At 34.1% G+C, this 72,089-nt stretch overlaps 5 protein-coding genes across 9 annotated transcripts in view; 4 read left to right on the top strand and 1 right to left on the bottom strand.

Annotated features, from left to right (window-relative positions):
* LOC106115258 (uncharacterized) overlaps positions 1-2,804 on the top strand; it is a 15,522-nt gene extending 12,718 nt beyond the window's left edge. For both annotated transcript variants that reach the window (XM_013308587.1, XM_013308588.1), the window contains 4 exons: positions 32-163; positions 505-580; positions 945-1,120; positions 2,113-2,804. In XM_013308587.1, the coding sequence (XP_013164041.1) occupies positions 32-163; positions 505-580; positions 945-1,120; positions 2,113-2,253 (525 nt within the window). In that variant the 3' untranslated portion in view covers positions 2,254-2,804. The remainder of the gene's footprint in view (positions 1-31; positions 164-504; positions 581-944; positions 1,121-2,112) is intronic.
* A 9,022-nt stretch (positions 2,805-11,826) lies between these two features.
* Rcd6 (Reduction in Cnn dots 6) lies at positions 11,827-26,717 on the top strand. Its single transcript, XM_013308547.1, has 7 exons — positions 11,827-11,977; positions 22,015-22,473; positions 23,535-23,678; positions 24,042-24,137; positions 24,288-24,400; positions 24,892-25,004; positions 25,288-26,717. Exons 2-7 carry the CDS (start codon positions 22,348-22,350, stop codon positions 25,839-25,841), a joined length of 1,146 nt encoding a protein of 381 aa, XP_013164001.1. The 5' UTR covers positions 11,827-11,977; positions 22,015-22,347; the 3' UTR covers positions 25,842-26,717.
* A 942-nt stretch (positions 26,718-27,659) lies between these two features.
* On the top strand, positions 27,660-58,422 carry cyst (rho guanine nucleotide exchange factor 18 cysts). Of its 4 annotated transcripts, none has more exons than XM_013308664.1 (34): positions 27,660-28,042; positions 28,665-28,730; positions 38,377-38,486; positions 38,867-38,983; positions 39,532-39,652; positions 40,265-40,388; positions 41,112-41,217; positions 41,624-41,784; positions 42,623-42,763; positions 43,051-43,117; positions 43,563-43,668; positions 43,874-43,947; positions 44,102-44,187; positions 46,523-46,579; positions 46,873-47,013; positions 47,178-47,274; positions 47,716-47,929; positions 48,248-48,366; positions 48,786-48,920; positions 49,289-49,443; positions 49,997-50,129; positions 50,592-50,749; positions 51,031-51,152; positions 52,316-52,429; positions 52,936-53,045; positions 53,369-53,525; positions 53,631-53,853; positions 54,213-54,373; positions 54,694-54,801; positions 55,147-55,239; positions 55,365-55,492; positions 55,978-56,073; positions 57,285-57,382; positions 58,045-58,422. In XM_013308664.1, exons 2-34 carry the CDS (start codon positions 28,685-28,687, stop codon positions 58,163-58,165), a joined length of 3,999 nt encoding a protein of 1,332 aa, XP_013164118.1. In that variant the 5' UTR covers positions 27,660-28,042; positions 28,665-28,684; the 3' UTR covers positions 58,166-58,422. The 4 variants fall into 4 exon arrangements, with proteins under 4 accessions (XP_013164118.1, XP_013164117.1, XP_013164119.1 ...); XM_013308663.1 differs by having other exon boundaries at positions 40,247-40,388; positions 43,578-43,668; XM_013308665.1 differs by having other exon boundaries at positions 40,247-40,388; positions 53,658-53,853.
* Positions 58,423-64,978: 6,556 nt separating this feature from the next.
* LOC106115303 (uncharacterized) lies at positions 64,979-68,157 on the bottom strand. Its single transcript, XM_013308661.1, has one exon. The coding sequence runs from the start codon at positions 67,872-67,874 to the stop codon at positions 66,381-66,383; it is 1,494 nt and encodes a 497-aa protein (XP_013164115.1). The 5' UTR covers positions 67,875-68,157; the 3' UTR covers positions 64,979-66,380.
* Positions 68,158-68,700: 543 nt separating this feature from the next.
* p47 (NSFL1 cofactor p47) overlaps positions 68,701-72,089 on the top strand; it is a 5,919-nt gene continuing 2,530 nt past the window's right edge. The window contains exons 1-5 of the mRNA XM_013308653.1: positions 68,701-68,920; positions 69,350-69,569; positions 70,623-70,728; positions 71,297-71,379; positions 71,670-71,722. Of these exons, the coding sequence (XP_013164107.1) occupies positions 68,816-68,920; positions 69,350-69,569; positions 70,623-70,728; positions 71,297-71,379; positions 71,670-71,722 (567 nt within the window). The 5' untranslated portion in view covers positions 68,701-68,815. The remainder of the gene's footprint in view (positions 68,921-69,349; positions 69,570-70,622; positions 70,729-71,296; positions 71,380-71,669; positions 71,723-72,089) is intronic.

Here is a 72,089-nt window from a genome sequence, read left to right as displayed (position 1 = left end):
TATTTTATGATTTAATATCGTTTTATTCCAGCTCCATCTCCCCATGATCAAGCAATTGACTACTCACTACAAGAAGTCGCTCCGTGAGCTGGTATGGGTCGACAGCCCTTTTCACCCCATCGATGATAGAGAAATATTAAAGTCAGAACTCAGAGATGACTCGGTAATATTAATATTTAGAAAGCGACGATTTTTTTTAATTGCTGCAATTATTTGTGTGTAGATTAAATAAAACAAAAGGTTTATTAGTGTCCTGTGTTTTTTCATGTTATTTTCTACACTTATGCCGAATTTCAGTGAAATCTTTTTAGCCGTTTTAACATCCATCCATCTTTTTAAATTTTCTCATGTATAATACTAGTAAAATAAACACTACAATAATACAACCATTAATTAAATATGTACCGTGGCTACCCCCCCCCCCTCCAATTTACCTATGGTCCTTCGTGAGCCGGATAAACAATTTCAAAGTTTAACTTAGTAAGGAATATACGTTTGTTACAGTACGCAATGTTCAACATGAACCCATTGGTACTGCTGTGCTGGCAATGCAACCAGCTGCAGCGGCTTGTGTTACACGGTATGTTACATTATTATTATAACACATTTAATGCTACAACTATTTCTTTTATAACTATTGAAATGGTACTAAAATCTTATCATATTGTTATATTTTCATGTCAAGTAGTTATTGTCTTCTACATCATTCAAACCACTGACATTTCAGACAAAGTGTTTAAGGGTTAACACAGATCGTGGCGGAAAGTAGAGCATAATTATATCACAAACAAAATTGAACTTTACACGATTGAAACAAGATCTAATTTCACTTTTCACTTATTTCTTACACTCGATAAAAAAGACGTGAATATCAAACGTTGTTTCAATTGTATAAGAAAGGAATTGTAAAGAAAGGATTCTGAGTAGTATATGTTATTTGACAGGGTACTGGATATGGCACTACGACCTGGTGGGTTGTGTCAGACTGCGGTGCCTGGAGCAGCTGGACGTGTCCGCGGTGGAGGTGCGGGAGACGCACTACCTGCGGCTGCGCGGCGGCGCGCCCGGACACGTGCTCACCACCGACACGCACGACAACATCGGTAGAGAAATATTGCACGTATGTATATACACATATTCATAAAATCTGACCGTCTGTATGTAAAATATGTCTTGTATTTGCGTTTCTGATAACAACAAATTATTAATTATTGATTCAAGATATAACAATGTGTATTTTTTTATAAGCAATTAATTTATTTGTAACTAGCTGTCGCCAGTGACTTCATCCACGCGGAATTAAAAAAGGGTCTTGACAGACAGACAGACGGACGGACAACAAAGTGATCCTATAAGACAGTGGTTCCCAAACTTATTTTGTGTACTGACCACTTTGAGAATAAATATTTTTTTAGCGCCCTCTTATTTTCACATATTTAAAAACCACTATAACTTCAAATTAAATTAATTAATTATTGTGACCTATATATGTATGTATATTAACGGAGTTACTAAACGAAACTTTTACTGACTAAACGAAAGACTGCTATAAGGGTTCCGTTTTTTTCCGATGAGGTACGGAACCCTAATAAAAATGTATCTGTTCCTCCAGACTATGTTTTACATCTATGCCAAATTGCAGCGAGATCTGTTAAGCCGTTTTGGAAATATCTTCTAACAAACATCCATTCATACATTCAAACTTTCGCATTTATAATATTAGTAAGATCGAAATCGAATCAAGCATATTTAATTGCCTCTTAATGATTTCACCGAAGTGGCAGAATATCAGTCTCATCCTACCTTAATATTATCCTAAAATAAACTTGATTTATATTATAATATTATTATTGATTTTTTATACATTTATTTATCATATTCTTAATATTTTATATTACATTTAATATAAAAAATAAAAAAATATACAAAATATATTATATTAAAAACAGAACACCACCGGCTGCGGAATCCCATGACTCAAACAACCAGTGGTCAGGAACCTTCTCACGATTCTGAGCCAAATATAGGTGTTTTAACAAGTTTTTCTTTTCAGCTTTCACGAGATTCTCTTCGAGATTTATTATTGATATTATTAATTATTTCAATCGCCAGCACATAAACAAATACATGAACGTGAAATGGAGGCCTCGGTCATGGCGCAAGTTGCATCGTGCAGTTCGCGGCCAGGCTACACATGAAGACAGAGTCGACTACATGTTGCAGGAAGCTAAACAGACATACAGTATCATGTAAGTGTAACAGTAGTACTCCACTGTCGTAACACCATCACCAATATAACTGTCAAGCTCAACTGTCAGGTTCAACTGTCATGACACTTGTATTGACATAATGTGAATGTAAGTATTGACAGTTAGTGTCAATGCATGATCTTTTCGATATGTTTCTAATACATTTTGACATATTTTGTTAATTTTACTAAATAGAGTTCGAAAATATGCGAGAAAGTATTCATAACGTCATCGATAAAATTGTAATAAAATTTGTAAAGTGGTTGAAAAGTAAAATGACTAATCTGATATAAATGACTTATGTCGATAAACGTTACGGAAACTCATATCGCAAATATTCGTGATAGGATCTCTGTATTACAAAAATATTGACATCTCATTATCTTTTTGTAAACCAGAGACAATCTACCTACAAAAGTGTTACGACAGTTTAAAACTGGAAATTGAATTTGTAATCAAGTATTTTATCTCTTAAGTTGAATTATGATAATATATCATTGTTAAGGATTTATAATATTTATTCTGAAAATATTTATCTCTCACTAAAACTATTTATTAGCCATTTAAAAAAAGATATACAAATAAATAAAAATTAAAATGAACTGAACGAAATAATAACTTTACGAATATGCCTATTTACGTTCATTTTTTGGGGGAAGATAAATTAAATTATGACATTTGTTAAACACAAATATAATCTATGATAAAATGAGACCATAGACAAAGATGAAACAAAAGTCAAAATAAAAACTAACTATCACAAATGTACCTGACAGAGGCGGATTGGTCCTAGGGAAAATTATCGGCCTAGACCTAAGGCCCTAGGGCGTAACACATAAAATGGGCATAATCGATGTCTCTACTTACTAGTTAAAAAACATCGATAATATTTCATCGCTCTAATAAACTTAGCTCATTTTCATCATTGTCACTGATTTTATAACCGTGGGTTTCTGAGATCCAAATCTCTATATAAAAACGTATTGCTATACCTATCATCTTTGACAACAGAGATAACGATATGTTTTAAACGGACATTTTGGACTCAGAAAGCCATTATTAGTCAACCTGCCTCTGAACCGACTAATATGTCATCTTTGAATAAAGATAGGAATTGATTTTGTTTCAAGCTATTAATATTGTTAAAAGAAATATTTAAAATATGTTTAAATTTTAATATTCTATACGATATAACGCACTTAATGTTATTAAGCAGGAACATTGTTTGCTTAAATAGTTGATAAATTTGACAAAAAAAAAACTTAATTTTATTAAAGTCGTAAAATAGTTTAATTATTTACATTTAGGTATATATTTAAATGTATGCAGATAACGGGAGTAGTTAATAATTTAGATTCTATACGTTATGGCCTAATTATTTTTCAATCGCCATAAATTAAACGGCTTGAACATTCGTATTGCCGTTTTGAAATATTTGCTCTTTCGAAAGTTCCTTATACAAACAGCATTGTAGGTGTTGTGGCTTTAAAATAACTGTTTTAGTCGCTTGTTAATGTTATTAAATATTTTTTGTCTCATGAGAATAAAAACTAGCCTAGATATATTTCAACATTAAGCTTGTACATAGCTTTAAAAAACAGATCTTTTTACGACTATTCCATGTATAAAAAATATGTAAAAACGTCAATTTTCTACCAAATTATTTAAAAACTTGTAATTATTATCTGTGTTCATATACTTGTCTATGGCTAGTATTTATTGCATTCCCACCACTATTGACAAGTCTATTCATATAAAGTAATATTGAAATATCAATTTCTCTAAGCAGATGTATTATAAATATTGAGAATAGCCGATTGATATGTTTACTGGCAATAAATCTCAAATTAACGAATTTATCGCGTAGTTAAAAGCAAATGCGGACGTATGTTTTGTACATCTAAAGTTAAATGGAATATATTACGTGTCAATAATAATTTAAAAAACTCGTATGTATGAAAAAAATTAATGTTATTTCGAATACGATTTACTCGATTAATATTTCTATGCATAAATCGAATTAAAATATATAAATATCGTCAGTGTTACCATCCTTTTGTGTTCATAGACCAATCGATTAATAATATCGATTTAAGATAATCGAATAAATTGACGTGGTTAACTATTTAATATTATTTAATTATTATTGACAACGTATATATGTTGAACATCGTGATTTAGCGTAGTTTGAAGGAGTGACTGTAAAACATCTAGTCAAATGACACGTGGAACAAACAAATGTAAATATCTCTACGCGTCAACCTACTGTTTTAAATTCAATGCACAAAAATTATAACGAAATATTAATGATACATTTATATCAACTACATAGCTTTAAAAAGAGTTAATCTCTTCTTACTGTATCAAATACAGTTTTTATATTATATAAAGAAACAAGTGCCACAAAGCTATTGTTCTCATTAGCTGATATTATGTAGGTGAATACCATATCGCGATCAACGCGTGAGTTTTCGATATTAAAAAAAAACAAATATCGAATATGGCAAGACAAATCGTGTCAAAAACATCAACCACAGATAGCATACGTAAATGTCAACTGTCAGTAAGCGCGCGAAGTAAGAACGTATGAGTGTAAACATTTTTTTTTTAGGGGGGAACAAATTTTAAAAAGACAATTATTTCACATTTAATGCAGACAAAATTATTTTTACTGTAGCGAAAAATAGTCCGTCCCCAAAGCATGTAAAATACAGACTGACAAAAAAATCTTGCTTATGTTTCATTCATTATAAAGTAGAAATATTTAGTTGTATTCGGAGCATTTTTTTTTCTGTTCCAATGTGGCTTTTTTTTTACAAAATCGAACAAACTTCACTAAAGAAAATTATATAACCAATTTATAGTCTCATTGTTATAGTCACGCACAATCGATGTGATCTTAATGCGAATAGGAACATAAAACCTCAATCAAAAATGCCTTTATCGACGATTGTACAAAAAAAAAATATAAAACATTAAAAAAAAAACAAAAAAATCTTCGTTTCATATAGAGTAATCGTTTTATCAAAATATAATCGAATAATTATTTTATTCTAAGATATATAAGTATTAAATAATGCTTCTAATAGTTTCCTTAGTAATAAGTATATTTAAATAAAAATATATTAAAACTATCGACAAACACTACGTAAAGGGATTAGAAATGATTTCCTTCAAATATTTTTATGACTATATTTAACCATTTCACGCGATGAATATATTTTGTAAGGTAACGAAGAGACTAACCAACATACATTCCCTGAGACTGAAAAAAAAACATAGAAGAGGCTAAGAAAAAACGAACATATAACATAAGCGAAATACAGAGTACATGACATCTTATGTGATAAATTAATACAACATATTGTAAGAACTTTCAAGTTAACATCGGGCTTAGAAATGCCTCTTTTAATTTAATATCATCGACATCTCTGTCCTATTTGTTAGAAAATGTACGGCAAAGTATATAATATAGTTATCATTATAATGCACAATCTTTAGATACGTTACAATTCAAGCCAGAGATGAATTGACAATAAAAGCTATTAAATTATTCAAACTTTCGTGAGACATTTAATAAACTGATATAAAAACGGCTAAACATTTTGATATATATATTTGTCCGGTGGCGGCACCGACTAGTTTTGAACCCAACGGGGCGGACCGTCTCTCAGTGCGATGGTCCGCGACATAATAACGAACGAATATACGTGAGCGTTAAGCCCGTTTTATATCAGTTGACAATAAAAGCTATTTAAATATGTAACCAGTAACAGCGTTAGGGAAGGGCGTAGGGCACAAGTACGCACTGCAGGCGCCATTATAAAGTGGCGCTTGCAGTGTCTTGTAAGATAACCTATCTTCAGAAGATTTCTACAACAAAAAAAGGCGCCGCAAAAATGTCGCCCAGGGCGCCAATGTTAATCCTACCCGGTACATAACAAAGGCACAAGTTGCAGTCTTTTTCTATAGGATATAAATCCAGTGAAGTACATATATCTTAACACGTCCAATGCCATAACTATTTTCACTACTACAATGGGCTCTCGTACGACGAGTCGTTGGCACTGAAGGTGTTAGCATACTATTTATTGAATATTTATTTGTCTGTAAACGTTATGTACTTACAAGATTTATTACCATTACTATAAAATGCATACGATCTCAATAAAATAGAAGTACTATGTGTATGTATTTGAAATATATAACTTTGTATGTATACAATATTAAATAGGACAGGGATCCATTATACCACCAAGACTTCAATAAGGCTGTGAAACAACTGAATTCGGTTCGGTGATGTTATACCAAATTATAAGAAATATGACAATCTGATGATGTGAGTTTCCACTGTTGAGACATTTTTGTGAAATCAGTAACATTTAAAAAAGGAACTTACATGTATTCTAACACGCATACATAAAAGTAAACACACGCACGAAAGGCATTACCATTTTTATCAGTGGGGGAATAAAAATCTTATTAATGCAAGTTTTTTGGCAGTGGAACTACACGTTAATGTATTAAACACCTTGTTTTTAATAGATTGTCATATTTCCATTCTAATTTTTTTAACGTAATAACGATTCAATGTAGATATGTATCTTGTAGGAAATATCAAAGTTTAATAGACTCACCGGGCACTACTTCGTCGCGGTAATAAACCGCTGAACAAGTTGACGTAGGGCGGATAACGCGCAAAACCACGCATCAAAATATATTTTCTTGAGTTACCATAACTTTAAATATAACTTAAAAGTTATACATATAACTAGGTATGGTAAAATCTTAATATTTTATTATGGGGGTTTAGAAAAGGTGCATTCGCTTCGAAGCGATTCCATATCGAATTTAAAAAATGTATGAAATTGACTCGAGACTATAACATGACTTTTCGAAAGTTAATGTCAATTCTATATTAACTGTCGCTCGCGGCTCCGTCCGCGCGTAATTAAAAAAAACATAATAATTACCACATGTGTTCTTCTAAACTATGTTCCACATCTACGCAAAGTTTCACCGAGATCCATTCGAGGTTGTTATTGGGGTTCTCCCGGTAATTATTTGATTTTTTCTCACCCTTAAAACCTTCCCTAGACCTCCACGAACATTTCAAGACCAAGAAAGGATAAATCCGTTCAACCGTTCTCGACTTTTAGCGAGACTAACGAACAGCAATTGATTTTTATAGATATAGATTGAAGTTTGCAATGGAATCGCCTGTAAACGAATGCATTTTGTCTAACCCCGCAGTGTTCCTATATTGTATAACGTTGTTATTACGTTAAAGAAGTAAAGCCGAACCGAATCGCCTAGAAATAAGATCATAATTGTTGTACTTAGCAATTAGTATTAAAGAAGGGAATGATAACGGAGTGTTATGATGAATTTGAACAGCTGTTATACCGCGGGTCTGCTTACGCCATCTGTTATTTATAAGTGGACCTAAAGTTGAAATATTTTATAAGAGTTTTATTTGAATTCGTTTCTTATTTTTTTTTAATGTTTGTAACTTCTAACCGATTCTTTTATTGTATCTGTTTTAAAGAATTGGGTGATTTTAGTGTTTTATTTTGTTAGTTATTCATATTATATTAATATATGTGATTCAGGAAGTTATAGTAATTGGTCAATATTACTCTTATGAATGCTTCTATGTTTATATATATGTAGATTTATTAATGTATATTAAATAAATATAATAATGTTAAATATGAAATATTTTGACGTGCAGTTAACATATTATTAAAGTACAGTGGAAAGACAAACATTTATTTAAAAAAAAAATTACAAAATAGTACACACGATTTTTCAGAACCACATTCTAAGAAATAATACGTACTTAAGTTCATTTACGTATAGTAAAAAATTCAAAATAATATAGCTATATTTGTTTGTAAATATTTTGACTGCATGTTCAAAAAAAGAAATGTTATAAATTTAAAAACTCAAATCGTTGAAATATAAAGCATGTCTTCATCGTATATATGTATGTATTTAAATATATTCGTATTAGCAGTTATTGTTGTTTTATTTATGTATATAATATACTAGTTTTAGCCTATTCGGAATTATATATAGAAAAAACTTAATAAGTAACCTATGTGTTCTTCCAGACTATGTTCTACCTCTATGCCAAATTGCATTAATTTCCGTTGAGCCGTTGTTCTGATTCCAACAAGCAACTATCCATCCAAACATTGATAATATTAGTAAGAAGAAATATTTTTAATTAATGTTTACAACGTGAAAGTATTTATATTCTTTAGGTGTCACCCACGACTGCATCTGCGCGGACCGATCTTCCGGACTATGTTCTATATATGTTCCAAATTTCAGCAAGGTCCATGCAGCCGTTCTGGAGATATCTTCAAACATCCACCCATACATCTAAACAATCGCATTTCTTTAGTAAGATTATAACACGTTCAATGCTGCTGTTAACGTATTGAAGTAGACTCAAAATGCGATGCTGTAGCACTGAACGTGTTAAGTTCTAAAGGAAGTGAGACCTACATTTTTGAATAGACTATAACGCTACCATATTTGTCACGTATCGATTACTGTCTACGTGATTCGATATCCTGCATATATTATAATTTTATATAGACCCAGTATTTCTGTGCATTTAATATAATTCTACCACAGTATAAAAGAAAACTGCAAAATGTCTCCTAAGTAAATAGCTTTCTACGAGTATGTCCTTCTCACCATGTTACATCTTTCTTCTCTCTCATGTAGCAAAATATGACGCGACCTTTTTATAGAGTAAAGAGACAAACGAGCAAATGACAACTTAGATTCGCTTAAATAGCGAAGTGACCGCTGCCCATAGACATGTACAAAAACAGCCATTCTATGCCACCAATTCTCAACCAAATTCACGACCCTTCCTATCCCTTCCTATCAAGAAAATGGTGCAATGGAGATTAATACGAGTATTACGCTTTAGGCGAGCACTTCAGTGAAGTTTGATTTTAATAAAACTATTGAATTAATTGTCTATGACCTCACTAAGCAGTCACCAGTCATTATTAATAAATTATAATTACTTTGAAGATCTTTATCTTTGTTTTAACAGTAAGCCATTGTGAAATAGCGAAGCCTACGTACGCCCATCTCGTATCTTCCGTAAGTATTGTGTTAATGCAACTAATCAATTGTATGTAACGTCTAACCTTAACCTAATACTGAGATGTGGGTGGATGAACCTAACTCATTGAGGATATTGCATCTTTGTTTGTGTTTCCACTATCGAAACATTTGTAATGCAACACAATGTATGTCTATTTCTATTCAAATTTGAGTTCGATAGTCATATAAGTCTTGTAAAGTAAGATTAGAAAACTAGTTTAGACGTCAATTGTAAAGTTTAACGTTGGTTTCTGAGACCTAAATCTTTGTATAAAAGATATATGTCCATCTTTGACAAAACAGAGTTAACAACACGTTTTAAAACGAGATTTTGGGTTCAGAAACCCATGATAAGTGAGTGTAGAGAGGTATGGTAGATTTAATTTACCTTTTTTTTTCTTAAATTTGTTAAAATTATGTTAACTAATCTTACTGATATCATAAATGCGAATGTTTGGATGGATGTTTGAAGGTATCTCCGGAACGGCTGCATGAATCTCGTTGGAATTTGAAATAGATGTTAGACCATCAGCCTGGAAAGTTACTAATTAAGTTTTTTTTCGCCTCGGAGTCATGGTCGATAGTAGTCTATAAACAATTGTTTTGATTGACTTAAAACATCAAATCTTTTTAATCGTTAGTCTTTTCTATAACAACAAGATGTGAGAAAAATCTTTGCATACCAATGTAGGTGTCCAAACATTGAATATCACTTAGCCATGAAGGTTCGATGTACTTTTATGTACTTAACAATTGTGAATCCAACGCTCGGCCGTCCTTTGCCACTTCCGTTCTAGAGACAGGCTCATTGTGCCCTCGTGGGAATACTTGTGAGAACACTTTTGTGTTTCTATTGTTCAACCTAGAGAAACGTTGCTATACTTTTTGAGTAATTTATAATATTACGTGTGAGGTCATAAGATTTATTAGGAATCTTACGTAGATTACTTATTTAATAATCACCCAGTACTAGACATGTGATTGCTAGGAAATTTGAAGATCGAAGGGAATTAACGATCAGTATTTTTAGAGACCTTCAGTGGGGACGGATAGTGAGCTGACGATGATGAAGATTTTTTTAAATCACACTCCATCTTTGCCTCTAGCAAATTACAACACTGAACTCACAATCAGTAAAAGCTTTAAAGTATTTATGAATCTAATCGAATAGTAAGTTAATTGTTTAGGTACCTACAACAGTGCAACGGACATAATTTTTTTACCTTATCTTAGCTTAACATCGTAAATAAACATTTTAAAAGTTTAGTGTCGATATTTAAATCCAAATAAACATAAATTAGATGAACTAGATATGATTTGGTAAGTGTTATTGTTGTTACAGAGCATTGTTGTGACAATGTTAGTTCAAGTGTTTATTATTCGGTGACTCAACTCATAACCTCATTTGTGATCAGGACAAAGGTAAATAATATTAGTTCTAAAACATCTGGAGAACTGCTTTTAAATGTGCTTTTTTTACCGTATAAAGAATAAGAGTAAAGAAATAAAGAACACCCCACCACAGGTCCCTGACCATAATCATATTAGGATGTACGAGAGAAAAGAAACGTACAAAGAAGGAAATTCATGTTGTGTTCAAAGCAAGGAAAAAAATATAATTGATTTTGTCGTTTGTTTATAGCTACAGATGTGGCTAAATCTCGTTATAAAATCATGTCAAAACCTATTGTAAACAATTATGCACCTTAACTTTAACAATGTATTAAGTACCATGTTATCGTGCACGAGTAGTACTAAGTTACGAGTGTCATGAAAAATGAATAGTGTGTGCTGAAAAAAAATAGTACAGTACCTATAATATAAAGGTTATTTTAAATCATTTATTGCGATTTATCAAAGTATCAAACGCTCCATTTGTATTATAGCGTGTTCAGTGCAACATTGGCAAACGTTTGCGACAGACTGAACAATGTTTTTAACTTACGCCATTCTAATTTACATACCGGCTGGGGACCTGTTTTTTGCTACCTGTGCGAATTGGACTGAATATGCCGAATACTTTCAAACATTTGACAAACTTTTCAATGCATAACATATAAAAATCCCTAGAGATTTTATAAAAGATAACATGTGATTTGTTATACCTTTGAGCATACATCTTTATTGAATAGAAATATTATTTATATTACGAAAATGTATTTATTTTCCATGTCGCGAACGTTTCGAGTCTAATATCGACTCTTAAAGTAATTAAAAAGTTGTAAAAGATTTTAATAAATTCAAATTCACACCGAATTATAATCCAGCCATTAATTAAGATTTTATAATGTGTTTATTTTAAATATTTTTCAAAATAGTGAAAATATTTCAAGTGGAGTTTAGAATCTTTGGTATTTAGCCCACTTTGGCCAAGCAGTGGACCAAAATATGCGAATTCCCTCACTACGCCAACTAGCCAATGGTAGGGCAGTACCGCGCGAACACTCCGCGCAAGCGCGCGTGTTCCAAATTCTAATGTGTGTAGCTCTTTTGAACCGATTATTGTGACATAGATAAATTTGTGTTTTTTCTTAACATATTTTGTGTTCTTTTTTTTTTGTTCGGGGGAAGGCGATTGATTTCTACGGCCAAAGGTTTGTTGTTATTTTTTTAATGTTAAGTAATGTGTTGTGCAAATAACTTCAATGTTACTTAGTTTGTTTTGCTTGAAACAAATGAATTGATAACAACCTTTTAAGTTATAGTAATAACTACATATTGGAACCTTGTAAAATTGAACTAATAGCTGTATGGGTAAAACAATATTGTTAAGTTCATGGGGACAGATAACAAATTTACAATTTAATGTATTTATTAAAATAAAAGGTTAATGTTTATTCTATTTACAATATAAAAAAAATATAATTCTGTTTTCATTTTTGCGAAATATTTAAGCGAATGAATAAATAAACCTTAACTAGACCGTTCATAGAACCTTGTGTTTAATTAACTATTACGTACGGTTACTAAAATTACTTAGTACTACCAAATACCAACAGATATATTTGAATACGAATAGAATATTTTTCATCAAGACTTTTGAACTAATTATCTATATTAATATGTTAAAAAATAATTTTCATAATGTTTTCTTTCGTGTAAAATGTCTCATACAAAAGACATAAACGCACTTATTTCCTCAAGGTAAAAAGCAAAGGAATATCATTTTTATGTCCTACACATATTTGTATGGCGTAGTTTCCACATTGTTTTGTTTAATTGCTTTTAAAACTAACTTGTCACGTGGTTATCAAGGAAAACGAGGAAACTGTGATACTTAGAAAAATAAGTATAAATAAACAACAATGATTGTAATATACATTTTGCACTCGTGGTATGAACATTGTTGTGTAGCCTAATACATCATCATCATCATCAACCTGCCCTTGTCCCTATCTAGGGTCGGCACAGTAAGTACTACTCCTGCATACATCTCTATCAGCCGTCATATCCGACTCTACCCCCTTCTTAGGCATATCCTCTTTCACACAGTCATTCTATACTTTTAATTAACTAGTTGTGTAGCTTCATCATCAGCTCACTATACGTCCCCACTGAGGGGCTCGATGTCTACCCTAAGTTAAGGGTGATTAGGCCATAGTCAACCACGCAAATTGTGTAGCCTAATACAAAGTAAAGAAATAAATTTAAATAATTCAAAATCCTAAATTCATATAGGAAACTGTTTCATCAAATATCACTTATAATATGTTATAAATGCGAATGTTTAGATGGATTGTTGGATGTTTGTTAGAAGATATTTCCACAATATAACTAGGAATATTTCTTTATTATCTACAATTTGAAAGTAAAGTTTTCAAATCTTTACATATTGTTATATGAGTATTAATATAGTGAAACGTTATTGCCGCACTCATAGTCTTTTAAACGTTGTTTAAATCTACACTAACATAATAAAGAGGAAATATTTGTATATATATGTATGCAGGAATAATGGCATGAACTATTTGACCGATTTGATAAATTATTTTACTATTAAAAAGTTTCATTATCACTGATTAACACAGAGTATATTTTTTACTAAAGTTTGGATTAGGGCATGGACAAAAGCTCGGAGTCGAATAGTACAGATTTATGATGGTTAATCTATGTCGTACTATCACTAAGGATAGCCCTTAGTGCCATTTAATGACACTGTGGCAGTTAAAGAGTAATTATTAATTAAAATTCAAAGAAGGTCTTAGTGAAGAGCACGACTTATAGACAATGCCGATGCGGTCACAAACAAAACAACAATGAATATTGATGATGACTCATCATTAATTATAATGCACCGCAGAATTATGTGTTTGATTAAATATTTTAATGATTTTATCAGTGGATCCAAAAGAAAGAATGATTTAATTGTTCGAAGATAAATTATGTGTGAATTACGTGATGAGATGACATCAGCAAGAATGGATAGAGTTTGTTGTATGTCGATTGTTACATCTGAAAGAAAGATTGCCAACTTGTGCCAAATAAAGTGAAAAAAAAAACATAGGCTGTATATTACTCCAGAAAATATAGTTAGATACTGTTTAGTAAAACATGTTTTCTAAACCATTTCAACGTCTGTGAAAAATATTATGGACGTCAAACTGGTTATTAATATCACCATAAATATATATATCACATTACTACTTTATTTAATTATTTATTAGTCAAGAATTTTTTTCGCAGTGGTAGAGCCCGCTTTAACATCTTCGCAAGAATTGGCCCGCCTCGCCCGGTGAAATACCCCGACCACACAGAAGACAGGCGTCAAGTGGAAGCAATTCCGCGTGTCGTCTGATGAGTGTACGTCCCGGAGACCTAATTTAGTCCTCTTTCCCGTCCTACCCTTTTTCGTATAAGGAAAGGATGGGAAGTGGAAGTGGACTTTCCGGGTGAGAGGATGCATGGAAAGGGAAAATATTTTCTTTCTGTGCATCCACTCCTCCGTCGATTAGAGGTAGGCAACGCATATACAATTGCGTATGTCTATGGGCAATAGTCACTTCGCTATTTTTGCGATTTCACGTGGCCGGTAGCTCATTTGCCACCTTATGATATAAAAAAAAGAAAAAAGCCATGATTTATCAAAAATCCGCACCGGTCTTTAAAGTCACAGTATAAAAAGCTAAAATGTATTTTAAACATTGTCATTTATTTTTTACAATAAGGCCCAGGGTTTTTTTTTAAGATATAGAGATATTTTCATTCAACATAAATTTTTACGTGAATATGATTCACTGATAAAGTATGTTGTGGGTGTAACAGCTGAGTAAAGCCTTTCCTATGCTTTGCCCACGCACCAAGGTTACCCACTACGTACAGCGACAGCGACGCTTGTGAATTATTACGTACACAGGTTTCTCTACGTCCTTTCGTATATTGTCCTTATTTTAAATTTATAATTTTTTAATCTACATTTACATTAACTTAAGATGTTGTTAACGCAGTAAATTAGTTCAATTTGACAAAAATACAGAGCATTTTATAGCTTAGAAGTTGGATAAAATGTTTTGGTATATTAACACACTTATTAGATTGCTAAGTTTGTTTGTTACCTGCCAGTTGTAAAAATGAAAATATATTTCCTATTTTGCGAGAATATCGCAAATAACTCCTAAAGTGATTAGAAGTAATTCAGTCTACCGGTCGATATAAATTGCGTCGGCGTAACGCCGTTATATCTTTTAAAGGAGAAACACCGTTCTTACTGTATTAAATTTACTCACGCAAACTTTATTAGATTAAATTTACGATTCCAACACATTTTTACGGTTCCGTACCTCGAAAGGAATAAAACGGAACCCTTAAAGGATCACTTTTTGTCCGTCACAAAAACGCTTGAAGGTATCAAGTTGGAATTTATTTTTCTATATTAAAGAACGATCCATCATTTCTTGTAATATGCAGGTTACATCGTCTTATGTTACTAAAAGAAGTTTTTATGTTTTTTAAAGCTCAAATTGTATTATTTTGTAAATAAGGTTAGAGACTAGTTGGGCTAGGAAATTGCGCAAAAACTATTCGGTCGTGGTACGCAATGTATTAAAACAGTGTAGATAAAATACAGCTCTTCCTTTCGGTCCACTTACAAATTACTCTTAAGTTACATGTGTATTTGATTTATTTTTAATATATAGGATAAACCACTTTTAGAAATTATAGCCTGATTGGACATGTGGTCAATATAACCCGAATTGTACGGCAAGTTCGGAATGACATCGTAGACATACGTATATGACCTGGTCAATTGCCATAAAAGTTGTTTTCATATTTGATATGGGTAGTTTATTAGTTCTTCCATAAAGTATATTTATGTTAGGAAGTATAGATATGTGTTATTACGAGAACCGTATTTCATAATGATAAATGTCCATGCGACACTGACAATCAACTGAACTGTACTTTTGTTCGTCAAGTCCCGCAAATCACAACATTATTAGACAATGAAAGTATTAGATACGGATTATGATGATAGATATATGTTACTTCTTACTAATATTATAAATGCGAATGTTTCGATGGATGGATGTTAGTTTGAAGGTATCTCTAGAACGGCTGAACGGATCTAGTTGAAATTTGACATAGATGCAGAACATTATCTGAAAAAACACATAGGCTACTAATTAATTTTTTTTTAATTCCGCGCGGCGACATTTAGTCGATCTATAAAACTTGACAATCATATTTAATTAAAAAGCTCAGAATAGTTTATTAATACGGTATTAGTTAGGAAAGTAAAGTCAAATAAGAATCCTAAGAGAGATGTATTTAATACATATACGTCTTACGACGACGCATAGGAGGTCTTTTACCACGGTTTGAATGTGTTACCGTCTAACCGTGAATGTCTATTGACAACAGACTGGTATAAAAACGTATTGTTATCTCTGTTTTTTTTTCTCAAATAGAACGAGAGAGATGTATATTTCGTTTGAGTGTTTCGGCATTGTAAACTTACTGTACGTAATGTTTGTTCAGTTCTCGCGTAACTTTACGTTTGGAAAGGTAAATATTTTCAACCTCTAAACTGTTATCGGTCTCATGCTCTACTGAGTACGATAAAAACGGAAACTTTGTACCAATTCAACGATTATGAAATTCAATAATTGTTAATTACTTTCAAGAGTAACATTGATATATATTAATATCTTATATATAAAATTTTCGTGTCACAATTTTCGTTCCCATACTCCTCCGAAACGGCTTGAACGATTCTCATGAAATTTTGTGAGCATATTGAGTAGATCTGCGAATCGGCCAACATCTATTTTTCATCCCGCGCGGATGAAGTCGCGGGCGACAGCTAGTAATTATCTAGTAGAGGTAAATTATTTTTTTTTCGACTTAGGCTTAATGAGTCTAGTTTGTAACTAGTCGGTACCTACACCGAATTACACGTGAGGTAAGCCGTGATTCTTAATTAGTATAATTTTTTTATATTGAACTTTAGGCCTAGAATTGGATAAGAATTTAGGTACGCGCTTTTTCACGCGTAACCTAAACCATAAGGGATACGGAATGGTATAATCATTTTGAATAATAAGTACTACAGCATGTTTATATTTAATGTTATTGTGCGTAGAAGTGAAACTAGAAATGTTTTTTTTCAACGTAGAAAATATTTGTCAAATATGCGGGCACATGCTATAAAAATTGACACATTTTTTTTAAGTATGCACGACGTTAGAACGTTAATTTGACGTATGATACGTATAATACGTTTCATGTATACGTGAGCCTACCATTTATTTTTGTGTTAGTAATCTATACAGTTTTAGTACTTTCATTGATTTGTGCGAAGGTATAGTCAATAACGGTTTTTGTTCTAATATCGCCCTGGGCGAGATTTTTATGCCGCTCTTTGCCATGCCATGCCTTTAGAGGGGTTGGGTTACGTGGGTTTTTCGCAGATATGTGGCGCCTCTTTCTGTTCAGCGCAAGTAGCCTAACCTAGCTTTAACCTAACGCCGGCCCTGTGAAGTAAATTAGTGCCAAAGAAAAAAAATATTATGTTATTTAATTACAGCAATTTTTATTCAGTTTATTTTATACTTGTTTTATTTTAAATTTAAATCCATTTGCCTTAAATACAGTGAAGTAATTGATTTGTAATGTACTATACTAATAATTATAAAGCGAAAGAGTTTGTTTGTTTGTTTAAACGCGCTAAACTCAGGAACTACTGGTCCGATTTGAAAAATTCTTTTTTTGTTGGATAGTCCATTTATAGAGGAAAGCTTTAGGCTATATATCATAACGCTGCGACGGAGTCAGGGGCGACGGCTAAGTTTTTTAAGAAAGTTCCGTAATACCAACACGTAGCATTAGTTACTGTTTATAAAATCAATTAACCTCGCTGCGGTTTTCGTAGAGAAAGTCCTTTCCATTAATCATTGTAATACAATTCAAATTATAATAAATTCCAGCTTGATACCTTCACGCGTTTTTGAGAAAAAGAATCTTGACAGACAGACGGACGGAGAATAAAGTGATTCAATAAGGGTTCCGTTTTTTTCCTATGAAGTACGGAACCCTAATGATACTTGCAATGTCAATTACATAACTGTATTATTACCATTTGCATAAACAAAAGATGTAACATTCGCAGCATGCAAATTCTGTTATTCACGAGGACAGAACATTAAGCCGGAGCAGTTGATATTCAGTACCGCTATTGGATAAGCAAATTCGAAACTATAATGTACTGCTGTACTGCTCTGTCTTATTGTACTACCCTCGTGTGAAACTAGCATAACGAATGATAGATTATCGTAATATACGGAGCAATATTTATAATTACTGTTCACGCAATACACGGAAGGATGTAACTATATCGTGTAACTGTTAAAATTTAGGGTGACCATGTCGAAGGTTTTTGATGGACTAGATTTTTTAAATTAAACTAACAGAAAAGAAAAACATAATATTTCTTTTGTAACTTGGTTTAGTTTGAATTTTCATTCTGAAACATTTTGTGATTGTCAAGTAAATGGACACGATGAAATATTTTGGTTAAATAGTGAGATGTAGAAAGAAAATCTGACACTGTGTCGATGTATCGGCGCAACACTAGCCTTACTAAAATGTCGAAGTTTATGTCCCCTCACTAATCAATCTGACATTTGACTTGGTAAGAAAAGCGCACATTCGCGCCAAAGGATTCTAACTAATAATGTCTAAAAATAATTTAATTATAAAATCATATTTACAATAAACTATTGCAAATGCCAACATATTCATATATACAAAAGTACTTATAATAAAGTGAACATTTTTGTCGAACAGAATTTTTATTTGAAAAAATAATTTCACGAAGTATTAATACGATCCTTCTATTCGGAACAATCTCATGGTCATTGTAACGTAGTGCGTGGTATAAATCGCCAATGAATTAAAGAGGGTTTAAGACCGTGTTATGTTTTATGTTATATCTGATATTTAATGTACATGTGAAAAGATTTTTTAAATATACATCAAATTACAGTAACAATGATTTGGTACTTTTAACTTTAAGTCTAATTTAATGTCAACTGCATTGAATAATACTTTTTAAGAGTTTTTCTGTAACACATTTATTAATTTTAACCAAAACCAGAGGTTTTCCATACTCAAAAGCATTATCTACCACTTTCCATTGACCTCAAATACCGACCTAAATACTATACACAATAGGTTTCATTTTACAAAAACGTCATATTAACAGTTAGACCGACTTCCGTGGAAGCAGACGCTATGGTCTACGTGCTTGGAATATCAGAAGCCTCAATAGAACTGTACCTTTAAACTACGTGAAGTGAATTGTGTATGAAGGAATATTTGCCAAGGAATTATCACCTTTATCTCTTTAAGTTTTGATTTTTTTGTTTCCAAAAGTTGAATGACATTGGGCCACATGTTTTATTTTTTTACTTTATGCTTTTTAAAGTTTTGTGTCTTTTAAAGGACAGTATCTTTAAATTGAATCTGGATATTTGTTGTAGTTTTTTTTTGTACAAAAATCCTGTTTTTGATGTACCAGTAATGCCAGATCTTGTTACAGGTATTCACAATTTCTTTGTAGCGGTTGTTTTGCACATTAACTAATAATTTTTAGGTATATATTGTGATTTCGTTCAAATATACAGAATATATAACCTACTAGATGTCCGCGACAACGTTTGCGCGGAATTATAATAAAAACTTAATTAGTGTTGCCATCTGTATCTATGTCAAATTTCAACGACATCTATGGAGCCATTTTGAAGATACCTTGTAACAAACATCCATCTAGCCATCCATCCAAACATACGCATTTATGATATTAGTAAAATAGTGAGATCTTTAGAATCTATCTTCAATATAATATCAGAATTTACGTGAAGTTCTATCTCTCGTTAGATTGTAAAATGACGAATTTAATCACATCTAGTGATGATCCGATGATCCGCTAACATACGTATCAACTTTATACAAAACTTTTAATAATATTAAGTTGCTACTATACCTAGTCGTAGTATTTATCAACAAGGGCATTTCAAGTGACATTTCACAACCGCAAAGTATTTAATGAATGCACACGTAAACTAGGAAGCTAGGAAACACTTTCGCGATGATTCAGTAGAATTACTCCCATGTATGTAAACATCAACTTTTACTCTCCATACTAAAGGCATTTCAAGATACGTAAATTACCAACTCGTTTTTAAACTTAATGAATGTATACAATGTTCCTAAACAAGACTGGCATACAACTTACTTTGTTAGGTATAGTAATTTATTTAAGTTCAAAATTATAAATAATAATTGATTAATATATTTAATTGGGTGTTTCCCTATTGTGCCAATTGATTGCCTATTCCATTAGGCAGGGACACCCGCTTAAGTGCATATTTGTTCTTGAGCGGCGTGATATTAAAAGTAGCATATTGGATCTTTAGGTAAATGGCTTTTTTGTAGAAAAAAATAAGCTTTATTTGGCAAATGACTCCGTTAACATTTTTTTTAAACATTCTAATTGTTATTTCCACCACGCAGCTCTTACGTGAATTGTTACGTTTTCACTTTAATTTTATTGAATATCGGAATGTAATATTTACATAAACAATCCGCCTACGTGTTTACGAATATTTTATAACTTTTGTTACGAAATATAAAGATACAATAAATTTCTGTGTGTTTCTTTAAGTCAGTCACTCTTTCTATAGTTCTGGGGTCCTACATCTTATCACTTTTTATCCAATATAAACAGTCCTGAGTTAACGGTAACCGTGGGTTTTTGAAACTTAAATCTCTGTATAAAACATATCGTCATCCCTGTCAGTATATTTGATAAAACAAAGATAGCAATATATTTTAAACGGGTATTTAGGTCCGAGGAACCCATAGAAGTAAACCTTTATTATCACCTTTTAAAACAAATCTGTGTATAAATCAGCGGATTGAAACTGAGAAAGGATGTTTAGAGACTATTCTGGTTTCCCAGACACGCACGCATCCATCATTTCTTTTTAATTAAATAAAACATTCAATTCACATCATAAGCAAATCCCATATGGGAAAATCAGCGTGAGACAAGTCTGTACACGGAAGCTATATAAATAACTAGCTTATAACCGCCAGTTAAATAATCAGAGATATGACATCACTCCCTTCACGAATCCTGTGGGAAATGACTCAAGAGTCATACCCAAGGGTAATTATAGTAGAATGATACAAGAAAGTATTTACTAAGCTTTGTCTCGCAAGTTATATACGATATTACAAAGTTCTACAAATTGGGAATTTGCCGGTATACCATCTTAAAAGCATCAAAAAAAGTCGGTCTGTGGTATATGACTAATTGCTTTTTACTATTATAACGTTGTTTGCGCTACTCAATATTAGGTAATTAGTTATTTTGCAAGGCGTAGGTTGTCTGGTTCTAAGGAACAAGGCAATATTTCTGTAAATAGAACACTGCGAAGGGCCCTGACTGTACATAGCTAAAGTAATAATACAATGTGTGTTAATCTATATTATACCTTTTTTTTTTAGAGGGGAATGCTTTGTGCATACTCCGCGCCCCGGGGGGGACGTGGTAGTTATGTGGGATTCTCCTCCATAGCGGAGGCATACCCACTAAACCCCTCGGTTCCTCCAACGCATCGGGACGGGACCACGGACACGCTTTCGCTGTCGTCCGCGGCCCAATCTATATTATACCTAGAATAGTAGGAACGCGCCGTAACATTTACCTTCGTGTGTATAGTATATTTATATTTTGTTCTTAAAACTATTCTCAAGCTATACCGCGAGCGATAGTACTTTTATTAGTTGATATTATGTTATTATTTAACGGAGCTTGTCGTAACAAGTCATGAACAAATATTTCGTTATGTAATGTTAGCAAAAAAGGTTCCCAGAATTCATTAGCAAAGTCAATGACTACTAGTTTTCTCATAGAATCAACGCCCTCTTTACAAATGTTAAGTCTAACAAGAAACACATTTTTTTCACCTTTTCAAGTCCATTAGTTTAATGCTTTACTTAAAAAGAAATCGGCCTTAACAAAGAGCTAGGCACTCCTAGTTTAGAATAGACATGGGCCTCTCAGTGGGTCTGTGGTGACTTTTTGATATAACGATCACTTATTAATTGTTTTTTTTTTAATTTTCAGAACCATGCAAATGTCAAAACCTTCGCTAGATAAATAGAAAACTATCTTCTCAATTGGAATTGAGATGAAATGGTCTTTCGGAAAAAAGGAAATTGGCAACCATCAAGAATGAAACGTACAATTTTTGGTCTTTAGAAAAGCATTGTTTATAAGAACTAAAGCTTAATATTATTTATCTATAATCTAAGTATCTATAAAACATAAAATGATAACAATAAATAATATTTGATAACCTAAAAACACAACCAGAATCTGTCAAATACGTCACTCGGGGACCAATAAGCGCGCAGAGAAATATGTCAAAATTATAAAAGAGGGAAAGGATAGAAAAAAATGTCGACGAGTAACGATTTGAGTGATATGGACTCATCACCCAAACTGCGGATGAAGCCTGCAGTTAGTAGAATATTTTGCTGCAGCGTTACTGCCGCCTCTGGATTTATTGCAGCTTATGCCCTGGTAAGAGATGTTTATTTACTACTTAGTTAATATACGATTAGTGTCATTTAGTATTACTTAAGTGTCCATTAAATTACTGTGAATGCAGCAGATAGTATTATTATGTAAATAGCTGTCGACCGCAAGTCCGTCCGCGGAATCAAATTTAAAAAAAAAATAGTTAGCCTGTGTTCTACCAGACTATGTTTCTACTACGTCATACTCCAAATTGCAGCCACACCCATGCTGCCGTTCCGGAGATACCTTCAAACATCAATCCATCTATCAATCATCAATCCATCTATCCAAACATTCGCATTTCTAATAGTAAGATTTCATTATTAAATTTAAGCCCGTACGAGTTTACTTGTGCATGTATGTATTCCTCTGTGATGCCATCAGATTTAGGTTACATACTCGATTAGTTTTACTCATGTGAGTTATGATATAGAAAACTACATAATTGGTCAGTATACCATGTCTTTGGTAAACTGGTTGTTGCTATACGATTATCTCACGTCGTGTTGAAACTGTGCGAGCGAGAGTAAACGCTGCGCCCGTTCGGAATACGTAACAGATCGGAGGCTGGTTTCCGACAGACATTAGATGGCCGGTACGATTGCAATCCGCGATTAACATTTTTATATGGATATTATGCAATTTTGTAACGAAATTATGCTTGGAATGGTAATAAGTTATAGTGGCAATAAAAGCTTTAGGATAGTTTATAAAGTCCAATACGACGTCTTATCGTCCAGGCATGTAAACAAAAGCATTTCCTTCCTATTTTCCTCGTGATCATTTGCAGATGCATTGCCTTGCTTGCCTTTAATGGATCTTTCAGGAGACGATATACATAAAATACATGCGATAGTTTCTCATGCTAGACATCATCTCCCTTGCCAAATCTACTTCCGCTATATACTTCCCTATCCTTTCCTTATTACAAATTGTGGAAAGGAGAAGAGATTACGAGAGGAAAATAATCCTGCATTACATTTCTCTTCTGTGTTGTATTGCACTGGACGAGCTGTGTAATTGTGTAGCATTCCTGCGGACTCTAATGTTGAACATTATTGCAGGTGGCTTACGCGATCGCGCTGATTTACGAGATCGTCTGGGTGGTGGAATCTCAGGGTGGTCTGCCGGTCGCCTCAGCGTTGCTAATGATCTGTTACTGCATTGTCATCGCTGCCACCGTCACACTGGTGCATGGACTTATATCTGTAAGATATTTTGTACTTACCTATCACTAAGCTGGCTTCTACTTTCATATCTACTACCTGTGCTTCTCATATAATTAGTATGCACCTCTTCTGCTTATCCATATATCTGTATGCATTACTAATGGATTTGCTATTGCACGTAATCATCATCAACCTGCTTTTATCCCTACGGAGGGTCAGCATAGTATTTTCTACTCCTCCATATGTCTGTATCAGCCATCATATCTGAATCAAGCTCTATGATAGTTTATAAGCTGTTAGCTATTTCACTTACCAGTATTTCTGCTCTGTTTGACTTACTTTTCCTTAACAATTGTCTATAGCTACGCTAATATTTTCAACATAAATACTTATATGTTTCAGAAAAACAACACATACCTGCTGGCGTGGCTGATAGCTGTTATATTGGTGCTGATACCAGAATGTGCGCTCGTCTTCTACATGTCTATTAGTCATTGGGTAAGTTGCATTTTATTATTTAAAAATTGTTACGCATCAGATGGAAATGTCTTTTTGAGGTATCAAAGAACAAAGTTTACAACGATTTGTACAGTTTAGAGCAGATGAGGCAGTTTTAAGCCAACTAATATTCCTATCATAACATTCCAGGGTCTTCAAGGAGTGTACGGCGGTGCGGAGCTAGCGTGTTACGTAGCCCGTCTGCCGGCCATCGTATGTGGTGTGGTGCTTGTACAGTCTGCGTACGCGCTTAGAGAGGCTAGGTAAGACATGGGTGGTAAAGTCCCAAACGAACATATAGGGGACAGAGCGAAGTAGAAGAGACAAATTGGTATAATGTGGAATCCTAGCTAAAAAGAGAGAATTTAATAGGTCAACACTTTGATTTCAGTTTTAAGTGGTTTTTTTTGTTACGGGGAATGCGTTCATGCACTTCGCCGTCCGTGTTGCGGGGGCAGCAGGGACGGTTTCGTGTGGGACTCCCGGCCTGGGATTAAGGCTGGAGTACCCACTAATCCCCGCGGTGTCCTCCTTCGCCCGACCCGACCGTGGCATCTACGTCAGTTTATCCACAGCCTGGCAAGCGGGAGCCCCTTGGTAGGGGCTCGACTCGTGTACGGAGGGGTCAGATCAATTTAAAGTGTTCTTGTATGTCAGTATTACATACAATGTAAAGGAACGATACTTAATAACATTTCTAAATGGTTATAGGAACTACGTAACAATAATAATTGTATTATTATCAATATTTCAGGAAATCAGGTTATGTGAATGGCGCCCCGGTGAGCGGCAGTGAGTTTGACGCCAGCCACTACGTGCCCGAGGCGCCCAGTGCGTTTACCAATGATGGCTTCCTGCCAGATAATGGTAATCATTGTCCGTTGATACCATATTTTAAAAGAGCTTTATAAATGTTAAAGTACCAATCATTAGAAGAGAGAGCTATTTTCCTAGAACTATAATATGACTAGCTGTCAAGCACGACTCCATCCACGCAAAATTACTATACGAGACTATGTTCCTCATCTGTGCAAAATTTCATTAAGATCCGTTTAGCGGTTCCGAAGATACATTCAAACAAATATCCATCCATCCACCTAAACTTTCGCATTAATACATTTAGTAAGAAGATGGTATAATTCTGTTTTAGGTAAATCTGGCTCGATGCCCGACCTCCGTCGTCACTTAGCAACGCGTCAGTCGATGAGCCACGGTTACCCCATGGTACTACCGCAACCGCCACCTGCTTACTGGCAACACTTATCCGACCGACAGTACGCCGCCAGCCTGCGTGGCTACCCTAAGCAGTATTCCTCGCCACAGACATACGGAACTTGGGTTGGACCCAGGTCACACGACAACCCATACAAACGCAGACATTCTGTAGTCGGCGCATTCACCAATGACGAATACCCACCAAAAAGCTATGATCCATACGATGATAGAATGGATTGTAAGAGCGAGATCGCGTATCCATATTATCGACCGTATCCATACGATCCAAGAATGTACCCGGATTTCGATCCGCGATTTTATCCAGATTTTAAACGGGAAGAAGCAGCTTACGGTGTTAATTTGCTAAGACACGATCCGTATCAGTTCAGTGGGTCGAGGGAGAGAGTATTTTATAATGTACGTAATAGTCACACATCAGTTGGCAACGAATCTGATGATTTGACCAAGTACAAGGACGTTGCTTTGTAAATTTATACGTGAACTGGTGAAAATCGATTGAAATTAAGTGTGAACATACAAGTACTTAAGTATAATATATTAGTTCAAGTTAAGAGGTATATTTGACATTTAACATAAAGTAACCACTGTGTATACATTTAATAACATTCGTAAGAAACAGAATTCTTACCACGATTGACTCTATCGATAGTCAACCCGTAATCATGGCGCATGCAAGTGTGTCGAAATATCGGGAGATCAAACAGAACAATCATGGTAGAATCCCATATATTACGAACGTTAATATAGTAAAAACCGGAAAAGTATAACGTTGTGTATACATTTGATGCCAATATTGGCGACAGTTCTAGAACTATAATTATTTAAAATACGAATACTTGATTGAATTACATTATAATAGCGCTTTCAACATAACATTCAAAGTGTGTCACGTACTTAATAATTGTGGATATAAATTATGATTATTTTGTATTAGAAGTGTTATTATGTAAGTGACAGTATTTTAAATAGTTTCCTAGTTGAGCAAAAAGCACAATCATGTGATGTGACCTTTAAAAATTATGAGGTCGTGTGCACTCGTATTTATTGTTGGTTGCATTGTATCGCATAGTAATGAGTCGTAAACCTCTTTAATTCTTGAGACTTAAATATGTAGGTGCTATTTTTATTACATAGTTTGTTTTATTTTACAATTTTTCCGTAAGTGAATTATATCTATTTGAACATTTTAAAATTTTAAAGAATCACAAGTTTGATATATGATGCGTAGTGTAAAGATAATTTGCGAAACAATTGTATTTTAATGGACCAACGATAAATAATTAAATATAAATAGTATTAACAATTTATATAGTTTGTTACCTAATAGCCAAAGGTGTATATTAGATCTTTTAAAATAAATATCAAGTCAGTATTTTTATAAGAAATCGAGTAATAAAAACTTTTATTTCCGTATTCTGTTGTTTTATTCAAACAAAACATTTACAACTCCAGTCAGTCTGACAGTTTTTTTGTTCCGAATTATATCACGTTAAAATAAAGAAAATAAAAGAATTTTTCACTTACCTTTTTATTCTTCTTTTAACGTTAACTTGAGAAACCATCAAGTCGTCAAGCCCTCTGATTACATACGATCTCACTAAAAACTCATTGAAATTAGTTAACCACGATTTTTTTCAAACATTGTTAAAAAATAATACTTTTCACATCAATCCATGAATAATTATTTCGTTTAAATATCATTTGACTCAAAAAAATAATTTAATTTTAAGTGTTCGCGCTCCCAGTGTTGCCCGTAATTCACAAATTAATGTCGAAGGTGAAATGTATAAAATGAAGTGCGATTTTAAATCATTTCAACTTTGTTCCTTACTTGCTTATTTTTAAAAGAGTAATTAGATAAATCAAGCCTAGTTACTTTAGTTTGCAGTGGATTGGTGTTGCAACATTTAATTTTAATTTCTATAAGAGTTTATGACAAAAAAGAGAGTTCTTAAAAATAAATTACTACTTTTTATAATAAATTTGCTAGCTATAAGAAATAAAAAATACTGTTAATTAACATTTTTCACAACATATTATAATTACATTGTATGAAAAAATATAACTTAAATCAACTTGTTTATTTTTTCAACTGGTATGAATCTCTTTGTGTTTCCAACAACTGACACGGTGTACTGCAGTGCGGTGTATTCTGTTCTATAGGGCTTTAAACACTGTGTACATTTTTGTATGGAAGTTGCTTAGTGTTATGACACGGTGTCATTTGTTTGAAGTTTTTGTCACCAATCCGGCTTCGGTATTCGCTTGTCAGTCAGAAATTTGGAATTGAAGTCGTCGACATTTCTCAAAAGTTTCTAAGTTTTTAAGTGTTGAAAAGTAACTTTTTAAACATATTTATGTGATATAAAAATAGTGTTGTTGAATCAAGAATGATATTTTGTATATATTACGAAGTTAAAGTGTCAGTTTTTAATGTGTGTTGTGAATAACTGTATTATTGTTTTGTGTAGGTGGCTACGTCCCTACTCCATGAACTGTCCTAATGTGAAAGTGTTTTTCGCATAAAGTTTAACTTCCATTGTTTGAAATATTCCTGGTATTGTTATGAAAATGGCTTGCGCTATATTTGCGTAAAATAAAGTTATGAAGAAGTTTGTGGGAATGTGTTAAAGTACAAATTAATTTACCATTTTACGGGAAACAATTTGGTAAGTTCTTTTTATTATTATAAATGAATAAAGTTTTAAAGTGACGTACATTAATTGTATTTATATATAGTGAATAATCCTGAATCATTAATTTATCTATTAACTCATTGGATTTATGTTTATCAACATTATTATTTTGATCTCTTATTCAGATGTTTTATCATATTACTAAAGAATTGATTTTTTATTTCAAAAGTATGTAAAATATCTCTCAACTTTTCTTTGTATTTTTGTATTCTTTTTATCTGTATTGAACTTACATTAAAAATATTGATAAGTTTGAAAATAAAACTATTATGATACATACTAATTAAATAGTTTCTGGTGTGCCACATTAACATGTGTTGCTGAATGGGATGGCTTGTGAAATATAATTTCAAAGTAGACAGGCATACAGCGAGATCCACTACAAAGTAAATAATATGTACATAGTATAGTATTTTCAAATACCTTGGCAGTGGACTCTACAGCACAGTGCCCACTTCCACTTTCCTTTAAAGTTTGAAACATCTAAAACTTGGTTCTTCAGAGTGATTGCACTTTGTTCGGAGCTGCTGAGATATTTGATTAATACCATAAATATCATGTGATATAAATTAAATGTAATGAAATATATTTCCAGGCCTGCAGACTATTGCAGCCATGAACCTGCCACCTCAGGTGATTGAAGGAGACGTCTTATCATCAGGTATTTAGTTGGATTATACTCTGTTACTATAATATCTTAATTAGATTCTTTTAGACTAATATTTTTATTTAGATAGTAACTAAAGACTAACAAAGTGATCCTATAAGGGTTCCGTTTTTTTCCTATAAGGTACAGAACCCTAAAAATTACAAAATAGACAACAAAATATACTTTTCCTATTATAAAATTTAAACTTTACAGTAGATTGGGGTAAGGTGTAAGTGTGATGTGGTTAGCGAGCAGAGAAAAGATCACACTTTGTTTTCTCTGCCTTGCATCTCTTTGCCCCCTTTTCTTCCTCACTATTCCTTACATTCTATTAAGTGTCTCATTACTTTACTACACTGGCTCAATTTATTAATTATGAAAAACAATGGAATGTATTTATTCTCTTGTTATTCGTAAAATTAAGCTTGAATTCTAATATTAATTGCTGTTGTTGTTTTAAAAAAATATTATAGTACTAGCGGACCCGACAGACGTTGTCCTGTCTACACGTCTTTAATTTGAAAATTCGAATATTATTTAAAATTTGACACTGTGATGGTAGCGCCGTCTGTCGGATCCAATGTAAAACATTCCAAAATCAACAACTACTAATAAATTTAAAAACAATCAAAAAAACATTGTCCAGCGGACAAAATTGTGAATCTAAACCATTCCCAGATCCCCTTGAACACACACAAAAAATTTCATCAAAATCGGTCCAGTCGTTTGAGAGAAGTTCAGTGACATACACACTCACAGAAGAATTATATATATATAAAGATTAGATTAATTTGTAATTAAACTACAAACAAGTCCAAATATGTAATTGTGTGTTAATAGTCTTTTATGCAATTTGTAGTAATATTCATACTAGCTGTGGCCTGTTGCTCTGGCTACACTGAATTTTAAGAACTTTATAAGTAGCCGATATGTTCTTCTAGCCTATGTTCTATATCTGTGCCAAATTTCATCAATATCCATTGAGCCATTGCGGAGGTCTTGCTGAAATTTGGCATAGATGTAGGATTTAGTATGGAAGAACACATATGCTACTAATTGTTTCTTTTAATTCTGCGCGAACAAAGTTATGGGCGACAGCTAGTAGTTGTAAAATCAAGTGTAAATTGCTTTATGGATTATTTACAGTATTTTCGATAAGATGGTTACGCTTGGTTTAGATAACAGGGTGCAGATAAGGTCATATTGATATCAGATTATGTATAACACAAAATACTAATAGAAATATTATGTGCATATACTTTGTTTTTATATGTATGTATATTTTTTTAATCATTCATGTCTTGTTTCAATGTTAGCAGCCTTAGTAATTAAGATAAATACTTTCTACTAAATTTATCTTTAAATATGTATTGCCTTCAGTATAATTATTTGAAATCTAGTAGTCGCCCTCGACTTTGTCAGCGTAGAAAGTAAATACAAAGTAGCATATGATATGCTCCCGTAAATTAACTACCTTCCTGTTAAAATCCTGTTTAAATGGAACCAGCTGTTTTTAGGATATTACATACAGACATCATTCTAATATTATAAATGCGAATGTTTACATAAAAGGATGGATGTTTGTTTGAAGGTATACATATAGAAGTCTGGAAGAACACATAGGCTACTAATAATTTTTTTTTTCCGCGCGGATGGAGTCGCAGGCCACCGCCAGTTATTACTACTTATTAATAACAGATTAAAAAAATCTTTTCATTACTAATAAAAGATGATTACTTCCAATTTTATAAAAATTCATTTAAGCGGCTGAAGTCTGGGGCATCAGTTAGTCATACAACAGATAAGTCGTAGTAAAAGATAAGCTAGGATTTTAAAATTTGATAATCTTACAGCATCGCGTTTACACTTGTCACTACCAGACACATGTTGCGTAACTCAGTAAGATAAATGTAATGCAATCAAGCATGTAACCTACAGGGGTAGGCAGAGATATTATAACATTTGGAGTGACAACGTGAAATTCCCCTGCCCTGACATTTGCGTGGGAAAATATTTTTGCCCTTTTTTTCCAGTTATAATAAGAGGGATGACAAATAATTTTGTACAAATGTTTCGACGGTGGAAACCCTCAACTCACGCTTCGTTTAAATTCATTCATCTATGTCATATCTTTTAAAACAATATGTCTGTATTCAAAATACTTCTAGATATAGATTATTGTAAAATTCCAAGCTTTTAATTATTGCTTTCGTCAAGTTTTGATAAAGGATATTGAACTCTAATTGCATCGGTTTAAGTCTAAATTAGTAATTTATAGTTATTGAAGATAACGTTATCTTATAGAAAATAATTTTCCCACGTAACAGTTGTGTATTGTCAGTGAATCTGCTGTCGTAACACCTGTTAAACGACAATATTATCATCCTTATCATTCTCTTTGAAAAAAACAGAGATCGCAATAGTGTCCTTATAGAAGTTTTATGCCTTTAAAAATACAGTGACAAAGACAAACGACACAGTTTAATGACCAGTATTACATGCTTGATATTTTAGTTGGCTTACCGTTGGTTTCTGAGACCGAAATCTCAGTATAAAACATCATCATCCGTCTCATTATCTTTGACATAACAGAGATAATAACATGTTTAAGGGATTTTGGTATCAGAAACTCACTATTAGTAAATAACCACTACTTCCATTATAAATCTTATGGCACCATTGACTTACGTGTTTAGTTATGTACGCAAATTATTCTTTATAGGTTTCCGTACCTCATAGGAAAAAACGGAACCCTTATAGGATCACTTTGTTGTCCGTCCGTCTGTCTATCAAGACCCTTTTTCTCAAAAACGCGTGAAGGTATCATGCTGGGAATTATTTTTAAATCCGCACGTTTTTTGCGCTTTGCAATATCGAGGTATTTGATGCGCACATTTTTTTAAACACCAAATAGAGCATGTATACGAAAAACATTAACTAACACTCGGTCGGGCTAAAAAAAAATTAGATTCATTGATAATGTAAATATTGTGCTAATATTTATCAACTGAAACTATAATCTATATATCCCATTGTGTTATGTTTGTTATCACTTTGTAACCTATTGTCAATAGATTATGTGACATCATTGGGTTTTGATGAGTTTTAATTTAGTGCTCAGTACGAATTCCCGTGGACTAAGGTTTCTACTTAAAATGATATCGTGTCGCGTGTATATCACCTCGGTGTTCCCTCAGCTCGTTTGGCCCCTTCACTTATAAAAAAATATATAGATTTCTTTTTTTCCAGAGAAAAGTGTGAAATAAAACCTCCTTCGTTTTATATTAATAAAAATTATTCTTGCATGAAGCAATCATCATGTCTTTAAGGTGTCAAATATTACAGGGGCTCAGGTTTTATGACGATATTATTTTTAGTAAGTATTTTTTTTAATATAATTAAAAAGTCGCTCTATGATTTCTTAACTCTACGGAATGTTTTTATACGTATTTAATAAGGACACCTTTGGGAATTGAAATGCATATTTAAGTTAGTCTGAAAGCTGTAGAACAATGCAAGTTAGATTTTCGTTGGACTTGTTGAATAAGAAATAGCTGTTGAATCGCCTGTTGCGTCCCAGCTTGGGTTTCGTTGTGTCGCTTCCAGCAGCTAGTTAGGGCAGAGTCTCGAATAGTCTTTGTGGGCGATCGATGTCGCGCCTGCGCCCTGTACCACACCCCGCACAAAGGCCGCCCAGCTTTTCACCAGGCTGGCCCTGTCTATGTCACTCCGTTCTTAGCGAATTATATTAATAAATCACAGCATTACAAGTAGTAAATTTTAAAGTCTAATTTCAATTAAATATCGTTTTAAACACATGTAATTTTTTTTTTAATTTTAATTAAGTGGTTTTTTATTTTTTTCGTAATTATGTGAATTTTGTTTTTTTTTTATAAACAGCCAGTTTAAAATGTGAAATAAAAACTTATTGGTGTACAAAAATGTAGCCTCGATGTATTAAGGTAAGAGTTTAGATGAAATTACTTGTTGCGCCCTGCGCTTCGATTTTTATGATTACGTAATGAGATGTCTCTAGAACAGCCCTAATGTAGCTTAGTTAATGTTTCTTGTTACGAGATATTTAAATGTTAAGATTTTTTTATACATAATTATAGTTTTTTTTCTGTTATTTTTACATTTTTCTATAAAATTACATATGTATATTCATGACCTTGCCTTGATCCCGATCTATCTGATGTTGTCTTCACAGATTTTAGTGTTGTAAATGGAATTTATAATGTCCCTTTTCGTTAATATTTTATCATTCACTTCATATGTCTTTATTTCCACAATAGTTTTAAAACTGTTCTTGTGCCAATCTTCTTTCTCAGTAATATGTGTAAAAAGGTATTTTGCGCTTAATTATTATTATAAGACCATTCAAATTGATAATTGTTATATATTTGAGAACAGAGTATTAAGTTAAATTACGACTAGGAGCCTCTATTCAGTTGCAGCATCTGTTGCACGAGTGGGTTACATCGCTCGAATATTACGAACAGGATAAGTTTTATAATTTTGCAGTTTGTTATTGTTTTCTATATGTGTAACCAAGTTGTAGTTTCATGTTGGTCAGATTGAGTCGACATGTTCCAGAAAAATATTCCTATTAGGCTGATTGTTCACTGTTTTAACAATTTATCCTACTGGGTCAATTGTAGGTCGATAAATTACCCCATTTGGTCCATAGCATCAGAAAATCTTACTGATAAGATTGATTCTATGTATACTATTGAATGGGATAAAATCCAATTGGGTTGATTGACCAGCAGATCGATCAGGTCAACGGGAAACACCCTTATTTCTCATTTTTACTGGAAACTGACATATGCACATCTGTTGCTTAGTAGAAGCCCTCGGTATGTTGTGGACTATTTCTTTGAATATTTATAGAATCTTTACACGGATACATAAAAGTTTACTTATTCAAAGCACCGGAAGTTCACAGACCCATAAGACCTTAGAAATGTATCGACTATCGCTTGCGTACGACATAGATAACGGTTAAGTGCTACCGGGCTGAGTGCACCAACTTGAATTTATTACGAGGATAAAATATTTGGGGAAGTCTATAAGAATTGTAATTGTTGTCTCTGGATTAAATTGTAAATTAAAGAAGACATGGCCTAGAGACATTTGGAGACAAGAGACAAGACTAGACCAGAGACTCTATCGTGCTCAGAGTTATTTAATGGTTAAATATTACTGTACATTTATCACTAAACTACACTAAGGAGAACTTTTAGTGATTACTTAATTTTGCTGCAAGTATTTATATTATTTTAAACTATTAAAAAATTGCTTTAGAATCAAGGTTACATTACATCTCTCGGATTTTTTTCCAAATACGTGTACGAAAATTTTTAGGTTACGTTGACTCGGTTGTTCTTTTAAAATTTGCACTAAATAAAATACGCCGGAATCAGCGGACATTTGCATATGGCCGACGCGACCTCTTTGGTTATTCCCAGAATCAATATTCTCGATGCACGGCCTCCAAACTATCTGCGTATTCGAACATTTTCAATTTTGCTCTTACAGGTCAGCATTCTGTAAATATTTTGTGCCGTAGAAAGTCAACGATTTTTTGTTGTATGTTTCCGAGTTATTTTAGTACATTGTTGAATTAATTTACAAAAAAAAGATCTAATTCTTAGAAATAATTTTTTCACGTAGACATTTTGTGTATGTAGTAATTTTTGTCTAATATAACTTTAAAGTATGGTAACCTCCAGACGTTAATATCCTCGTAGTAAACGACTTTGGCGAGGTAAAAATGTCGCTTCTTTACGATTCGGTTTATGTCGGACCTAAAATGTTGCTTTTATGCTTTCATTTTGAGTTATTTGCGACATTTTAATGGCGCTGTTATTTTAGTATCTTTTTTTAGTAGCAGCTTATGCACTTATGATTATTAAATAGTTGACTCCTTCATTGTGTAATTCATTAATTAATATAACAGGGGGGTTAGACAAAGTGCATTCGCTTCGAAGTGTTTCCATATCGAATTTCAAAAATGTATAGGACTGACGCGCGACAATCACGTTACTTAACGAAAGTTGTCAGTTCTGTACAGTTTTTAAGTTAGTTATGGAATCGCTTCGAAGCGAATGCACTTTGTCTAACCCCGCTGGCGTTCCCACTGACGAAACATCTTTAAAGAACATATCACTATATCTTTTTACAACAACATATTCTTGAACATGTGTTTTGACAAACTGACAGTTACTTATGTCATATTATTTCTATTTTGTTTTTCATTTTGTTGTCCATTTTTAACTTCGTAGAACATCACAATTACGTAAAAAAGGAAATATTTATAATCAGCGTTGGAATGCTGACCGGATAGGGTTTTCTCTTAGCTTTGTATGCTGGGTGTTCATCATTGAGTAACCAGCGCTGATCATCCGCGAAAACCCTTAGGATTATCCAGTTGCAACGGGGATACCCCAATATATGCTACTAATATTATAAAGGCGAATATTTAGATGGATGTTTTTAGAAGATATCTCAAAAATGGTTGCATGGATCTTGCTGAAATTTGGCATGAATGTAGAATATAGTCTGAAAGAACACATAGGATGCTAATTAAGTTTTTTGTAATCTCCCTAAGAGCGTCGGTGGCTCAGTGGTCAAGCACTTGACTTGCAATCTGCAGGTCCTGGGTTCGAATCCCGCCATGTGTTTGTCGATTTCCGATTTACATATGTACATTTATCCGACGTTCTTACGGTGAAGGAAAACATCGTGATGCAACCTGCACATATCCGAGAAGAAATTCAAAGATATGTGTGAAGTCAACCAACCCGCACTTGGCCAGCGTGGTTGACTATGGCCTTAATCACCCTTCACTTAGGGTATGCTCCAAGCCCCTCGGTGGGGATGTATAGTGAGCTGATGATGAATGAATGAAATTTCCTGCAAACGGATTCACGAGCAACAGCTACTTCAGAAAAGAATGAAAATAAAATGAAATATTTTCGTGCTAGGTGATACATTTTTACAGACGTTTAGGCTACGTTTAGGTATAACTTAAGAAGGTCGTTCGTTCCGATTGGTCACGGCTCTTCGATGTTATTACAATACGCTAAAATGTTTTATGTTGCGACGAAGTATTTGGCGTTCAGTTATGTTTCATGTGTACTTTATTTGGTTAATACGGTTTCTTTTTAGATTTTCTAAGTTAGATTTAAAGACACCTGGAACATTGGATATATTTACTTTACGTATTACTGAAGATATTATGAATTAAAAAAAAAACTATTAGTCGCAGCGTAATGTTATATAGCCCAAAGCCTTCCTCTATAAATGGATTATCCTACAAAAAAATTTTCAAATCGGACCAGTAGTTCCTGAGATTAGCGCGTTTAAACGAACAAACTTCCGCTTTATAATATTAGTATAGATGTATTCGCGTAAAATTAAAAATAATGTGTATCGAAGAATTTGATCCCAAAAGAAGCTATTTCAGAACTTCAGTCTAAAATTTTAATTAAATTAAAGAATAAGCGATCCCCTGTCGAATCGAATTAAGGTCGATGGGAATCCATATAAGTTGAGTTACTCGGCTAATGTACCTTACTACAGCGGTTTGTGTACTTCCTTTGAAGGAAGGATTCCTTCACTAAGAATTTAAAAAAAAACTAAATAAAAAAAATGTTGTCTCTATTTCTTCAAAACGAATGATAAGGATGGCAATATTATGTTACAGGTGATTCACCATTGTCTATCTGTTACAAAGAATGATAATTCGTGATAGACTCGTAAAATCCGTACTTAAATTACGACAAAACTTAAGTTTTATAGCGCGAAATGCGAATAAACCTTGTAGAAGTAAAGTTTATCACGAAAGGCTCACGACTACCTGTCTATGGTTTATTGTATACTAGCTGTCGATAAACTTAATAAGTACTCTGTGTGTTCTTCCAGAAAATGTTCTACATCTATGCCAAATTTCAGCGAGATCCATGCAGCTGTTTCGGAGATACCTTCAAACAAACATTCATCCGTCTAAACATTCGCATTTATCATAGTAGGATTAGTAAGTTAGTAAGATGGCTGTAAAAAGACAGTATATGTTTATACTTTTTATTGTTAATGCTAAACTTGGGTTATCAGGTTAACCGTGGACTTCCATCGATGAAACATCTGTAAAAGCCAAAGCAGTGAAAATCCACGGTATATCATGTTTGACTTAAGATCTCCGTTGTCATATACGTATAGTAGTTGCCTTTTGATGGTATTTAATGTTATCAAAAGGGGTTTGTTTTGTTCCATCGTTCTTTAGGTCTGACATCTCTATGTTTTCTATAAAGTTTGCAATTCTTACGATGAATAAACCCTTGTTGAAAATATGGACACGAGACAATGCTCCATTCGTGTGTCTCAACAATGAGATGTCATAGATCCTTAGAATAAAACAACTATAGTGAGATAAACTTATCTGGCCCAGTGAGAAGGGTTTTCGTTTATTTCTGTCAGAAAATATACAAAATCTACAGGGTCATAGAAAATTATATTTATGAGAGGTACAGTCTGACAAAGTTCTTGTGGCAACTTATTAATATTGACAGAGGTACTGTGGTGTACAATTGTTGAAACTGATAAAAATATATGACATCGGTCAAACTAAATATGACAGCTCACTAGCGTCCTCCTGTCAACATTAAAAAGGGTCACAAGGTCCTTTTCGTCCGTAGCTGTCATGTCGTGTTTTGCATATTTTCTAATAAAGTGAACCACGATAACAGTGCCTCTGTCTTCGGGCGAACTATCTTTGTTTCAATTCACTTTAGTTTAACTTACGGCCGCCGGGTCAGATAAGTTTGTTGGTCTATACCAGATTCACAAACCAAATTATATTGACCCTCGTATCTTTGTTTATCGTACAACTTGGATCTAAGTTGGCTTTTTGCCAGGGTTGTCACCCGCCTTGACCCGGCAATAACTGGGTCAGACGATGGTAAATAAGGGGTGAAGTGTTTACATTCCGTTTTGGCCACCCTCGCGTAATGCCCCATTGTTATCCGGGTATAAATGGGCTATTTGGATGCTTGTTCCCGAAGCGCTTCTGAATTTTATTGCCTTGTAATCTGTAAGCAAATGAATGAAATAAATAAACTCAAATATGCCTTTTTCATAGCATAAATATGCAAAGCTATCTACCCTTTTTTCAGAGGGGAATGCTTCATGCATACTCCGCGCCCAGGGGGTGAACACGGTAGTAATGTGGGATTTTCTTCCGGATGGGAAGCATAACCACTAAACCCCTCTGTTTCTCCTATGGATAGTGGTTAGGCCACAAGCACACTTGAGCTTTCGTCCGCGAAAAACTATTTACCCTAGTGATAATAAAAAATGTAATTTAGATATTGCCGGTGTTAGAAAAAAGCACTTTTGTATCGACGACTATTTTTTTCTCCTGTCTTTCCATGTGATTGAAATAGTAAAGAGATGGGCCAATTATGCTTTCGCTTTTCTTTAGAGATGTGGTGTAAATAAATCTGTATAAAATTTAAATTAAAATGTAATCGCGAATCATGATACAGTATATTTGTAGTTTCTTAATCAACATAGTCACTAGTTGTTCGAGGCTATGATTTAAACCTATCATGTATGATCTATGCTCTTTTATTACATTTAAATAAATAAATTACAGACGAGGGCGGCGGGAGTTCGGAATCGCGTTCTGATAGCAGCGAGGACGAGGTGACCGAGCACGCGCCTAGAGCCACGCCCCCTGACAACATGGCGGCCGCCAGGGCACAGGTGCGAACAATATATTTTGTAGTACCTACCAAAAATGACAATCATTATAACAGATGTAATAAAAAAGAAGCTTGATATGAAATTTGAATTTAGTAACGGCAAAGCACTCAAAATTAACTTGTATACTGCAAATTTATACGCATTTATGTGTAAGTAAATTTTTAAAGAAGCCTACAAATATGATGATTGTATTTGAAAATGTATGTCCCAGTCTTTGGAGAGTTTTACGGCTCACCAGCACAGCACGTATACAATCGTACCATACAACCGTTTGTCTCGCTTGCGTGTGACGGTTGTCATGACAACCAAGACCATAGCCAATTCATTACAGTGTATTTAAATGGTATAGAGTTTAATTTCAAGGATGGTTTATGACCCAGGTGCCGACGATCAGTGTGACCCCGCACAGCCCGGGCGTGTTGGACGACAGCCTACAGCAGTTGCGGCGGCTGAACGCGGCCGTGCAGCGCATGAGAGCGGCGCCCCTACCACTATTGGTATCTACACATAGGACATTCGACTAGAATAAATGTGAAGATGTATGAATGTAGAATTGACAAATGAAAGTCTCTACCTACCCCGTTATGCGTATTGTGTTAATATGCTAGTATTTTTCAAAGCATGTATTGTTAGCAAAAAAATCCGCCACTGTGCCGGTGTACTGGCGCAACACTAGCCTTATTAAAATTGTCGACGTTTATGTCCCCTCGCTATTCATTTTGACACTTAGTAATGCAAGTGCGCCATTGGCGCCAAAGGATTCTAACTAATAATGTCTAAAAGTATGGGTAGTAATAAAGTTTTACATTTCTGAAGGGAATGTCACACAGGTACTAAAGTAAGTTGGGCTGGCATTGGAATGGCAGTGGAGAAAGATTGAAGAAAAATTAAATGGATTGTGCGAAAGAGGGTATGCGTAAGAACAGAGGGAATGAAGATATGATGGATGATAGAGATGTATGGGCGAGACATGCATTTCGTATGGAGAAAGGCAGAAAAAAACATAATGATGGAATGGATAACATTAGAATGGTTTATTTGTCAGGCAACTGGTAACAGCCGTCTCAGCACGTCCTGTCCGTCGCTGTGCAAAGATGGCGTGGTGGAGCCCGAGTGTTCGTCACCCACACATCTCGACTTCTACCCGCAGAGCCGCAAGGGAAGTGGTAAGTACCCAAATAACATGTCCCACTTAATAATAAAGAATGATAAGATATACAAAGATTTTGAAATAATACTTTTTAAACTGAGGATTCCGATTATAGTGACTCTTTGAAAAGTTACGTAATACTAGCTGTCGAGCGCGACTCCCTCCTAGGGATTAAAAAAAATACCGTGTGTTCTTCCAGACTATGTTCTACATCTGTGGCAAATTTCATCGAGATCTGTTCCCTACGTTCCGTTATGTTCCGGAGATACCATCAAACAAACATCCATCTATACCAGTCGTTCCCAAAGTGGGCGATAACGCCCCCTTGTGGGTGCTGCAGGTCTCAAGTTGCGGGTTATAGTAAAAGTTTCGTTTAGAATTCTCCGTTAATATACATATATAGGTCACAGTAATTAATTAATTTAATTTGAAGTTGTAGTGGTTTTTAAATGTGTGAAAATAAGAGGGCGCTACAAAAATATTTATTCTCAAAGTAGGCAGTAGACAAAATAAGTTTGGGAACCACTAATCTATACATTCGCATTAGTAATTAATAAGATAGGACGGATAAGTTTTGTTAGCTTATCGTCAAATGTTAAGTAAGTTTTAGGTGTTCTTCTTGTTACAGGTGATGCGCGGCAATGGGGTGGTTGGGGCGGCTGGGGGTGGGACAGACGTGACGAGGGTCGGCGCAGCTCCTGGGCTGCGCTCGAGCCCGGCACCAAGCCGCCTGACGACAGGCGACAGAGAAGGTAATCAAATATTCAAAGCTTATTATGACTGTGGTTAAGTATGTCTCTGCAGGTTGACAATGAAGGAAAGTTTGCATCATCATCCTGCCCTTATCCCTATCGAGGGTCGGCAGAGTATATACTACTCCTCCATACATCTCTATCAGCCGTCATATCCGAGTCAACCCCCTTCCTACGCATATCCTCTTTCACACAGTCATTCCATACTTTTTTTTGGTCTTCCTCTACCTTTGTAGTCGTCCACATTCAATCTCATTACTATTTTGCTTATATCATCATCATCCCTCCGCATAACATGTTCAAACCACGCTAAACTTTTACTCTTTAATTTCTCCATCACTGGCGCTACTTTCAAACTTTCTCTAATATACACAATGAAGGAAAGTTTGCATTTCCCACATAACTTGACGTCCTATTGATTCCTTAAATTGTTACGTCTGCAATGACTTTTTAATCTTTGAACCACAATATTAATTATGCAGTACAACACTGGCTCCAATACTGATCATATCACCGTTGGTTTCTGAGAAAGAAATCTCTGTATAAAATATATCGTCATTCCTGTCATTATCTTTGACAAAATAGGGATAACAATAAGTTTTAAACATTTGATTTTGGTCTCAAAAATCTATGCCTAGTCTACTAGTAGAAGTATAAGATTTATGTATATAATTAAATATATATAGAAGGATGTATATAACAATTTAAAATGTAATTTTTCAGTAATCTGAATGGTCATAGCGCGTCTCTATCATCAATGGAGTCAGAGAGCGAGGTGCCGCGTCCTGTACGACACTCCACACATTCACTCAACGATAACGACTTAGCTGTAAGTATAACGAGATATATAAACAAAAAAATCTACTTAAACTCCATTTCCACTGAATAATTAGCCGCAGGCTTTCGTATCTTATGACCAACAATGGATTATTACATTTCTTGTAAAAATTGTAATTGCGACTTAATATTAAAAAGGTAAATGAAATATTTAGAGAAAAGAACTGTTCTATCTTACTAATATTATAAATGCGAATGTTTAGATGGATGGATGTTTGTTTGAAGGTATCTCCAGAACGGCTGAACGGATCTAGCTAAAATTTGGCAAAGATGTAGAACATAGACTAATAAGTATAATATTCTTTGTTAACTAAATCTAAACTATACCTGAAAAATTCTATATATCATAGGGTTAAAAGACAAGGTATATTAAAGTGATTTTTGTGTTTGTTAAACAGAAAGACTTCGAGAAGGTGACAATGGCGTTGCGCGCTGCGGGCGGCGGCGCAGCGGTGAGCGGGGGGCGGCTGGCGGCGCGGCTTCCACTGCAGAAGTCAGTCTCCACGCCCAGCATCGTCGCCGCCGTGCAGCCCGCACAGCCACCACCGCCTGCCAATGCGTGAGTCACAACACATACATACTACAGACACACAGACATACAGACACAGACTAACGTACAAATGCAGTTACGTTCGTACTATTAGAAAGAAAAAACGACACTGTGCCGGTGTACTGGCACAACACTAGCCTTACTAGGTTCTCGACGTTTATGTCCCCTCACTAATCATTCTGACACTTGACTTTGTAACAAAAGCGCGTCATTCGCGTCAAAGGTTTCTTACTAATGATGTCTAAAAGTACGTATATTACGTACATGCATACCTACACACACGTATAATTATACGAACAGTACGTACATGTGTGCGTTCGGTACGTACGCGTATTCGTGTAGTACGTACACGCTCACCGTACGTACTTCCAATCACACAGTAGTATACAAAAATCGTATACAAATGCTATGGTATATACTATTCAAAGTATACATACTGAGATTATTATGATACATAAATATTCTTCATTAATCTGTCACTTTAAATTAGTCACTTAATTACACTTGAATTGATCAAGTTTTTACTAAATATAATATTCCTTTTCAAAACAGTTTAATGAATATCACGTTAATAAGATTATGTGTTTTTTTTATTTTAATTTAATATTTTATCTGTGCATGTGTGAAGTTTTCGTTGCATTGTTAGCTTATAATTTGTTATCTGCACTTACCAGTATAATACTGTTACTGGTTGTTTTTGGCACACCTCATTGTGGCATAAATATAAAACAGTAAGCGTTAAACACGTCATTAGCGTCTTTATAAGCATATACATAAAGGCGACTTTAGCATGCACAAGGATAGTCTAGAACGTTCGAAAGGCATTGTACCTCTCGCTCGGTGGTAGCTTGTCAACCGGTGGTGCGAGCGAGACGGAGAGCGACGAAGACTTGTCCGTACAGACTGAGGGCAACAACCAACTGCCCGGCAGAAGGAACAACACGCACCAAGAACATCTCGGATTGGATCGACTTACATTTTTAGAACAGTGAGTTTTATGTATGTTGTAATAGGGATCATTTTACTGTGTATCTCATCTCTTTCGGGTCAAAAAATAATTTGGGTAAATATTTTTAAACGAATTACATATTAAATTGTAAGGTAATTTCTTATCTTTTTTAATATTACGAATAAATATCGGCATGTTTCTTGGCACAGCTTCGCTTAATTGTGGTTTTTTTTCACCATTTTTTTTTTATTTTAATAGGCATGATAGTATATTAGAAATTGAACTGTAATGTGTAAGGTTTTAAAGTTGATTATGTTTTGGCACAGGGCTGCGTTCGATCATCATGCTGAAAAGAGACGAAAGAGGGGAAGTTTGTTCTTTAGAAAGAAGAAGGTAATTTGTTTATCTTAAACCAACTACTTACTTGTAGGATTTTTTTTTAATTTTTAAATAAAATTATTAGCGGATTTTTTGTAAATTTACTAATATTTCTTTTTACCATTCCAACTAAGTTCTAGGCTTGTGCTAAGATATGGTTTACGACAATAGTCGAATGGCGGGATTCGAACCCCCGATCTCGTGATCGAAAATGCGTATCCTTAACCATTAGGCTATTGACGCTTAATTATATTATAAATACTGTCTTCTCTATTACTTATATTATATTAGGTTCACTAAAGAATAGTTTTTTTAATTATATTTACTAATCATAGACAAAAACACGAGATATGTTTATCATAATACATTGCATTGTCCATTTTGTTGGTCCTTCGAGTCGAAAATGATGCAACATTGTTAGAAGACGATACAAAAATAATATTTCCATGAACTAACTTAGGACAAATCTCGTAAGGCGGCGCACGTGTGGCAGGCGGCGGGCACGGGCGGTCACTGTGACTGGTGCGCACGCGTAGTCGGCGACAAACCCGCCCTCTACTGTGAAAGTTAGTACTTTGTATAACTAATCGTGAGTTTCTTAGACAAAAATCCCCGTTTAAATGTATCGTTATCTCTGTTTTGGTCAAAGATAATGAAAGGGACAACGATATGTTTTATAATTATATTGCTGTCAGAAACTCTCGATGACTGATATCAGACTTATGTTTTTAAATATTTTACTATACTAATGTTTAAAATGTATAATTACAGATTGTACCATGACAGTTCATCAAAATGTCTGCAAAGATTATATCGTGGAATGCAATAAGCCAAAGTCTTCAAAGGTTGGTACATTTTTTTTTTATTAAATTGAAGAAATACTTTGTGAAACATTATCTTTTCAAGAGAATTAAAGGAACTATTCTACTGGAAATCAGTATAGTCCAAGAGTCTTTATAGTCCAAGAGCTTTTATTTTACTTTTTTTTTAATTTTACAGACATCTGTGGGCAAGTCGCTTAGCACGAGTAGCGGTAAAAGCAGCAAACGTAGCTCCGTGTCTGGTCAGTCGCAGAATGCTAACAGGTCAGTCAAATTTCTTTTGTGTTTAAATAAAACAATAAAAATCATGAGATGTATATTAAAATAAAATCATAAAGAAAACACGACCCATGCTTTAGAGGTTTGAATTTTGTATGGCATATATTTTGCTGCTTTTTAAATGTCGGGCGCAAGGGATGCTCCAAAAAGGTTTTACGTTAACGCATTATTTTGTGATTTGTGTTGCGTGCGATAATGTGCGAGATTCCATTGGATTTTGTCAGCAAAGGGCTGATTTTCGTCTGCCCGTCTGCGTGAACGTCGTTTTTTAATTAAATGGTATTTATATGAAGATACACAAGTATGCCACACTATACGCGGATTTTGGTCTATTTTGTATTGTTTCTTCAATACTTTTAACTTTGCTTTGTATCATTGCCGATTTTTAATCTTATTTCGAGCTATTTCTTTTATGACTGCTATGTTTTCGGTAAGCTGTTTTCTTCTTTTTTTTCGTTGTTTCTTATTTAATTTATGTTTTTTCTCGAAGATGCATTTGATGCGTTTGAACAATACGCCAATTAAAGGCTATATGGTATATTAGAGTAAAAAATTGGTATACGGAGACTTGCAAAAGTGATTGGCTGTTAAAATGAAAGTACTAGGGTAATATGAGTAGCAAGGAGTCACATTTGCTAGTACCGTGTACGCCGCGCACGCATACAGACTCGTATATAAACGCACACCTATGTACACGTGTGTTCGTGTTCGCGCGCACACAGCAAGAAGCAGTCGACGGGGTGCTACTCGCCGTGGCGGCGCGTCGCGACCAAGCTCGGCGTGCAGTAAGTTTGCGGGAATGCCTCTGTCTCTCTCATCCGCACACTCACCGCCATAGTTCTGTCTCTGTCTCTCTCTGTTCTGTCACCTACGACGTGGTTCTGTACTCCTGGTAACTCTCGGTCGGTTTTTGTTTCCGGTTTTATTTATAGGTCGATTTTGAAATGATTTTTGTTATGCTTGTCTTTTTTTCAAAGTTATTTGTCATTTTGAATTTTTATTTTATATTTATTTGTATAATTTTTGATCAAAATATTATAAGTTCCTGTGAAAAAGTTTTCTAAAGTGTCTGAATTTTAGGTATTTTGTTTGAATACGTTAGCTAAAGCGGTATAACAAAAAAAAATAAAAAAACAGATATATTGTGATATAATAGATACTCAAAGGTTTCCTAAAATCATCAACAGTCTCGGCGCCGATTCATCGTACATTTGTTCAACAGAATCTCTTCTAGATCGTTCTCGAATCATCCACAACGCCTTACTTGTGTATCTTTCTATCTATTATGGAGGTAGTTTGAAGTTTCTCTTGAGAATAATGTTGTCGTAGATTTTGATTGGCGTTCAGATTTATTATTGGTTTTGCTGAAGTCTTTTATTTTTACAATTGGCAATAGAAGATAAGAGTTAAATAGGAGATATTTTGATTTAAAATTACATTACTGCATATTTGTTTCTGAATTATCTGACTCGAAGGACCAAACCTAAAAAGTGTTGAATAAAACAATTTAAGTTTAAAGAATTAAACAAATCAATCCTTATTTACAGTGCTTATATTAAATCTACGAAATAAATTATTTTTAAAGGACCGTTATATAGATGATTGTAGATTAAGACTGATATTCGAGTCTAAAATATAGTTATCTCTGTTTTTTTCATAAAGAATGAAAGGGATGACAATATGTTTTTGATTTATTTGGGATGTCTATCTCCTATTTAATTTAACTCTTGCTTTAGGTAGTATTTTAAAATTGTGTCAAATAATTAAAAGCGGTATCTTTGAATCAAAATCTGCATGTTATTGTGAAAGTTTTTCGCTTGTTATTATTATTTAGGCTTCGCTGAGATAAATTGTTGATAGAATTTATTAAAGTGATAGGATTATTGTTATTTTTTAACTGAGATTTTTATGAATTGTGATGACCTATTGTCAGTGATATTTGTTATGTCGGATGAATTTTGACCCTGTCTGTACCTTTCGAATACTTCATGTATAATGTACAATCACACAGAATATTATAAAGTATTTAAAATAATTAATAATTATATATTTAATAACGCTTTTCGAATTCAATTTCAAAATAAATATTGACTTGAGTAAAGGATTAATTAATCGTTGGTTTCTGAGACCAGAATCTCTGTATAAAACATATCGTCTGTCATTGTCTTTGGCACAGAGATAAGAGATAATATGTTTTAAGTGGGGTTTTTTTTTCTCAGAAACCGACGGTAAGGTTTAATATAAATTTAGTTATTCTATTCTGTGTGTAGTATCATTAATATAATTAATTCAATTATTTTACAAGTATTCATATTTTCAGTACGAGCATCTACGCAGATGACAAAGACGGCTCAGACCATAAACACGATCAGAGCAAGTAAGTTATATATTCTTTAAAAAAGTATATTTTCCAAAGACATTGTAATTTTATAGATTGCTAGCAGTTGCTCGAGACTCCGTCCGCGCGGAGTTAAAAATAACATAATAAGTGGCCTATGTGTTCTTGCAGACTTCTACATCTCTACCAAATTTCATCGAGATATGATAAGCCGTTCTGGAAATACCTTCAAACAAACATCCATCTATATAAATAAACATTCGCATTTATAATATTAGTAAGATATTTTTAAGTATAGACATTTATGTTAATAAATGTATTTTGTATTTCAGTGCGTCAGACGAGGCGGGTGCCACAGAATGGCCGGAAGTGTACCTCACAGCAGACCAGCTGGGAGAGGAGGCGGTCTTACTGGGCCTGGGTGCCACCGAGCCCGACACCTGGGCAGCTGGCGCGCCCAAGGGACTAGCGAAGTTTGTATATAATTATGACTATTAAATCAACAGAACTTAGCGATTTCAGAGTCGTTTGCTAATTCCCTTTAATATTGTGTTAAGTTTTTTTTTATTTTAATAGCGGTTTTAGTTAAGATGTAATTTCTAGAAATATGTTAATATTATTCTTTTTTTAATTATAGATCGTTGGGTGAAAGAGAAACGAAACGTCAAGAGCACATCTACGAACTGATCCTGACAGAAAAACATCATTGTTTGACTATTAGATTAATGCAGAAGGTAAATCTTCTTTTGACCTCACAGATATTATTTTTCTAGCCTAATTTCATATTCCTAAGCTATCCATTATATAATGTTTTTTTAAATCGCAATTTTTACAAAAGAATTGAGAAATCCAATAGAGTATAGTATGGAATCTGACATTTCACTGATTACATAAATTAGGCATTCAAAAGATATATGTCGTTTATTTTCTAAAATGTATTTTTTTATATTTTTTAATTCGAGGGTTCCGTACCTAGAAAGGAAAAAACGGAACTCTTATTACCTTGTCCGTCCGTATGTCTGTCAAGACCTTTTTTTGTTAAGATAACTGATATTTCTTGTAACCATTTAAACTTAGCTCTACACTTATGCTATTGGATTCGAATGCATAAAATCTCCATATCCATACATCCATCCAGGATATCCATACGTTAAAGCAATGTGGTATTGTGTTAGATGTTCGCGGAGGGCATGTCCCGTGTGGGCGGGGTGACTCCCGCGCAGGTGTCGCGCATGTTCCCGCGACTCAGCGAGCTGTGGTCCCTGCACGCGGCGCTGCTCGCCCGGCTGCGCGCCCGACAGAAACATGCACCCAATGTTAACACCATCGCTGATATATTAGCTGACGCCTTCGCACATCCTGCACATCATAGATTGAAAGCTGCTTATGGTAATCATACACTTAAAACATCATCACTAAGGGCCTCGGAGCCTACCCTAACTAGGCCATAGTCAATGATGGCCCAATGCAGGTTGACTTCATATCTTTGAATTTCTTCCCATATGTCTTTCTTTACCGTAAAAACGTCGGATAAATGTACATATGTAAACCAAAAATGCAATAACATGTTGGTAGATGGCGGGATTTGAACCCAAGAGTAGCAGATTATAAGTACTTAACTCCTTAGCTGTCGACGCTCTCATCTTTAAACAACTTATTAAAGACTTTATTATTTACAATGGTGATAGAGTTGTGATTCGTTTACAGGTGAGTTTTGTTCCCGTCACCGCGAGGCTGTGGAGGTGTTCAAGGAGTGTTGCACGCGGGAGCCGCGACTTGCACGTTTCATACGCAAGTGCCAGCAAAATCCACTTCTCAGAAAGAAGGTAATACGATTTTATACTCTAATGCAATAGAATTAAAGTTCACAATTGATTAATTGTTACTTTCACCGAAGTGTCTTTTATTTTCCGTCTCGTTTTCTCTTTACATCTGTTACTTTTGTATACAGTGTTTTTACTAATTGCATTAGCTTCAGAATAAAAAAAGAGGCGCTAGTTAGCCAGCGTTACTGTACTGGCATCATGTGGACACGAACTGGTGCTATTGAGCAAGCGTTACTGTACTGGCATAATGTTAACACGAACAGGCGCTAGTGAGCCAGCGTTACTGTACTGGCATAATGTTAACACGAACAGGCGCTAGTGAGCCAGCGTTACTGTACTGGCATAATGTTAACACGAACAGGCGCTAGTGAGCCAGCGTTACTGTACTGGCATAATGTTAACCAGGCATATGTATACAGGGTGTTCCAGAGTGCGTATTATTCGTGGCCCAGCGACTGACCAAGTATCCTCTGCTGCTGGAGCCGTTGCTGAAGACAGCTGGCGATGATGTTGTTGAGAAGGAGTTGCTGCAGAAGGCTTTGTGCGGTGTTAAGGTAAATTAAATCATTTCATTTTGTTACAATTGTTTACATTGTGCTCCCTAATGCTCTGAGGTACAAATCAAAAAAAAATATATTTTACTAATATTATAAATGCGAATGTTTGGATGGATGGATGTTTGTTTGAAGAAGTCACCGTAACGGTCCGGATGTTGATGGAATTTGGCACTGATATAAAACATAGTCTGGAAGAACACATAGGCTAATTAAGTTCCTTTTATTGTACGCAGACGGAGTTGCTGGCGACAGCTAGTAATATAAAAATCACTATTGTAATTTTATATAAAGAATATGTGCAAAAAAGAGTACGGATTAAAGTCAGTAGATTTTTATTACAATAGAAATATGTGATATGTTTGCAGGAGATATTAGTGGACGTGGATAACCAAGTGGCGGCGAAGGAGCGCGAGGATCGCAAGCTGGAGATGTACCACCGTATCGATGCTAAATCCTTCGCACACTACCGCGGCCGCAAGTTCAAGAAGAGCGACATACTGCATGGAAACAGAAGCCTCAAGTAAGTTATCTTAAAAAAATGTAAAGTTTTGATATGATAAGATAATTGGTTGTGGTCGGAAAGATAGAGGGTAAAAGGTCACGGGGTCGATCACCTACTCGCTGGTCCGATCTAGTGCAGGCTATATTGGGACTTTATTTCACGACTTCCTTGATACAAGCCGAAGACAGGACGGCGTGGAGGCAGCTGGTCGACACAGCCGTTATAGCGTATCAAGTCAAGCATGACCTTCAGTAATGAAGAATACGAAGAAGAAGAAGATGGTAAAGTTTGGATGGATGGATGTTTGTTTGAAGATATCTCCAGAACAGCTGCATGGATCTCGATGAAATTCGTCATAGATATGGAACATAATCTGGAAGAACACATAGGCTACTAATTTTTAATTTCGCGCGGGCGGAGTCGCGGGCGATAACTAGTATTTACATATAACACACACATTTACTAAAAAAATATTTTAAGTTTTTTTTACCAGCACACAACTTTACAATTTATGTCACGATATGTAAACTTATTTTTACATTTTCAGTAGAATGTTTTTTGTTTTTTACAGATTCGAGGGTGTGGCAACACTGATGCAGGGGCGGAGCAAAATGCAAACATTACTTGTGATCGTGTTGACGGACGTGTTGTTCTTTCTGCACGACAACAACAATAAATATACATTCTTTACACCTGAGAATAAGGTAAATTAATTATTTCAAATAAATAACACAAAAAACAATAACTTAGTCATATACAGTCTTGTCTGAGGAAATACATTGACCTTGGTGCCTTAAGCTGCCAGTTTAATCACATTACATATTACTGGAAGTCGATCATAGTGACCAGAAAGGGGGCAAGGGAAGCAGTTGCAGTTTAGGAACTACTTTGAAATACTAATAAAACCTAACTAAAAACTACTACCACTTCGAAAAACTAACCTACAATGTCTATAGATCCACATAAATAACTCAAAAACTACTTTTTAGTTTTTTCTATTGCCTAGCTAATAAGCATTACTTTTGGAATAAAACAAAATTTCCTGTGTGTCCCTGTCTCTACGATGATTTAGGCTAGATCTTTTAATCATCGGCTAGAGATACTTTTGTTGTATGATGCAAGTTTATATAATTACAAGCAATATTGAATTCTTGTAATATTTTTAGACGGGTGTGGTGTCACTGTGGAAGCTGTTGGTGCGGGAGAAAGCTGGTGCGGAAGGTCGCGGCCTGTACCTCATCTGCAGCGGTCCTGCTGAGCCGGAGATGTTTGAGCTCCGCGTGCACAGGCCCAAGGACATCGCCACCTGGATACATGCCATCAGGTAACTTGAAACTACCAATATATTTCAAATAATTAATCAAAATCTCCGATACCCAGAGATTGTAGTCTCTAATCGACTCCGAAATACAATTTCATAGAGACTCTTACACGTGCTCGCGTCGATCAGGATCCCCAGCTCTCCGTATATTTAACTATCAAAGCACCTGAAATACATATTGTCATCTCTTTTACTTTCTTTGAAATTAAAAGAGATAGCAACACATTTAAAATAGATGGTGTGACAATGGAAACACTAACACTTGATATATTTGTATGATTCAGAGCGGCAGTACAGAGCTGCCCTGAGGAGGTGGAGGAGTCTGAAGCAGGCGCTCTCGCTTCCTCCGCTGAAGAGAGACAGAGACAGCTGGAGGCCCGCCACGAGAACATAAGACTGATTACAGGTAACCACGTTAACGTTTAAGAAACGTTTAATGCTTACTTAAACATGTCCTTAGTTACGCTTAGTAAATCTAAATTAAGCGACTCTTAATGATTGATAGATCTGAATGTAGCAGTTAATGCTTTATAACTTTTTATTACAATACAATCGGGTTTCTGAGGTTCCCTGCCATGTTAAATGTAAAAACATTGTTATCTCTGTTTTTCCTTTAGAGAATGAAAGGGATAAAATGTTTCAGTTTCTTTGCAGAGAAAGAATGGACACAATATGAAATAAAAAAAACAATGTAATTAAAGAAGTTGGTTAAAAAGCTTTAATATTTATTGCAATGTGCTTGATAAAATGATTATTGTGGATTAGTTTGTTTTGATTTCGCTTCTCCGGCATTATCGGCTTTATTAAGTATGCAATAAGGTTTAATTTTGCAGTATTAAATGTTTCGATGTTTTTTGTCAGATGAAACACCGTGGTGGCATATAGAAGGTGATTGATATTAATAAAACCTTTTCTTTTTCTACTTTTTGCATGTAAAAGCATGTTTTTGTTATAAATTAGAATATTCTATGATTCAAACATATTTGTAAAATAAATCTCCCTTTACCTTGAAATAATAACTGCATATTGTTTATATCTCTACTATTCATAGTAATTTTTTTTGGTATAAATTTCGACTGATTTGTTAGTGTTAGATTGTAAAATATCACGTGTCCTTCTAAATCTGACTCGAAGGATCATAATCATAGCACTGTCTAAAATTTTACGTCAGATTTGTCAGAAATTGTACCCATTATGTTCATAAAGCATAAATATAGTCAAATAATATAAGATGAACATTTAAACATGTTTATTATATCCTAAACGAAATAATTTAAACCTGTAAACCTAGCCATTTAGTGGCAAAATATACACATATAAATAACTAATTACTTTGTATATGGAAAGTAATTTAGAAATCGATAGAGGCGCCCTCTGCCCAGTTTTCTTTTTTGCTCGACTTAAACTTATATACATTGATCATCAGCTTACTATACATCCCCACTCAGGGTCTCGGAGCCTACCCTAAGTTAGTGACTAGGTCATAGTCAACCATAGCCCAGTGCAGGTTGACTTCACACATATCTTTGGATTTTTTATTAATTAATTATTTTATTTTAATCCTAACAGAGGCATTGCGACTTAAAGACCGTGAGCACGCGGTGCTGTTGGAAGAGAAAATGGCGTTACATATGAAGATGGTCGGACACACTGGCTCATCTAACCTGGATGTACCGCACACTGGTAAAATCTAATACTTCATCACTTCTGATATCCTAGTACATAGTTTTAAACATTAAAATGTAAAATTACTCAGTCTTAAGGATAGGAAAGGGTAAGCAGTGATTATAAATTTCCATTTAGTGTTTAGTAAAATAGGATTTTCTACGAAATAAAACAATATGTAATCTTTAAAAAATATTAATTTAAGCACTAGCTGTCGCCCGCGACTCCGTCCGCACGGAATTAAAAAAGAAACTTAAGGAGTAGCTTATGTGTTCTTCCCTACTATATTGTACATTTGTGTTAAATTTTATCAAGATCCGTTGAGCCGTTTCAGAGATACCTTCAAACAAACATCCATCCATCCATCAAAATATTTGCATTTATAATATTAGTATAATAAAGCCCAATTCAAGGTTTTTTGAGAACAAAGGAATGAGGTTGGGCTATGCCAAAACAAATTTCATATAGTCTAGGAGATTAATTGTACCAAAACCTTTAAATAAATATTACTATGTTATTCGCAGGTATAACGTCGGTGTTTCCCGGCGGGCTGGTGTTCCCGGACTACGTACGCCTGTCCGCGCCCTCGCCTGACACGCACGCCCTCTGGCAGGAGGTCTGCAGAGTTGTCAAGGTATGGACACATTCAATTGCAGGGACCACAAAATAGTAAAGAAACAATGTTAATTATGTTGTAGTTTCTACCTAAATAATGAACAGCGCCATCTATATCATAAATTACCGACATATAAAAAACAGTGACACAGTGACACTAAGTGGACCATCTAGGAAGGGATGAGGAAGACCCGGTTCAGGTTCAGATCAGAAGAATTCCATAGAATTTAAAGTCTTAGCTTATAGAAGAGTTGTTGATATATTTGATATCAATATATCTAACAGATTAGAGTCTATGAAGTTTTTTTTTGTTTTGAGTATTTAAAATGACATAATTCTCAGGACGCTCTAGAAGCATCTAGCGGCACATGGACTGGTGGTATCGCGTTAGGCCGCAGCACCAGCTCGGCTGGCGAGCGGCATTCCAGCGCATACCAGAGCCCCGCGCTGCCGCGACGTGCTGACACCTTCGCTGGCTTTGACGCTGCCAAACATAGAGGTACATCGAGCTTATGCGATCCTGGTACTTTATAATACGTAATATAGGCATGAAGAATATATGATATACATATAACAATATGTTTTTGTACATGTGTTTCAACAGTGGAAACTCAAAGTAATATGAATCCAGGCGTAGCAGTGCGCCTATCAACGGACACGCCCACCGAGGGGGGAGTGACAGGTGAACCGGAGCCCGAGGCGGAGGCTGTGGGCAGTGAGGAGCCACGCCTGCTGGACCAGCTGGGAGGTGACGCGGCGCTCAAGCTGCAGCATGCGATTTATACTCTCACATGCATTGTGTGGCAACAGCTCACCACTATACACAGGTAAATCTCTAACGAAATTGCATAAGTGTGGGTTTTCACTGCCCTAACGTATGTATTAAAATATTACAGTGTGTTTTGACTGCGGAAATGCATGGTTAATATAGTTTTTACACAATTTACAGCAAACACTTTATAATGTTAATAAAAAAAAACAGATTTCGAATTTGTTCGACGTGACAGAGAAAAAGTTCCTCTTCCTACTCTTTTCTTGTTAGATAAGGATGAGAAGGGTCATTGTACTCCACGGGGGAGGTGACGTACTGAAAGGTGTCAGTACCTCCTCTGTCCATTGCATGCTTCAGCAGCATGCTGGAGATGTCTTTGTCAAGCGATTTAGAGAATAATGTTTGTGTGTGTAGCCTGGAGGCGCAAGTATGCGCGTGGCGGTGCAGCGGGGGCGTGGCTTTACGCACACACGATGCGCAGTTAGAGGAGTTGCGGCATGCGCAGGCGCGGCTCACTGCAGAGCGCGCAGCTTGGGAGGCCCAGCGCGCTGCGGACACCGCCTCACTAGCTGATGGTATGTGTCTCTTACTACCTGGTATTTTATGACATCCTGGTACTTATTGAACTACAGATGTTAATTGCACATTTTATTTTCCTACTTAGAATTGATTAACGGAGGTTACCCTTTGTAATCAACAATGGTGTGGAAGTAGTTTGATAATTCTACACTAAGGGATTGCTTAAATGGCTATCAAACTACTCTTTAACTATTGTATTATACCGAGAGTTACCACGGCCCCAACCTATTGTCATCTCTGTCATTCTAGTTGAAGTAAACAAAGACAACATTATTTGTGTCGACAGTACAATCTCACTATTAATATTATTTCACAGAACGTCGTCAGCTTTCCGTAGCGCGTCAGGAGTTGGAGGAACAGCAGAAGGATGTAGAACAGCAGCGCGAGCGCCTCTACCGCCGACTCGAGAGACTGCAGCAACACGGCAAGTCTCACAATTGATCGCTAAGGGAGTCCCTTAGCATACACTTCACAAATCCTAGTAGTCCTCAAAGGTCTCCATTGAACTTAATGTCCCAAAGTGCGATAATATCAAGAATAGAGAAAGAAAATTTGGTCCAATAGTTTACATATTCCTTTCCATTCTATATTTTGAGTTAGAATAATATAAAGAGGAAATATTTGATTGTTTGTTTGTTTGCAATGAATAGGCTCCGAAACTTTTGTATCGATTTAATAATCCTTTTACTGTTGGGAATCTATATTTTCCCGGATGACAGACTATATTTATTACTAGATTTTTTTAATTCTTTGCGGTATTACGTTGCAGGTGGGTCTCAAGAAGAGATAGCGAGTGTGGGCACGCTGTCTCCGGACTCCAGCGTGAGTGATACCACGCGTCGGAAAGAACCAAAATGGCGGAGTCAGTATATTATAAGGAATTTTCTTTTGACGCATATTCTTACATCCTCGTCCAAAGAAAATCATACTAATATATTAAATGTTTGTTTGTTTATGCATAAGATTTTAATTATATGTGTGGTTTAGACAACCGCGGTTCAACGGGCTCAGAATCTTCAACTTCGGGCGCACCGCGCGGAGTCCCGCTGCCGCCCCCACAACTGCTCTCCGCGCAGAATGAAAGCCGGGCCACTGTACGCGCGCCTGCCATCTCTGTTAGTATACACATCTCTCTGATTCCCTTAGAAAAAGATAGAGACAGCACGCTACGTCACGACATTTGAAATTCAAGGTTACACACGTATGCGCACGTTCTTATTACGTACAGTACGCACACATACGTACGAGTCAAAGAATTAATTTTCCACTTAGTGTTAAATACAGAATTAAACATTCTGCCAGATACGTGGCATACAGCAAAGAACCTTTGCCTTTTTACTTGTAGAAAAAGATAGGAAAAAAGAGAGATATCGTGGGAACCGACGTAATCTTAAATAGTGGTAGAGTATAAGCAATTACATATGCCTTGCCAACCTTTAATCTACGGAGGAGAGGATGCACAGAAAGAAAATATTTTCCCTTCCCGTGCATCCCCTCATCCGAAAGTCCACTTCCAATTCCCATCCTTATAAGAAAAAGGATGGAAAGGGAAAGAGGAATAAAATTAGTAAAATTAATATATATTTTTTAATATTTTCAGCAAATGGTGAAACAACAGCTCCCGCTGAAGTTGGCCAGCGGCAAGAACCAGCAGCCGCCGCCCGGCTACCACCGCCTGCACGAGTCACCCAGCGAGGTAACAATATGTACCTTATTACTTACGTGTTAGAGTCTATTTTACTATAATTTATATTATGTACCAGGAATTCATGTTTTGTCAGAGTAGATAAATGAAAACATAATAAAGTTGAACCAGGATAAACGAGAAATAAGCTAGTCATTGTTCTGTCTTGACAAACAACCTTCATAAGCGAGAAACTGGTTAGAGAGAAACGGTTACTTTGTACAGTTACTTGGATTCTTGTTTATCTAGGTTTGACTGTATTTTATACATTTGTTAGCTTAATTTGTTCCCTAATATAGATATAGAGGAAATAATTTAAATAATCATTTGACAGTTTTTAAGTTGAATTTAAATATAATACGGTATTAGAGAAATGGGATAAAAAGAAACGGTCAGTTTTTTTTTAATTCGCGGGTGTTTCATACATTGGGTTTATTGGGTGGTGAATTTCCAAATTATATATGTTTTTAGTATTTTATCTGTAGTAAATTTCAGCAACAGATCAAATGGTTGATTTTTCAGGAGGCCGAGTATCCGAATGTATTTTAAACGGCCATTTTTTAATTTATTATCTGTAAGTAATTTTAATAAATTGGTGTTTAATAATCTGTATTCAAAATTATTTTAATGTGTAAACATTTTTTACGCACGATTTTTTTTAAAAGGCTCGTATAAATTGTGTTTTTACGGAAAAAACATAGTAAAATAAATTATGCAATTTATAAGGGCTATAAAAGTTTGCTTTTTCGGATTTTATTGGCTTACTATCTCTTCGGTTTTCGATGTTTCACAACCATTTCGTCTGTTGGGCTTTCGTTGTTAGTGCATGTTTTTTTTTTTACTTTTTATTTATTTTTAATTTTGCACACAACGCTTGAAGTTACAATTTGAAATCCAGTTTCATATATTTTATAAGTATATCTAATAATCTCGTAATTTGACTTAATTTTTGGCATATTTAAATGACTATAAAGACATGAGTGTCCCAGTTTGGAAATACTTATACAAGACTTACCGAGGGTTTCTGAGAGCAAAATCTCCGTTTAATAAATATTGCTATCTCTGTTTTGTCAAAGATGTTGACAGGGATGACGATACAGATATTATGGTTTCAGAAACCAACGGTTATTTATATCGATGTAAAAAAAAATATAAACATATCTTTTATATTTTATTTTTGTAAATTTCGGCAGTGGTTATAATGTATGTATACTTTTGTCCAGCATTCTCATTCGCAAGGCTTAGTGATACATCACACCCGCACCGGCAGCTCTCCTGCACCTCTACCCTCGCAGCAGCAGCTCAACAACAAAGCCACCAGGTAATATTGTTCGCCTAAACTTTATTATACTAGCCTAATTCATTATCTCGAGAATAGGCACAACAGAACATTTTGAGGGCATGTATGACAATAGATGCGGCCGACAACGCATCTACAGTTCCTCTGGTGTTGCAGATGTCCATGGGTGTCGTTGATCACCTCGGTGTTCCCGCCGCTCGTTTGCCCCCTTCTCTTATAAAAAAAAAGATTTTTTTTACGATGATCTTTGACGATCAATAAGACGTCTTTTTTCAACTTTTTTGAAAACTTTTTCGACGAAAACATTTTGAGCTGGAATTAATTACTTTTACGTCCGATAGGGGGCGCTGTACAAATGTCATACACATTCCTCAATACGATGATACCAAGTACAGGTTAATTCCCGTTGAATTTTGGTTAAGCTTCTGTTTAGTATCAAATAAGATTATTATTAGTAATTTTACTAATATTATAAATGCTAATGCTTGAATGTATGGATGGATGCTTTTTAAAATATGCCTATGATCCCGGAAATGAATATTGTTCCCGTGGGATACCTTTGATCCACTCGATAACTTTGCTACGGTAGAAAAAATCATAGAAAATAGTTTAAAATAACACATAGTACTTCTATTCATATTATATAAAAGCTAGTATATAAACAAGTATACATAATATTCCAGAACCAATACATACCCAAAGCTGCCGGACAAGTTCCGCGTGCGTACACCGGACACGTGCGGCCCCTCCCCGCCGCCCGCACCGCCCGCGCCCCAACCCGAGGAGGAGGTGATCTACTTCTGACACGCGCCACCGCCCACGCCGCACACGCGCTCCTGAGACTGCCGACTCTCCTAGACTGCTATGCGCGCCTGGTACTTGCAACAGGTATTGCGGAATACTATCGCTTGTCTATGGATTCTTTTAATTATTTATTCTATGGCATTGTACTTAATCATTCCAGGGTTATGCATTCCTGGTACTTTAATGGGAATTTTTAAATCCAACGCCTTTTTTTAATTATTTTTATTCCCAACTACTTAATAAGACCGATGTTTATTAATTTTATAATCTCTTAATAATTTGATAAAATAAGCCTTCGATTAGTTTTTTTACTTTTAATATAGTATAAGGTTATTTTTCAATATATCTCGGTTCCTTTATACGGCAGCAATTATTCAACTTAATATGAATTTCATTATTATAGTCAAACAATGATATCTGGCCCGATGAGAGAGGAACTGCTGTCGTGGTTAATACTATCTGAAAATATATAAAACCTACATGAGTAAAGAAAATGGCATAAAAGAAAAAAACATGACATGACAACTACATTATTGATATTAAAAAAGGAGAGGGGAGGGCTAGAGAGCTACCATAATTTGAACTTATGCTCGCCGGGTCAAATAACTTTGTCTGTCTACACTTATAGTATTATCTTTTCATCATTTTCATTTGTAAATGAAATAAAGTGGAAATCCTAATAGAATGATAGGAAAGAGTAGGTGTAGTTAGAAAAGGGAAGAATTATTGGGGTTATAGAGAGAGAGAGAAGAAAAGAGAGAGAGATCCGACTTCCATTATAATGTATTATTGTGGTTGAAAGTATTTTAAAATGAAATTAAATTAAATCAAAATAAAATCTTCCATATTAGTCATTCCATAAAAATGATCTCTTATACTATATGTATATTTTTGAAAGTATATCTTTTTATTATAAAAATTGGATTCCAAAAGTATTTTTAACGAAATATTTAATCGATGTAACGGTCTAATTATATTTGTGTAGCGAAATTATTTTTATTCCCAAAATCAGTATTTTATTATCTATATTACGTTTACCGAAAATTTAATTTCTGTAAATATTTGGCTTAATATCTTACCTAAACTCCTTACAAAATTGTTTTTTAATAATATGAAAACTCTTGGTATCTCACATTTTTTTAAAAAAACTAACGCAGTTCATTTTGCATTGAAATTTATGAGAAAAGATGGCGGTCTAGTAGAGTCATAGTCAAATTGTTAGATTTAATGTTATTTAAATATATTAATACTATTTTAAATAGGATATAAAGTCATAAAGGCAATTAAGATTAAAATTCATTTTATAAGTATTAAAAATGAAATTGCTTATATCATTAAATTGAAACACATTAAAATGGAATCCATTAAAATGATGAAATTTCTAATTATTAAAGTTATACATTCTTTAAAATATCGGTCTATGAATAAAAAAGTTGTTAAATAAGAGATTTGAATCGTTGTAAATATTTAATTGTTGGTATATTTGTTCAAATGTTGAAGGTAAAATTAGGATTTGATGTAGAAATAAATCAAAATATATTTTCCATTCTTATTGAATTCAAAAAAAAAACGAGCTTCATGAATAATCAATTTCGAATGTAACATGACAGAATAAAAGCAATTTCTCTTATATTTATTATTATTTTAATATGATAATAGTTTGTACAAATTATTTTATAATGTTTAAATTGAAAAATATATTTATATATATCGACAAGTTTAATGTTATATGTCAAAACTGATAAAATTTGATATTTTTGGATTTTCCATACATATAGGACTAATATTTATGATATCGTTCATTGTTATTGAAATATATACCTTATTCACATACTAATAGAATTCAAATTAGCCTACAATCGTCAGATTAATTGTGGTGCTTTTTAAAATTGTATTATATGTGATTTAGTTTAAGGTTCATTTTTCAATAACAATGCAAATGTCTTCAACAATCATTGCCTAAACTTCAAGATATTATTCTGATGAAATAGATATTTTACTGTAACATATTCAAACACACATTCATATTGTATGCACGTTTAAACAATTATATATATTTATGTATTCCTAGTATATGTTGTGAAAATTTTATCTGTATATTTTTTCTCCATATAAATTATGATAAAAGATTGAAATTTAACTATAGTTGTTGTTGATGTAAATATTTTAGTATTGAAACTAAAAAAGGTCGTATAAAAAACACTAAATAATCAACACACACGAAATTGGACTTAATTTCAAAGGGCATAAGAGTGAAAATTATCTATCAAAGTTGTCCAATGTTGATATCTTACTATATTTAATATAAAAACACAATAACTACATTCTATAGTCTATTGAAGAATGGCAATTGCATGTTACTAAGGCTATGAAAATGTTGAAATAATACTTATGTTAATTTGAGCAGTTTGATCTTTTGTTCTTTCTAACTTTTTTTTATATTACAAGGTAGCAAACGAGCGAGCGGCCACCTGAAATCGCTAAAATATCGAAGTGACCGTTGCCCATAGATATACGCAATTGCATATGCGTTGCTTACCTTTAATCGAAGGAGGAGAGGATGCACACAAAGAAAATATTTTCCCTTTCCATGCATCCTCTCATCCGCAAAGTCCACTTCCACTTCTCATCCTTTCCTTATAAGAAAAATGGTGGGAAGGGAAAGAGGACTAAATTAGGCCTCCGGGACGCACACTCATCAGACTGTACGCGAAATAGCTTCCACTTGAGGCGTGTCTTCTGTGTGGTCGTGGTATTACACCGGGCGAGCCGGGACAATTCTTGCGAACATGTTAAAGCGGGCTCTACCACTGTTAAAATATATTAAACACAACACAAACTGACTAAATTAACATCATCATCAGCTCACTATACGTCCCCACTCAGGGTCTGAGCCCACCCTAAGTTAGTGACTAGGACATAGTTAACCATTGCCCAGTGCGGGTTTGAATTTCTTCTTAGATATGTGCAGGTTGCATTACGATGTTTTCCTTCACCGTAAGAACTTCGGAAACTTAATATGATTGAAATAAGATAATTTCAAAGGAGAAACAAATTTGAAATATAGATAGAAATAGAAAACGAAAATGCAAAAGAAACTTTTTATTTTGGCCGGTAGATGGCTACAAATATAATATTTCTGAGTCGATAGATTAAGATTTAGAAGAAACTTTAGTGGATTTCTTTTTTGTAAAATAGATTTGGATGAAACTGAACTGCTCAAATATTGTAACATAGTATGTTTGGTGTGTGATAAAATGCATACAATTGCTAGTCTTATGCATTTACTTCTGTCTTGTGTGTGGGTATTTAGAAAATATTAAAAATACTAGCAGTTGCTTTCAGGTGTCGCTTATTTGAAATTCAATATTGTATAGTCGTATTTATTTTTTATTTATATTGAATTGCAGCCAGAATTGTTAACACGTTAGCTGCCAGAATGATTTTTCGAAACGAAAAAAAATGACCCGCTGTTTATAAGTTTTATGGGGCCTTGCGGGGTCACGCTGTATACAACAATTCTATTAAAAAGCGTCCGACAAGCCACAGCGAGGTGTTGAATGGAAGTATGGCTTGTCGGACACATAGTCCGTCATGGCAGCTAACGTGTTAACGATTATGTTGATATCCCACTCATTCTTATTGAATAAATAGAGATAGTGATATTTTTAAATACGATTAGATAGTACAAATCTAATGTTAATTAATTTTGAAAAAATCTTCTCTAGAGTCTTTCTAGCTCCTTTACACATAATTTTATAACTACCCTATGTAGATTTGAAAGTATGGCTAAATGTTTTCTACATACCCTCACACGAGATTTGTTAAGTTCTAGATAACTGTTGTTATATGAACTATTTTTCGTGCATTTACTGTAATCCCTTTTTAAATGTTATAGTCTTTAGAAATGGTGATATTTAAAAAAAAACTACTGTCTTGTTGATAAAAGTAATTGTGTAAATATAAAGAAAGAATTGTTGTTTGAATTAATAATAATTAGATATCTGTTTCTATTTCCATTGATGGAATTACAAACAGAAACTCGTTGTTTCACACTTTTCTTGGAAAATGAGAGAGATGGTGTTTTGTGAAATTGTTTCACCAATGGGAAGACAGTGTTATATTTACTTATATAAATTCTGTATGTGTAAACATTTGTTAAATAAATAATACACAGAGAGTTAATACAATTAAGTCAACGTAAGTGGTATATTTTAACTTGCAATAATCTTTATATGTGCAGTCAAAGAATTAAATTCATTACCCACGTAGGATTGAATATCTTATAACAATCACCATAAATGCTATAATTTAGAAAGAATATACACAACTAACTGCAAGCGGATAGTAAATAAATATCCCCGACTGTACATAATTATTAATATACAATTTTAAATGTGGCAATCTTTATATTATAATATATAATGTTAATATTCAAGTCTGCGGCATAGAGATATCATATTTAGAGTGCTTTGATGTTGACATACAAGAAAATAAAATATGTATTTTTAAGAAATTACTAATTAAAAAGAGAATTTTATGCTACTATTTTTCTATCCACAGTAAATGTTGGTTGTTGACATGTTTAATGTAGGATGTTCTGATAGCTCTCTTGAGTATTAGCTTGACGCACGTAGACGTCTGCTCTCGTCGACGGTTTTGATAGCAATGACAAAATTTTGACAGCTCAGTGCTACTAACATTGCTCCACTGAGTGTGGGCAACATTGCCACACTACATTTAAGATTATGTCGCATACAAAATATTATATTTACACATAATCAAATATTTAGTTTATATTATAAAACAGTAACATTTACTCTATTGAAAGAAAATCTATTCTAAAAACTCTTTGTATAATATCTCTATAGACTTTCGTCTAAATGTTACGACTGCATAATTGCATGACAATAAGTTATATAGAATTATATTTTTCTGATTCAATCGCGGTATCACAAATGCATATTTCGCAATTGTATATTTAGCACGATATTTTTACTTTGACACATAAATTTTTCCTTATCTCTACAGCCAGATGCATTTAATATTGTTCCTTTTATCTAATCCCATTTTTCCAGTTTAATTAAAAAATATTTGTTATAGATGTTAGGGTAATTTTGCATTTCGCCATTGGAGGTCTTTTTTGTTATCTTTTAGCAAAATAATGAAGTAATTACACAAAATAATTCACACTTTGAACTTAACAAAATTTATCTTTGAATAAAGCTTACTGGACAGCACTAAAACGTTATGTTTCTCTGAAAAAAAAACCGCCAAAAATCACGCGTCAAACTAGTAGAAATGGCGCCAAACTTTTGTTTCTAATATGGTGTTGCCCGCCTATATGAATTGTTCTTCCTTGTTAAAAAATTATAATGTAGCTTATGTATTGAATAAGGATAAAAGAAAAAAAAATATAGCAAATATACTACAAATTAATTACACTATTATTGCTCGATCATTTAACGACAAATTTCTAATTTTTACACCCTTTTTTGCTCATTTATCAACATTAAGTCAACGTGATTTAGATTCATAATATTGTAATAGGTAATTTTTTTGTGTCTTGTATTTTATGATGTAGATTAAAAACCGCATCTTAATTTAATATAATTTTATAGTCAAGTCTTCTAATTACGTCAGGTATTGTTTTTAGAAATAAATTTATTGTGACAAAATTTACTTTTAAAATTTATGATGCATTTACGAGTGAGTTGACGTGGCAATATTTTATCTGTAAGCTTTAAAATGATGTTTATATTTTTTTAAATTGTAAAACGTCTATATTTTAACTGTGGCAACGACAATACTGTTATGTATTGCTCAAGTGTGCTCATTTATTTATATGTCTTTTTTCTTCATTGATATTATTTTTGTATTGTATGTGTATAGGGAATTATTTCAATTTGTGTGGAAATATGTATTTTACGTTTTTATCAATTGATCTGTGACATTGGCGGGTTCCGTCAGAATTGTATTAGAATAGATGAATAAAAATAAACGTTTACTTAGAATCATTATATTATATTTGTTTTAATAACTTGACCAAAATTCTATTAATTTTTTGCAGTTGCAGTTTTTGTTTACCAAATTAAAGAACAAGATAAAGTCAATATGGTCGAAATTGTGTTATTCTTTATGTTTTCGCGTTCAACAATAGAAAAGCAGCTCTTCGCGCCAAAACACTGGCGGTGAGAGTACTTGACAGTTCTGACCATAGACACGATAAGGTAAGTTATCCCTGTAGCCTACAATAATAGTGGGAATGTTCGCGCTATTTATGGGAACATGTTTTAGGTTTGAATAAAAAAATGCCTTTGTCATTTTGATGCTTTTTTGGCAATTGTAAGTTTTTAAACCATGCCTTAATTGCTTCTCTCTGGACATTTCTTATATTTGTATAGACTTAAAAACGGCAATTTTTATTGACCAGGATTACCATCTTGTGATAAATTTTACTGATATTATAAATGCGAATGTTAGATGGATGGATGGGTGTTTGTTTGAAGTTTCTCCGGAACGGCACAATGGATCGTGATTAATTTGGCACAGATGTAGAACATAGTCTGGAAGTACACATAGGCTACATATTAAGTGTTTTTTTTTTAAGTTGACAGCTATTATTTTCATATGAATGAAAATTAAATTTAGTAAACACTGCAGGAACTGTGTGAGCTTAACAATACTGCAACCACAGTCAGTATAGCCAAAACCGTTTTGGTTCATTTTATATATTCCTTGAGATATTTTTTTGTTGTAAAACCTATACGATGGATGGATAAGGCTGAAGGAGGAAGAAATAAAAGAAAAATGTAACTTTATATTGTTTAATAATATAATATTGACGTAAACTACCTAAATTCGTGAAACTTCTTTTAGATAAGCAGTCTTATAATGAAGCGTTATATTCGTTAACAAAGTTTGGTTAGGAATTAACCATAAATAACCCTCATACTTTCAAGGCACATCCTTATATTACGGTCACAATTCTACCAATTAGGCCAGCAAGAAAACAGCCCATCAATCTTAATGCTGCCATTTATAAAAATAAAAATATAACTTACAATAAAAATTTAATCACAACAAACCTTTAAACAAAATATGAACATTCCCAATTAATTTAAGATCAAATTTCAATTAAATAAAATTAATTAATGTAATTAATGTCAAATTATTTGTAGACACCTTTATATAGTTCTAATACAGGCAACATTTTACAACCCAAAATATAGCCCAATTGGAGGCATAGATCTATTGTAACTTGTTATACACATTTTATCTATCCTTACTGACTTACTGGCTTTATATAAGGGCAAGTTTTTATAACACTGCTATACCTTATAATAAATACATCAACAAAATACTGTTTAAATAATCATCAAATCATACTCTAAATGGATACTTAAAAAGTTTTTACCAAATAACCAGCAAAACATGACACCTGTGTCTAGTGACACAAAATGATGGTATTTTACCATAGTTTTTAAAAGAAACGTAAGACATAACATGTGAATACAGATCCCACCTTAAATAAAGTCATTGTTATTATTCATATTTTATTCTAGCACTTGACTACAGTAACACTGGTCATCACTCATATCTCATCTCTTTTGTTTCCTTTGAAAAAAAAAAAGACAATATGTGTCATACAACTGTCACTTTAGTTAAAATTTAATGTTAATTTTACAATGAACATTAACAATGACTATACAGAGAGCTTAAAATGTTTTAAGTTAAACGATTGTACTATCATTTTAAACGGACAGAATAAGTGTAGTGCATATATAACATTAATAAGAAATTAACAACCATTAATTTAACAAAAAAAAAACTTATCAAATTATAACATTACATAAAAATATGGCAGTATATTTTGTAGCAATCCCGCATTAACTATAATTTAAAAACCAAGTCATACATACTTTATAGCTACTTTTATTCACATGAAACGTTGCACAGAACAATTCACCAACTTGTGAAGACCTATGCTTGCAGTTAAAACTTTCCATTGCACTCTAAAATCAAATTTACTATATAAAAATATGAATTCATGATAAATGGCAATAGGCACTAGTATGGGCCTTAAACTCCTACGTTTGCGAAGGAAACTTCTATTATATATTTTTAAAGTCTATAAACAATCCTATGCCGCATCTATTCTAGCTTTTAAGCATATTTTAACTCTACAAAATTATTTTCTTTGAGTATCATAAGTCTACAACATGTCTCTTACATTTTCACTTGAACTTCTCTCCCATATTTGACCAGATTTATACAATCTATAAACTCTATTGCTCAATAATTCTTGTGAAAACTGTGTCATTGCACCTTCGAGTTTGTGAGGAAAGACTTGCAACTGTGTCTCATTGTATCCACTCAGGCTATACTTCTTGCTGTCTCTACATTCTGTGTATTTGTGTGCAGCGAGCATTTTCTCGGGAATTACTTGCATTTTTTCTAAAGAAATGTTGAATATTTCATCAAATGTTGAAATTGCATCGAGGTTTCTTATATGTGTAAATGGAGTGTTATCAGGCAAATTAAAATAATGCCTTTTATTAAATATATCAGGATATCCAATAACAGCATTATCATCTTTGGGTTGGTTCAAACAGAATAAAAGTGTATATGCAACCATTTGTAATGATCTCATGGGATCAAAATCTCCGATTACACTTTTAATATTATCATGAACACGAGGTACTAAAAATTCATCCCAAGAGAGCACAATCACATGGCTTACTTTATCGGCTTCTTCTTTATCATATTGAAAATGTCTGAAGAGGCAATCTAACTCCACCGCAATACGTACTATATAGTAAGACTTTGAAAATATAAATGGGTAGTTTAAAGGGAAAAATTGTATGTTCCATTGTGTTATATCAGATGGTAATAAATTTAATCTTCTTATAACATCTTCTGATATTGTACTGTCATATATTGTAAAATAATTGACACCCATCATTTGATGGAACACAAGAAATTCAATAAATGAATCTCTTGAAACAATAGGAACTCGATTTGGTAACACACAAATAGCTGGTACAATATTATTGACAAATTTTATATTGCTCATTTTTCTAGGCTTGCGTTTTGTATTCACTTCAATAAGTCGATTAATAGGAGCATGGATAGGATTTATGTTATAATCATTTACATAAAAACTTATTCCTTTTGGTTTACCAAAGTCTTTGTTCGTTATACACCGAAATACATACACAGTAAAATTTACATGTTCAACAATTACTTTGTGGGTAAAACGTCCAGCTTTTGGTTTAGATTCATTCTCAAACCAAATATTACAGCGGAAAGCAGGATTTACATTGGTCTTGCCAATAACAATAGTATCGATACTGTGAGCATAAGATGGAGTCAAGGTCTGATACTTTTGATACGATCGTAAGAACGACGAGTAGGAGTAAAAATTTTCATCTATCTGTTGGAATAGTGGCGGAGTTTCGCGAACTTCCATAGAAGAATTTCGGAGTATTTCAGACAGCATTGTGGCATTAAATCCTGGTCCACAGAACTCTATCTCCGATAAGCCGGGCTTGCCGAAAAAGTTAAGCACCTCCAGAACATATCGGAGACGATAGTATTCGTGACGGTAAATCAAAAGTGTTACAATACTAATAAAGCTGATTAAAACCAAAATCAATTGATAATACTTGCGCATTATGTTCTTTGACGATTTTCTCGGAGTCTTCATTTACACTTGATAATTTTATCTTAGCCGGCTCAGCACTGACGAAATAAAATGTGTATAACTAATGCAAACATGTGTGGCCGTGGTATGTTACTTGTAAAACTTGAAACAGATTACAGTACTGTTATGAGAACAGAAACAGAACATAATACTCTGACAAACAATATGATGTTGATAAGAACTCAAATTGCACTCCTTATTTCATTCTCATGAAATAGTGAATTGATATTTGATGATACATGACATCTGAGAGTCACGACATCGACATTCGTCGTTGACATTACGTTACGACACCTGTCAACCTGACACCTGAAATTTTTTGACCTGACATCAGGTACAGGAGACCACAGAAAGTATGGATGGATTTTTTTTTTATATCATAAGGTGGCAAACGAGCGAACGGCCACCTGAGATCGCTGAAATAGCGAAGTGACCGTTGCCCATAGACATACGCATTTGCATATGCGTTGCCTACCTTTAATCGACGGAGGAGTGGATGCACAGAAAGAAAATATTTTCCCTTCCATTGCATCCTCTCATCCGGAAAGTCCACTTCCACTTCCCATCCTTTCCTTTTCTTAGGAATTGTGTGAAAGAGGATATGGGTAAGAAGGGAGTTTATTCAGATGCTGATAGAGATGTTTGGAGGAGTAGTATATACTTTTCCAGTCCTTCTTAGGTATAAAGACAGGTTGATAATGCTTCAAAGAGATTTTTTTTTGGAAATGCAAAGTCAAGCTGCATAGCCTACACATGTGCATATAGAGTTCGAGAACACCGTTATTGTAATTATACTCTGCGCTACACTATCCAACGATAACTTGGCTATGACATGAAGCCGCAAAGCCGAATGTCAAAGTCAAAAAAACTAAGCAAGTCATCGATGATTTCTAGTTTTCTAGTTACAAAAGATTTTGTTTCACGTGGTGTTTTAAATCTATATTATGTCTGTTAATAAGGAAGATACATTGCGGCAGTTTTGTGATGTAACTGGTGCTGACGACGCTCGAAGCAGATTCTTTTTGGAATCTTCCAATTGGCAACTTGAGGTGAATGTGCCGATATGATAGTTTCATGTTTCTTTTATTTTAATTTTCTATTTGCTATTATTTCATATATTGTTATTTGCTCGCATTGTCTTAATCACGATTATATTGTAAAAGATAAAATATAACTTCTTAATTTATCTTACATGGGTAAAGTAAAAACTTTCAAAAGCAAGTGCATTTAAATATAAACAACTAATCGACTTGCAATAAGTCAACATAAATCTTATTTGAAAAAATCTTCACTTATAAAACCTAATAGGTGCTAAATGCTAGAAGAAAAATTAGCAATGAATCTGCAGTCTTTCAACTCACTACTGATGTCTATGGGCTGTGGTCACTTCTCTCTTTTCATGACTAATGACAACTTAGTCTTTAGTCACTTCCTACTGTAAAAATGTGATTATTAATTTTTTTTAAATAAATGTCAAGGTGGCACTGTCCAGTTTCTATGAGCACGGAGGGAACATAGACGAGGCTCCCGCTAACCCTGCACCTGCAGCTGCATTACCCATTATGTCGGACAGTGATATGGAGTCACCGCCCGCATCACCTGTGTTGCCCGTAAAGAAAGACAAGAAGAAACAACCACCTACTAAGTTTGCTACATTACAGTCACTACAACAGGATAGTTCGAGTGATGAAGAAGAAGGTATGTTATGGTCATACTTAACGATTAACAATTGCTTGACCAGAAACATGGTCTGGTCTGGCTATAAATGGTTTCTCTCATTAGGTGTCAAATAAAAATAGGTGTAAATATATAAGAAATAGCCAGGTTGTTAGTAGGGAGTCTTGGTAGTAAATACTGTGCCAGGTTTATTATTATTGGAAAAAAACTTAAATATTATTCTACCACACCACATTTTTGTATTTTTTTCTGTGTATTATTTCTTTAATTCATTGCCTAAAGATAAATGAATATTAATAAAGATATATTTTTTTCTGTAAACATTTGAATAATTCTTGAATTATTTTAAAACAGATAAAAATGTTAATGGCAAAATATGTTCAACATATAAATGTGTAAAAGCGACAACAATAAATAAAACCAATAGAAATTATTATGAATTAACATCCCAATCAGAAATTCATGGAAATTGCTCTGATTGTAAGAAAGAGATAGAAGAATTAAAGAAAAAGATAGAGGCATTAAAATTAGAGAATACCAAATTAAAAAATGAAATACAGAATCTGAAGGAAAGCTCTGTTGATACAAATGAAACAGGTTATTATTATAATAATCATAACCTTTTATTAGCACAAAAGCTCTTATCCGCGTCTTTTTCTGCACGAAATAAAAAAAAGCTTAATAAATAGCCTATGTGATCTTCCAAAGTATGTTTTACATCTGTGCCAATTTTCTTTAATATCCGTTAAACTGTTATAGGGATAAATAGTAACAATCCATCGAAAATTTTGTATTTATAATATTAGTATGATAAACTTTATCTTTATGTATGTACTAGCGGTCGCCCGCGACACCGTCCGCGCAAGAATAAAAACATAATTATTAGCCTATGTGTTCTTCCAGACTTTCTTCTATATGTATGCCTAATTTCATTGCAACCTGTTCAGCCGGTCTGGCGATACCTTCCAACAAATATCCATCTGTCCACTAAACATTTGCGTTAAAATATGTACAAAGTAAGATAGGATAATTTTGTTATGAAACAATATAGGTCATCATATGTGATTGTTTCAGGTGAAGCTTTCTATGCTGGAGGTTCAGAGCGGTCTGGTCAGCAGATCTTGGGGCCAGGAAAAGGTCGGAAAGATATTGTATCAGAAATGTTCAGGAGTGTCAGAGCGTGAGTATTATTTTTATCACCAAAAGTCTTATTTAATTTTAAATGATTTGCTAATTTAGAAATATTTTTTTTTTTGAAATGACAAATATATTTCAACCAGGTGTTAAATATTTCTCGAAAATTTGTAGTAATCATGTATTTGACATGAAGATCATCATCATCATTATCATCAGCTCACTATACGTCCCCACCGAGGGGCTCGGAGCCTATCCTAGGTTAAGGGTGATAAGGCCATAGTCAACCACGCTGGCCAAGTGCGGATTGACTTCACACATATCTTTAAATTTCTTCTCAGATATATGCAGGTTGCATCACGATGTTTTCCTTCACCGTAAGAATGTTAGATAAATGTACATATGTAAATCGGAAATCTCAAAACACATTGGTATATAGTGGTATTCGAACCGAGGACCTGCAGATTGCAAATCAAGTGCTCGACCTCTGAGCCACCGACGACGACATGAAGATGATTTTCTTTATTTTTTAAGTTAAAATACTGTCGGGTCTACTCAGTACATTGATCCCAAGTTTCATCACTTAAATAAACTTTTACTTTTGATATTTGCAGACAAGGTGCAGTGGTGTTCGACAATGAGCCGACTTCATCCAGCAGAGGGCATGGTGTGTTCTCCGGGGTCGGGTACAGGCTTGGTCAGTATCATTTCTAACACAAAGTTAAACACTTACTAAGAAAATGATTTAAAGAGCAGATTGTAGATATATTATAGAGTAGATTGTAGATAGATTATAGAATAGATTGTAGATGGAATATAGAGTTAATTGCGGATAGAATGTAGTGTAGATCATAAATAAGGTGTGTAAATTTAATTGCACAGTTGTTTACGGTCACCGATTTGACCTTAGTGTAGTTTTTAACCACATAGTATTGTTTGATGGCTACTAAGGGACCATATGATTTTTATTATTAAATATATTTACAGGACAAACAGCGGACGACCACGAGCAAATAGCGCCGCCTAACAGAGAGCAAGAGGTAATGTTATATTGTTGTCACAAAATAACTAACCAATTCATATAAATGATAATGTACGTAAATTAAATTAAATTATTCAAACATTCGTGAGACATTATACTAAACTGATATATAAACACGGCTAAAGTGTGTCACTAGTGAGCTGAGGGCCGCGTCCGCGAAATAATACCAGTACCACTCATCCTGATAAAGGGCCCCCGATGGGCTCGAAACTAGTCGGTGCCGCCACCGGACGAATATACGTCAGTGTTTAGCCGTGTTTATATATCAGTTTAGTAAATTAAATTCATTAAATTATTACTTATTTTCCTATTCAAGCTTCAAAAAATATTATCCAAAACATTTTTTTGATTTTGGGGTGTTCAAA

This window comes from Papilio xuthus, unplaced genomic scaffold, assembly GCF_000836235.2.
Source record: "Papilio xuthus unplaced genomic scaffold, Pxut_1.1 DF827870.1, whole genome shotgun sequence".
NCBI classification, from domain to species: domain Eukaryota; kingdom Metazoa; phylum Arthropoda; class Insecta; order Lepidoptera; family Papilionidae; genus Papilio; species Papilio xuthus.
This window is presented reverse-complemented; position numbering and strand designations above follow the sequence as displayed.

Excerpts from the sequence above, each read along its gene's own strand:
- cyst (XM_013308662.1), top strand. The coding sequence starts at position 28,685 with ATGAACCTGCCACCTCAGGTGATTGAAGGAGACGTCTTATCATCAG. Across the intron at positions 43,118-43,562 it reads TGTTCTTTAGAAAGAAGAAG|GACAAATCTCGTAAGGCGGC; the intron begins GTAATTTGTTTA and ends GAACTAACTTAG. Across the intron at positions 43,669-43,873 it reads ACCCGCCCTCTACTGTGAAA|ATTGTACCATGACAGTTCAT; the intron begins GTTAGTACTTTG and ends GTATAATTACAG.
- LOC106115303 (XM_013308661.1), bottom strand. The coding sequence starts at position 67,874 with ATGAAGACTCCGAGAAAATCGTCAAAGAACATAATGCGCAAGTATTAT.
- Rcd6 (XM_013308547.1), top strand. The coding sequence starts at position 22,348 with ATGTCGACGAGTAACGATTTGAGTGATATGGACTCATCACCCAAACTG. Across the intron at positions 22,474-23,534 it reads TTATTGCAGCTTATGCCCTG|GTGGCTTACGCGATCGCGCT; the intron begins GTAAGAGATGTT and ends ACATTATTGCAG. Across the intron at positions 24,401-24,891 it reads TACGCGCTTAGAGAGGCTAG|GAAATCAGGTTATGTGAATG; the intron begins GTAAGACATGGG and ends TCAATATTTCAG.